The sequence below is a fragment of the Stigmatopora nigra genome, chromosome 23 (assembly GCF_051989575.1).
Source record: "Stigmatopora nigra isolate UIUO_SnigA chromosome 23, RoL_Snig_1.1, whole genome shotgun sequence".
Lineage (NCBI taxonomy): Eukaryota > Metazoa > Chordata > Actinopteri > Syngnathiformes > Syngnathidae > Stigmatopora > Stigmatopora nigra.
In genome coordinates this window covers 7,635,538-7,706,776 of record NC_135530.1, presented here as the reverse complement: position 1 = coordinate 7,706,776, position 71,239 = coordinate 7,635,538, and the positions used below count along the sequence as shown (strand labels likewise).

The following is a 71,239-nucleotide window of genomic DNA, read 5'->3' as shown; positions in this document are numbered from 1 at the left end:
ACTGATTTCATTTTGGCTTCTGCGTGAGGGTGTAAAAACTATGAGAGGTCAAGGTTAGGTGAAAGGTGCTCGTGGCAGGTGAGTAGACGTCAGATGATTTTTTCACGGACAAGGGTTTTGGGACCGCCCGATTTCCAGTCTACTCAGAGTCACCGTTGTCTCGAACTACTTTGATTTGGGATTGGTCAATCCTCGTCGACCTCTCAGCAATCTTTACTGCGGTGGGGGTGGTGAGTTAAACCACGAAGGGGCCTTCCCAACGTGGAGAGGACCAGGACTTTCTATTTATGACTCAAATCAGGCTCTGGTCACCAGACTTCACCACCTCCTGCAGGATAGACAAAAAGATCACGGCAGCTTACATGTTCTTTGGACAAGTTTATCGGTTTCTTGGTCTTATTGTACCATTTGTCCCCTCTTCAAGTCCCACGCTCTTTTGGACGTTGCACTTGTTGTTGTTATTGTTGTTGTTAGGCCATCCAGGCGTCTAGGGGTTACCCTCAGTCACATTAGTTCATCCGGGGGCTAGCCGAAGGTGTGTAGTAGTCGAATTCGAAGGTGGCGACGGGCGGCCTCTCAGGAGACACCTCGTGAAGGTTCCAACTTTGTCTCCCCGTTGCACCTGCTTGGGCCTGAGGCTATCCCGCACACCCTCTGTAACAAATTAAACAGTTCCTACAAAAAAATTTAAAGTAGGTATTTAGACCTCTGGGACATGGAACACATATTCTGCCATGTCCATCTTCCCCCCTGTTGAGACATGGCTCCTTCCATGGCTCAATTTTGGAATATTTTTTGGTAGGCCTGCTAGGCCTTTAGCTGTGAATAGGCTGACTGTTCTGCTTCTTCATGTATCTATGCATCTTTTCTTTCTATGGTGCAGTGTTTTTAAATCAATTAACACAGTTTTTAGATCGACTCAGTTTTTGTTGTTGTGTATGCTGTTTGGTGTTTTCTGCTGCTGCTTTAGCTGCTGTATTCTGTCGTTGTCTTCAGCGTGTGCTTAACATTTTCTTACCGCTATGTGGTTGGGCTTAAAATCTCAATGGACAAAAATCATAACAATCTTACTTAATTTCTAACTATATGCCTTATCAGTCAAAATTAAATATGCTAGCTGGTATTCTATTTTGATCACTGCTTCCTTGTTAAAAGTGTTAAAAGTATATTTGTTTTTTCCTTTCCTGCAATTACACAAATTAACTAATCATGCTAAAAATATGAAGAATACATAGAGCAAACCAGGCTGCCTTCTCCTCAGGAAAACAGCTTTCCCGCTCTCTGCAACAGTTACATTCACATCAATTAATATCCAGAAACAAATGTAGACATTTATAATTCTGAAAAGAATTGAACCCACTAAACTGTAACCACCCCTTGTTTATTAGGGTTAATATTTTCTAGCATAATTGTCTTTTAGAGCCATTAAAACTCATTACTTATGAATTGCATACTAATCAAGTCCCAATTCAATTAACAATGTGTATTGCGTTGCATATTAAACTCAATTATTTGAAATTCTAAAATATCCCAAACTAGTAGTCTTTTTTATCAAATGTAACATTCCATTGTCTTTGGAGTTTGCCAATCATCTCCTTTAAAACTTTCCTAATCAATACTTTTCCAGTAGTCAGGCATAAAATTAAAATTTAGTTACATATCTATCCATTGTAATATCTCTTTCCTCTCTAATTGTTTACTTTTAAAAATCTGTAAGAAGGTTTGTTCTCAATTGAAACGTTTTCACTTTTTATGGAGACAATCAAAACAATATAAAAGTTCCTTATGGTTTATGGCATTGCTCCTCGAGCAATAATCTTTCCAATCAATATTGGATGCTTTCCATTACGTCTGATCGCGTCAATAAGCTTATCTTACCTGTCTCCTCAAACGTTTCAACTGAGAGAACCTCCTTACAGTGCAAAGATGGATCTGCATCCTCCGCTATTTTCATGTCTGCTGTTTGGTCAGCAAGAGTTGTACGGACGTTCTCATTTTGGGTTGCTCGTGCGTCTTCTCCATGTTTCCTGTTGAAAAACACAGTCTTCTTCTGCTAACTCAAAATTAGTGCGTTTCTTTAAAGTTTTTCTTTTATGCGGATTGCTAGATTAGTCTAATCATTCAGCTCCAATCGTGTAGTGAATAATGGCGTTTGGTATGGTAACGAAATTCTGAAACATTTTGTCAATTCAGTCAATTAATCTGTTAACACAATTTGGATGCCATTATCCCTATACATCAATGGTACTTTGAAATTTCATATGATGCACTGTTTTTGTTTTTCTCAGTGCTCAAAATTTCGCATTGCAGATTTGTTCCTCCAATTCAATGCATTATCATCAAAAAATTTCTTTGGATTAAACAATTTTCCTTGATTTTTCATCGCCATCCAAAAAAAAACTTATTGGCGATTTCAGAAATTGATTTCAAATTTCCAATCCTTCGCTGCCATCCCTGAAAAGGGCTTATTGGCAGTTTCAGAAATTGATTCCAATTTGCTAAATCCTTTTCCACCTTGATATCTAAGGGATTGATTATATCTTGGTGGTTGGCCAATCAAAAACACAAAAAGACAAACAACCATTCACGCTCACAGACATCAGTGGTCTGTAATTTTTTTTTCACTAGTGGAGAGCGCCATCCCTGAAAAGGGCTTATTGGCAGCTGACCACCTTTTTTCTGTCCTATCAGCACTAGTCATTCTCAAAAGAACTAGGTTAATAGTCATTAATATGACTCACACTAAAGCATATTTCATCTAGTGATGGAAAAACAATGAATCATATTTCGTGCACTAAACATGATTCATCTTATTCCATCCTATAGAAATCATGCTTATCCTAAATTAATTATTTTATCTAAACTTTACCTAATAATTTGGATCAATGCCATTTCTGCATTGTTTTCTTTTCGTTTGATATCATTAATAATTTGGATGAATGCCATTTCTGTCTCCTCTGCTTCTACTTTCTTATCTCCCTCTGCTCTTGTTGATGCGAGGTAACCTGAGACATCTTGTCTGGCATTCCAGGAGTCCCCCCCCCCCCCCCCCCCGTGCCTGGTACGAGAGGGGGGATAGTAGGGGGGCACTGTCATTTAGCAGGCCTGGCATCCATCAGACCTGTCATGCTGGCGAGTTTTGGGATGGGTTAGGGAAAGAAGGCTTTTTTCACTCCATTTGGCCGCCATTTTTCCTTTGTCCTTGGCTCAGCCATTTTTTCTTCACATGTGCTTTGCCCTTTTCTCCCCCCACCCTTTGTCTTTATTCTTCCTCCACTCTTTCATATATGTGCAATTATCCTGGAAAATGCTTCAGCATAAACTTCATGTTGGTTGAGAGTTCTTTGCTGTTTGTTAAACCCATTTTTTCAACTTTTCTTTTGTTTGAAGATTTTTTGAACTTTTTCCAAACAATGGTCAAATGTTACTCTATTAATATATTTCTTTAGGATTTTTTAGGGACGTCCCAACCAATTTATTATATTTTTAATAACGTTATTATCCTATTTATCCGTCTACGTCGACTTTATAACCGTTATTCTTTTATTTCGCAAGGCCTGCGCGCGTCACGGCGTACTTCCGTTTTTATTATATCTCTATATAATGATTACTTTTTATTTAGCGCTTTTTACTCATCAAGTGCATTATTTTTGGAAGGTTTCCCTTATTTTGAACAATCTGTGAAATCCTTTTAACACAGGGGGAACCTTACTCCCGCCTTAAAGTAAACGTCACGTCACCGACGTACTTCATGGAAACACTTAGTTGCCGACTAAGCATTCATCCGTTGCATACCTTACGTTTCTATTTCAATTTTAACGACATACGTAATCCTCACATGTATGCATCCCTTATCTCCCACTATTGGAGCGTTTTTCCACGACTCGTTCGAATGGAAAAACGGGATTTCACCAGCCTTGTTATATATAAATTTTAAATGCACTTACCGTCTGCCTGTCTCCTCTTTTCTCCGGCCGGGTTCCTTTCTTCAAACGGGCCGCGATCGACCGAAATGCCCCCTCTTTCAAAGTAAGAGGGCTGACGTCAGTAATTCTTGGCCTTCAGTCCACCGCGGTCCGAGAAATTCAGAAATGAATTCCCGGGGTTTCGGCACCAGAAAATGTCAGGTTTAAGACCATATACATTCAATAATATCGGAGCAGAGGAAACACACAGCCAGTCGTGATGAGAATTTAAACCACTTCATATGAAGGAGGACGCCAGTGTAGCCAGAGCAGAAAGATAGTCTATCTTCCTGAATGACCGTTTGGAATTCCTGGCGACTCCCTACAAACAACCTGGTTTTATTAGAGACAAGTCATAAAAATGGGTGGCGTTAATACAAATGAAGGAGGTGGAAAGCAAAAGGTGTAGTGCACATTTTAACCAATAGGTGTAAGTTAAATTCTATTCTAGTAACTTAATACATCATAGTGAAAAGGGTGCAAGACTAAATATAAGAATACAAATATATTTCACAGATGTTTGTTTTTTTTATGTGTGTGCGTAAATGTGCGAGTCTCGGGTATTGTTTACAGCAAGCTACCTTCGGCCGCTGGTTGTTTACTTTTTTTCATGTGTGTGCGTGAATGTGCGAGTCTCGGGTGTATTGTTTACAGCAGGCTACCTTCGACCGCCGTTATACAGTAGCATAATAGTATGCAGTATATGACGGCCGGAACAAAAGGTAACAAGTTTCAATACTCATAAGTTATAATCGTTTATGCAGCAAGTACATTGTTTTGGGTTATAACGGGTTGTTAATATGTTACTATGTATATATTCGGGTGTTATTGTATATTATGTTTTGTGTGAATTGCTTTGATATAACTAAAGTTGGTTTGAAACACAACAAAGGACCTGTCTGATTATTTCACCCGTCTTTTAAAGGCGAAATACATCTACCCCGTAAATTCAGGGGTACAACACCTGCTCGGGTTAAGCGCTAAATGGATGGCAATTTGAATTAAGCTTCTAATAAGAAAGGCAGAAGTTTATGGGTTCGTATTCTCCCACGTTGAAGCCGTCTCCAAAAGGACCGACATTTGCACAAGTGTGTCTTCAGCGTGACACATGGTGGAATGACTGACTGTCAAACACACAGAAGGACTCAAACACAAAGTTAACATATTTTGAACTCAGGACTGCAGAGCTGTGAGGCCAATGTGCTAACCACTCGCCCGCCACGGGCCGACATTTAAATTCCGGACCTGGAATTGAACTCTCAATCCCAAGACTGGGGGGCTAACCCACCAAGTTAGTGGGTGTCAAACATATGGTCCGCGGGCCGGATCCGGCCCGTCTGGTGGTTTGGTACGGCCCGGGGCAGAAAGCTGCATTGTATAAAAAAAAAATGAATTTTCTTTAAAATTTGTAGTTCTCGTATTGCCAGCTAGGGGCGCAGTGTTTTAGTACGTGCAGACAACATGAATTGACATTTACTTATGTTCTTATGTTATTCTCTTGTTCATAATATATTGTTCATAATGTAAAAGTAAAATTCTTTTAATAAACATTTTGATAATTTACTCATTCTTTGCACTAATTATTAGTATTAGTGACTAATACAAAGGAAAAAAGTGGGCTTATTGTTAGTTCTATGTAATTTTGCAATGAGTTTACTGGTCCGGCCCGCTTGATCTCAAATTAAGCTGTATTCGGCCAACAGACCAAAGGGAGTTTGACACCCCTGCACTAACCACTTACGCTCACTTTATACAGCTCTGGGGTCCTGGGTTAGATTCCTGGTAGGTCCACGTGTGTTGAGTTTGCATTTTGTCTGTGTGGGTTTCCTCCAGAAACTCTGGTTTCCTCCCGCATTCCAAAAATGTGTATGTAAGCTGATTGCCCATAGGTTATTTTAGTGTAATTGTGAAATATATTTGTATTCTTATATTTAGTCTTGCACCCATTTCACTATGATGTATTAAAAGTTACTAGAATAGAATTTAACTTACACCTATTGGTTAAAATGTGCACTACACCTTCTGCACTCCACCTCCTTCATTTGTATTAACGCCTCCCATTTTTATGACTTGTCTTATCTCTAATAAAATCACCGATGAAGCAGCTTTTCGGCGGGAGATAGTTTTGAGGAGCTCTCGGGCCTCAGGATGGTCCACTCCCCCGCCTCTGCAGACGCGGCCTTTAACTTTCATTCCATCTGCCTCAGTGTGTGTTCCTGTGTTTGAGTTTATTTAAGTGTTGGCCAGTAGCCCCAACAATAATCAGGTATTACTGTATATAGTATATCCAAATCATATAAAAGCTGTGAGTTATTGTCGGAAACATTTATCGCCTTCAACCTTCATTCTTGGGTCATACTCTTCCTGACTTACCAGTAAGGCGATGTATCTCTTCCTTACAAGGTGTCCTACACTTTTTTTAATTGTTGCTTATAATGTGGTGTAATAAGATTCATATTTATACAGTATCATGTTTCAGTGACACTTTTAGTATACAAAATACAACTTGCCACATGAAAAACAATTTGGGGCTGTACAACACTGATGGTGAATGTCAAATCCTTTCCAAAAATATTTAACGAGGGGCCGAGGAGTAACAAGATAACATTTTAAAAATTATAATACAGTTCATTTACAATCAGCTGTGTTAGCTTTTTTTTCTCACAACAAGTAGAATGATGCAAGGGGGAGGGTGTGGCCAACAAGAATGTATTCTTGTGTTGTGCAGTGGTCTTTCAAGGTTTCTTCAGCGGCTGGATCTGACAATGGAAACCGAGATTTTATAACTTCCATGTTTCCGTATGTGCCGTTTATTTATGTCATCTTTCTTTGTTACAGCTGCATGTCCAGTGTTGTTTATTAAATCAACTTTTGTTCCCAACATGAATTACTATGCTTGGTGAGGTCGGTTTGTCCAATGGACTTGAATGACTTATAGCTCAAGTTTAAATAGAAATGTTTCCCTGTAGAACACCACAGTTAAAATTTCAGCAAATGCAGAAAATAGAGTGGAAAAAATCTGTTTGAATTTTCAAGTTTCCCTGCAACCCATGTGAGGACAGGCGGCACAGAAGGTGAACACATAAATGTTCAATTGGAAGAAAATTGTAGGATTGCTTGAAAATGTCAATTCACTCACTACATGATCCGATTTTTATTTCATTTATTTTTGTGTCTGAGGACCGACAAACCTTTTTTTTTTCACTTCCTTTGCTTGTTGAAGTTGCTATCTATGTTATTGTTAAGGAAGCAACTACTGTGCATCAGGAACCTGGAACTTAAATTTTGGAGAAAGAACCAGATTGACTGTAGGAGATCGTAAGTTAAAGCTACTCAAAATTTTTATAATTGACTGTGTAAATGTAAGGCAAACTGGAATTAAATATAGGGAGTTCATTTTAATGTTAAATGAAAAGGTCCAATCAGGTTTTTTTAAGGCTTTTCTAAGTGAAATAACTAGTATGTAACACCAAGCAATAAGTTAATCATTGGAAAAGGGGTGAGCGTTAAAGTGAAGGTTTATACATGAATTTAAAAATAAAAAGTGATCTTGTTTAAAATTCAAAGCAACAGTAAAATAGAGAATTTTCTTTGTATGGTCTTCTCTTTTTATCCTTCATTTTCTCAACTGTCTCTGACACCATACCGTTTAAGTTCCTGCAAAATTCAGACATCCTCATAGATTGTATACCGTATATACTGTACATTTGTAACATTAGCCTTTTTGGTTGTGTTATGAAACTAATCATTAATATTTAGGCTGCCGTGGTATAGAGAATCACTCGCCTAACTTCGGCTGCAGCAGCAGGCGCGGGCTCGATTCCCACCAGTGGTGGTATGATAGAGAGTGTGGATGGTCGTTTGTCTCTCTGTGTGGCCTACAATGCCGGCTGGCGACCAGTCTAGGGTCTAGTCTGCCTTTCGTCGCAAGTCAGATGGGTTAGGCTCCAGCAACCCGTGAGTGTGTGATCGAGGCCGCTGACCTAATCTGGGCCTATAAATAGTGGCATATAACTCCTCCCACAAGCCTCCCTCGGGGCCTGACACAAGAATACCTATTTTTCCATTAAATTATAACAATGCTTTTGAGTTTTCCAATTCTTGTTGTACAGAACCTCAGAATGCATTAATAAGAATACCTTATCATATTGGAATAAAAGTACAGGGGTAGCCCTACTTATAGTCATTTCCACATACAAACATTCAGGTTACGAAACACCTAAATGGGAAAAATTCGCCTCAAGATTAAAAAAAAAAAATCAAGTTACAAAATGCAATATGTCCCAACTCCAATCTCCTACTTAAAGCTTTTACACGTAAAATGTATCTCTACTTGCAAAAAGTTATGAAACCAATTCTGGAAGCAATTTATTTTGTAAGTAGAGGTACTACTGTACACCTTCTTGACAAATTACAAAGATAAATATCTGTACAGTATGAGACAATGCTGAATGTTCCAGAGTGTCACTGTGTTGCCTCATTATCATACATGGTTTGGGTTGTTTTAGGGCGGGAGTTTGTGCCTTCTTTTTTCAAACTTGAGGCAGGCAACCAGACAGCTTGTCTCGCCAACGGCTTCAGCCGACACAACGCAGCGGCCAAGACGGCCAAAGGACCCACGTTCAAGGAGACGAATGCCGTGCAAATATCGCAAGACTTCCTATACAACCAGGTGTCACTGCTACCTGCTGCAGCTAATGACTTGTGTGAGGAAGGTGAGGAGATTTTACATTAGTAAAGTTAATCCTGTCACAACCTTCTAAGATTTGCTGTTTTACTATGACAGGTGACAAGAGACAACGGTGCCAGGATGTCTTAGTGTCAGGTTGGTATTTAACATGGAAGAGGCAGTATTTTGGGAAGAACTAAATGTGCGAGTGTGACAGGGTGAAGTAAGTGAAGTTATAAATGAGTGCAGGTGTTAAGGTAAAAAGGGATTCACGCCGTATTACGCGCGAAGCGTGCGCAAAGTACGCAGGTTTGACGCGCGAAGCGCGCACGAAACACGCAGCTATGACGTAATGGGTACGCGCGAAACACGCAGTGATTACGTAATGGTCGTAGACCTGTGTATAGAATATAAGCGGGCTTGTCAGACATTTCTCCAAGTTGGCTTGAAAAACAACAAAGGACCTGTCTGATTATTTCACCCGTCTTTTAAAGGCGAATACAACTACCCCGTAAATTCAGGGGTACAACACATGTCTTTGGCAGATAAGAAGGTGAACCTCTTCTCCATCACAGGTCCTTTGTCTAGTCTTTGCCAAGACACTTGCCATCAATTGCGTCATGATGCTGTGCCTGCTGTCTGCCATAGCACAATAGTCATTACATTTTTCACAACTGTACCGTCATCTTGTGACATAAAACCAGAAAACTCAGTATAGTGTTCTTCATTTTGTTTTGTGTGTGCATGTGTGCTTTGGTTTTTTTCATGTACAGCACAAGTGTCAAAGTGGCGGCCCGGGGGCCAAATCTGGTCCGCCGCATCATTTTGTGTCAAATTAAAATGAAGAGCGTAGATGTATATTACATTTCCTGATTTTCCCCCTTTTAAATCAATAATAGTATTTTTTTAATCATTTTAGTCTGTTTTTAGTTCAAAAATCCTTTTGTTAAATCTAGAACTAAATGTAAAGATAAAATAAACATTGTTTTAGATCTATAAAAAAACTGAATTTTCAGGGCTTTTAATCCATTTATAAAAAAAATCTAAATATTATATCTAAAATGGTCCGGCCCACGTGAAATCAAGTTGACGTTAAAGCGGCACACAAACTAACTCGAGTCTGACCCCATTGTTGTACAGTAATACCTCGACATACGAGTGCCCTGACATTCGAGCAGTTTTGAGAAACGGGTAAAATTTCGAGCAAATATTTATCTTGAGATACAAGACAAATTTTGATATACGAGCATAAAGCCAGGTGTGGCTGCTCTGGAGAATAACATGGGCACTGTCTTTCCCGTCGCAACTCCCTCGTGTAATGTCTATACAAGCACTGGGCGGAGCGTTGTATTTTTTGTGTCCCCCCCCCCGTTAGTCAGTGCAGAATGGCGGAGCTTGCTCGCTAGTACGAGAGGAGTACATACTTCTCATTGGCAAGTGGTCGTGCGTTATTCTATTGTGAGGAAAAAAGCAAACAACCCTCGACAGATTCCATTTTAGCTGCAGCTAAAAGTCAGGGTGGAGGCGAGGAAAATAGAGCCAACCTGGCAGAAGAAATGTTAGGGCTGCTTAATTGTATGCTTTTTTTACCCTCTGGTGACATGTCTGAGTGATTGCCCATTGTGTTTAGCTGTTGTTTATCCGACCCTGGTGTATTACCTGCCTGCTCTCTCGTCTTTTTCCCAGGTGCTCCTAATTCTCTTGTCAACCGATGTCAGTCTATTTAAACCCCACATGTCATTTGTTGGATCATCTGCCTTATTTGCCTAGCCATGTGTCTGCGCTACCCCATTCCTTGATTCCCTGTGTTTCCCCTAATCAGGTACCTGTGGCCTAGGTCTAGTGGTATGATTCTCGCCTTGGGTGCAACAGGTCCCGGGTTAGACTCCCTGATGAGCCCTACAAACTTGGAACAGTAATTTTGACGGGAATCTGGCATATTGGTCACCATTAAGAATCAAAGGGTCAAAACATCCTGTACCTGTGGCTCGTTGGTCTAGAGCAGTGGTTTTCAAAGTGGGCGGTACCGCCCCCCGGGGGGCGGTGTGAACTTTCAGGGGGGCGCTGACGAATAAACAGGCGAATGGGGGGCTTTGAAATAGTGAAGGGGGCGATGGAGCAATTACAGTAAAATGTGACGTTGGTGTTTGTAGAAAGACCGGAAAAATTGATTGTCTGTAATAAAAAGTCGACAAAAAACAAGCTTTATTGAAACAAGAAACGTTGTCTGCTCGAGCGCTCACGAGCAGCGCGCATATACCGTATATCACTAATTGTCGCGAGTTTATCGTCGATGCAGGCGACTGGGGAAACCACCACCATCCAGTCAGCCGCAGAGGAGCACACAATAGCGCGCCGGCAACGCTTAACCACAGACGTATGCGCACAGCGACCGGCTTAATGCATCAGCTATCAATTTTTATGATTCGAGGTGAACTGCGCATTGGTCTATTAAAAGAAACGAAATTAGCGAATAATATCTGAGGCGCCTGTCTTCTATTTATTTAAGCTTCGTTCGTTGGAAAGGGGTAAAGAGGGGGGCGTTGGCATTTTGGCCCGGCGGTGAAGGGGGCGGTGGCCAAAAAAGTTTGAAAATCACTGGTCTAGAGTCTAGACCAGTGGTTTTCAAAGTGGGCGGTACCGCCCCCCGGGGGGTGGTGTGAACTTTCAGGGGGGCGCTGACGAATAAACAGGCGAATGGGGGGCGTTGAAATAGTGAAGGGGGCGATGGAGCAATTACAGTAAAATGTGACGTTGGTGTTTGTAGAAAGACCGGAAAAATTGATTGTCTGTAATAAAAAGTCGACAAAAAAAACAAGCTTTATTGAAACAAGAAACGTTGTCTGCTCGAGCGCTCACGAGCAGCGCGCATATACCGTATATCACTAATTGTCGCGAGTTTATCGTCGATGCAGGCGACTGGGGAAACCACCACCATCCAGTCAGCCGCAGAGGAGCACACAATAGCGGGCCGGCAACGCTTAACCACAGACGTATGCGCACAGCGACCGGCTTAATGCATCAGCTATCAATTTTTATGATTCGAGGTGAAGAATAAATGATAACAATTTTTGTTTATTAAAATTGTTTTTTTTAGTCTTCAAACTGTTTGTGATTGAAGAATCAACCAATTCTTGTGACATTTAGCAATATAGTCGTTCTAGCGTTCGTTGGAAAGGGGTAAAGAGGGGGGCGTTGGCATTTTGGCCCGGCGGTGAAGGGGGCGGTGGCCAAAAAAAGTTTGAAAATCACTGCTCTAGCGACTTATCGGCGTGATTGGGGTGTAATGTATTTAAGTGACGCGATAATTTATTTGGCTTCATGCTGTCCGCTGCGAGCGTTTTTAGACAGCAAACACACCGGTCTTTCCTCTTCTCCAACTGTGGTCACAGTGAAGCCATGCGCTAAATACGCTTCGTCGTATTTCCTCGTCTTAGCTTTCGGGTGACTTTCTTTTGTCTCATTATCTTTGTCTCTCTGCTTTTCTTTTCATCCCTGTTAAAAACTTTTCCATGTTGGGGGTTGTTGAATAACGGAGCCTATAGACAGAACGCAGTCAAAGCTTTCTGTTCAGACTACTCAACACTAACCAAGGCAACTGTTGTCTCGTGAAATGTTGCACTCTCGCAAACATGACAGAAGTAACAATGAGAGCACCACTGCCAGCTACTGTAGTGGATGCGCAATTACACTTTATACTAGTACGGCCAAATAAAATCCTCTTCCCCAGGGTTACACGTGCCGCCCCAGGTATCGCACCACGCCCCCCAGGGGGGCATGCCCGACTATTTGAGAAGCACTGATCTATATCAACATCTACGTTCATATTACCATATTTTCACGACTATAAGGCGCACTGGATTATAAGGCGCACCTTCAATAAATGACATATTTTAAAACCTTTTCCATACATAAGGCGCACCGAATTATAAGGCGCGGCAGTATAGGCTGTAGTTACGCTATGCAACCGTTAGATGGTGCTGCGGTAAAGAGAATGTAAACAAAACAGTCAGATAGGTCAGTCAAACTTTATTAATAGATTACAAACAAGCTTTCCACAACTCCATTCACTCCCAAAATGAATAAACGGCTGTATTTATTATTTTCTCTGAGGTAAAGCATTTTCGTGACACATCTTTAACATCTATGAACAACAGCAAGGCATAACATTTTACTTTTCCTCCATTTAGTCAACACACAAAACCGTCTCATACTGTTATGGTAAATTAAACGTTAGTGCAATCGCAATATAGTGACACCCGTAATGTGCAAAAACAATAAAGCAGTAGGATAATAACTGTAATCTGTAAACACACAAAAGAAAAACTTGAAGCTCACTCTATCAGCTCCTCATCTAAGAATTCCTCGACTTCTCCTTCTGAAGTGTTTGAATTGACCATCTCAGTGAATGGGCCATCCAACACGTCCGGCTCCGTCGCATCAAGGTCGTCATTAATCGAGTCAGTGTCGCTGTTGTCTGGCAGTTCGGGGACAATTCCTGTCTTCCTGAAAGCTCGGACCACAGTTGAGACTGATATATCAGCCCGGGCATTTACGAGCGACTGACAGATGGTGGTCTATGTCGTCCAGCGCTGTCTCCCCGTCAAGGTGAATGTGTGTTCGCCTTCTGTCATCCACTGCTCCCACGCAGTACGCAGTCTGGCTTTAAATGCTCTGTTTACACCAACATCTAGCGGCTGGAGTTCTTTTGTCAATCCACCTGGTATGACGGCATGCACTGAATTAGTGCGCTTCACTTGTTTTTTGATATTATTGGTGATATGTGAGCGCATGGAGTCGTTGATCAATAGAGACGGAGCTGTTTGAAAAAAGCCACCCGGTCTCTTCACTTAAATTTCTCTCAACCATTCTCTCATCTTTTCTTCATCCATCCATCCCTACGTGTATAAATGCACAAACTATATGTATACCCCGGGGTATCAAATCTTATCTCAAGTCACCCTATGCAACCCAAAATCTTTAACTTTGCCAACATAAATACTAAATATAACAAGGAGTAACATACTCACATTGCCAGGTGAACCTGGGACAATCAAACTTTACTTTGCACTAAACCATGTGCATTCTAAGGAAAGAAAGGACTCCACTGCCTCAGCAGTTACAATCACCGGCAGCCAAGGGAGTCAAAATCAGGAATCAGGAGAAACCAAGTGCGCAAATCTGCTGAACTGACGACTAAAAAGGGCTTAAATAAGGACAGGAAGTGAATCTTGATTGGAGGAGGGATGATGTGGAAGTAGTCACAGCTGTGTTGGCCTGGGCAGGGCTTTGTCACAGGGGTGGAGCCACAGCACATACCACACACCCTACTACTTAGTTTCTGTCCAGGCTGACAGCCGTAACATAAGAATACAATTCATATTGCACAACTTGCATGGCTTAATCTTTGAGACAAGCATATGCTACTGGCAGGATCAGACACATTATGACAATGTGATACGCTAGCTGCTAGCATGAACTTTTTTTTAAACGTTAGCTGGAGCTTGCTTGTCCTCTTGTTGAAGTAATGTACAGTGTATTGGTATTAATTGTAGCTCAAACATTTCCATATTCACCTTATGTATCCTGCAAATTCTTTAACTCTGGTTCCATTTCAATGTGTTAGCATTAGCACGGCAGGCAACCCCGAAACTTTAAAACAATTGCTGTATTCACTTGAAAATATGAGCAGGAAAAAAAGTTGCCATCGGGGTATGTAGTTAACATGTTTACTTTAGGAACTCGCTGTACATTGACAACTAAATGTTTTGTGTATCTTTACCAGGGGTGTCAAACTCCCTTTGGTCAGCGGGCCGAATACAGCTTAAATTGAGATCAAGCGGGCCGGACCAGTAAACTCCTTGCAAAATTACATAGAACTAACAATAAGCCCACTTTTTTCCTTTTGTATTAGTCACTAATACTAATAATTAGTGCAAAGAATGGGTAACCTATCAAAACGTTTATTAACAGAATTTTCCTTTTACATTATGAACAAGAAAATAACATAAATAAATGTTTATTCATGTTCATCATGTACTAAAACACTGCGGTCCTAGCGGATAATACAAGAACTACACGTTTTAAAGAAAATTCATATTTTTTATACAATGCAGCTTTCTTCCCCGGGCCATACCAAACCACCAGACGGGCCGGATCCGGCCCGCGGGCCGGATGTTTGACACCCCTGATCTATACTTTCTCCAACTTATGCTGTTGCTGATGCATGTTGGTGACTTTTGACATAAACAGCAATAAATGAGAGAGCTACACTCTCTACGACAAGTTTCTCGCTTGCTTTTTTCCCCTCTTTTCTCATGCGCTCCCCGTTTTTGTCTGTGATATTTGACGCAAACATCTCATCTGCCTTGATTAAAATGAATGGTTCACCCGTGACGTTTGTGTCAAAAACTAAATGCGAAAAAACAAGTTCCCCATCACCTGGCGTCAAAATAAATCATATTGCCACTTAAATCTTGACCTTTTGAAATGTTTTTCTCTTAAAAATGATTTAATCTCCTGTTCTCACGGGAAAAGTAGTTTTGCATAAATAGACATCACGTCGCTGACGCCAAACCAAACAACTTCCTCTTCATGTAGCGTCAAAATAAATCATTTTCCACTTTATATTATGCAGAGAGAACAAAAAAGTAAAATGACTGAATGAATCCCCTTATTACAGCAAAAGTAGATACAGACCTTGAATTTCCTAAAATGAGGCAGAAAGTATTTTGGGGTGGATGTGAACGTTGACTTACTTTGGTACGCTGAGATTTTTCTTCAAGGGGTGCTTGAAGATCCCAGTGGCAGCGGTCCACCCACTCCCAGGGCACTGCAAACCTGACTCCCGAGGCTAGTGTCATAGTAATTTCTGTCTGTTCTTTAAATTTGCATTCATTGGCTGCTATATATATATATATTTATTTAGATTTTTATTTCTGACAGATAGTATCTTTTCGAACTCAACCATGTGAACAGTCAGACTCCTTTCCTCCCTACCCACGCAGTTCCCCATCTACTTATTGGCACCCAACTCTCTGGGGTAATTGTGTATCCACACACACACCGAAGATATTCTTCTGCGCTGGTGAAAATAACCCGTCGCCTTTCCTCAGGTGGGAGTGACATCCGAAAATGTGCCTCAGCCCTCCTCATATAATTCTCAAACAGACCGCGGTGGTGAATACCACGCGACCACTTAACAATACGGAACCCAGTCCTGTTCTGAGCCAGCTTTGAATGCACTGTCCCCCCACCAGCACCCTCCCCACAACTCTTTTCTTCCGCCATGCATTTTTTTAAATTTTTTTACACCCTATGTCACAATTTCAGCTCCCACACGCCCGCAAGCGCCAGCGTCATCACACACACTGCTTGCACAGTGGCGGGTATGCCCGAATCTTCCAGCCGCCCTCACGCGGGGGTCACCTATGCCTAACCTTAGTCCCACTCTCTTGGCTATTTGTCATTTAGTGCAGCTCAGCCGCCTGGAAAAGCACTGCACTGCTTTGCGGTTCCCCAAGTTTCCAGCGCACAAGAGAGAGGAGAGCACAAGCAGAAGAGAGGTGGAGTGAGATCGTCAGGTCCACCTGTGGATCTGTCTCACGCCATGCCCGTCGCCCCCACTAGCTGCCTGGGTAAGCTGCTCTCTGCTCATCCCCCTGAGTGTATGTTCTCATTTTTGAAAGTCATCTTGGCGGGGGAACAAACATGACTTGTGCTGCTTTTTGCCTTCAGGGAAACGAATCACCAGCGTTTTTCTAAAGCACTGGCATGACGGTCAAAGGTCAGAGGTCAACATCTTCCAGAACCACGGTGAGCACGCCTTTCATTTCAATGTGAAAGATGATTTACAAGTGTTTGAAGGGATGAACACGGCTCCAGAATTGACTACGCACTGCCATTAACATTGCTAGACATCAATTATGATCAGGGAGGGCTGAATTGAAAGCTAATCTATTAACAAAGTAACACTTAACGAGTTATTAAATGTTACTAAAATGTGTAAAATAGTACTAAAATTAGACGGATTTAAATGAACTTGGATTACGACGCAGACAGAAGAATAACTTTAATCTAACCTTACACTAAACTTAATTCAAATTTTGTATTGAAGTATGATACCTTCTCCTGGCTTAGCCATTTGCCCCGCCTCCACCCTGACTTTCACTATCGATCGGGCTATTTGCTTTTGGATTCCCTTCAAAATATTTTGAAAATGATGCACACATGTCCTCACAACAGCACGACCACTTGCCAACGAGAAGTAAAATATACTCCTTGTATTAGCGATCGCTCCGCCATTCTTGCTGAGTGACGGGGGGAAAAAAAACTGAAAAAAATGCAACACTCTGCCCAATGGTCACAGATATCTGTTACACACGGAAGATGAGGCAAAAAAGACTGCGCCAAAATTATAAACAGCCTCTCACGTCTTGGCTACCTGGATTTCTCGTAGCTCGAAATTTGTCTCGTATCTAGATATAATTTTTTGCTCAATTTTACTCGTATGTCGGGGTGCTCGTTTGTCGAGTAGTATAACATTATAAGGCTGTTGTATAAAAACGAGTATACGTGCTTCGGTGTCTAATTTTTGCTCTCTCTGCGGCATGTTTCATCGCAAGTGCAGGAAGCAGATTGGTTGGTGTGGAGCGCAACCGGTATTGCACACTCGGAGGTCAGGCTAGGGTCACAGTCCAGGCGCCAAAGGCTCAGCGGTGTCTTCCCTAATCACTGAAGACGACGGCTACACGAGCGCTGCACCTCTCACCCCCGAGACTGAAAAACTGTCCCCTGTCCATTTTCATGGCACTAACAGAAGCATCTTAACAGGTATGCTGTTAGGGATTGATTGGCTTTGTGGTATTTTTTCCTTCCCTGTGTGACCTGTCTTTGTTTCTCCAGATATGGACCAAACATCGCCTAAGAAAATCCTCTAACCCACAGTTGCCTTATTCGGGCCCTTTCGGGTATGGAATGATAGAATCCAGCAGGGTATGGACATACACTGCAAATGTGTTCCACAGAGAGCAGGCTTAGTTAAAATGGCACAATGGTGCCGTTACAATGCTACGTTTTTAGTGAATTTGTTTTGAAGTCGTTTTCTTGAATTGAATGCTTTGATTGTCTAATGACAATATAAGTATAGTGAGATTTAAAGCTTTCACCACTTAGTGTACAAATAACAACAAACAGACAAATGAATTGTCAATAAAGATGTAGTCCAAGTGTGGTCAGCAGAGCAAGTACAATTATCAATGATCAACTTCAAGGGCAGTCTCTTGGAGGTCTAGCACGATATCAATCCTCACTACGGGAAGGAGATGTATCAACCGAGCAAGTTTTGGGATGTCGTTACCTTCACAGTCAGCTGATAACTGGCTGCTTTTCTGGTTGATGTGTCATTTTTGACCTCTGGCGACCATTGTGTCTGCCAGAGCACTCAATAAAGACGACTTCAGCTGGTCTCTCCACTTCCTCACTCAACCTTTGAATCAACACAGCTTGTGCTACAAGCGGGGAAATTCACTTTATATTTGTGTATTTATAAACTTCACTGCACCATTTGCTTTTGGACATTTAAAAAAGTATCTTGCCGGCTGGACTTTACGATTCATGTTTGTGTCTGTCTGCGTTACGGTAGGATTTATTCTGTAATACTATTAATATGTGTGCATTTAATCATTTTTGTATGGAAGCTTCTTCAATTTGTCTGAAGAGCACTCGGGATCGTAGCAAGCCACCGAGTCCTCCTTCCAAGGACTGTTTACTGGACTTCTACTCAAGGAATGCAGACCTGGAAGGAGGCTTAAGAAGATGCTTATGCAGCTTGATCCATCCAAGCAACCTTTGTGATTACTCGCTTATTGTCGTAAATGACCGCACGGGAAAATTATTTGTGTTGGAGGCGATGTCGGATTGTATTCTCACTTGCAAGTAGATCATCAGAGATGCAAATTTAATTAAATGTCAATAATTCAGTCAGATATCTGCTTGCATTGTTTTAATAATATATATTGAAGTGTAATTATTGATGAACCTAACAGTTACCCATGTTGAGTTGATTGCTCTAAATAACCTGATATTAGTGTTCTTATTTTTGCTCTGAAGGATTTTGGGAGGCAAGTGACAAAAACAAGGCTAAGACTTAAATAAAGCTTCAATGGGGAATTCTCTTTATATTTATAAGGGAAAAGACAACTTGTAGATCTGACTCCAGTTTAAAGCTCACGCTCTCTCTCGCAGTCCAAAGTTCATTTGAATATTATTAATAGCCTTATAATTAACTTGATTTTGTAGTGGGGCTTTGAGATCTTTCAGGTTTCTTGGACAGCCAAGAAGAAGCAATTGTGGGAATACAGCTTAGTTTGAGATCAAGCGGGCCAGACCAGTAAACTCATTGCAAAATTACATAGAACTAACAATAAACCCACTTTTTTCCTTCATATTAGTCACGAATACTAATAATTAGTGCAAAGAATGTGTAAATTATCAAAATGTTTATTAAAATAATTTTCCTTTTACATTATGAACAAGAGAATGACATTAGAACAAATAAATGTCAATTCATGTCTGCATATACGAAGACACTGCGCCCCTAGCGGATAATACAAGAACTACAAATTTTAAACAAAATTCATATATTTTTTATACAATGCAGCTTTCTTCCCCGGGCCGTCCCAAACCACCAGACGGGCCGGATCCGGCCCGCGGGCCGTATTTTTGACTTTCAAAGATCGTCTGACCGGGTGGAGATGGTCAAATCACGTTCAACCTCACTTTAAATTTCACTTTGGTTGGTGCAGAAAATGAGATGAGATGTCATCACTTACACTTAAACGTATTGTTACAATACATGTATTGTTAAATGTATTGTTACAATACATGGTTGAACGTGGTTGAACGTGATTTGACCATCTCCACCCGGTCAGACGATCTTTGAAAGTTGAACTTAATCAATGAATGGTTCCTTCAACATGTAGTATTTCAATTTTGTAAATCAAGAATTTAGAAAAAAATGTAAATTTTAAGTAGAGAGGTCCTTGTTTTGTACGTTTAGTCACCCCATATGCTTTTCCACATTTAACCAAAAAAAAGGATAGTCCTCCTTTCTTAAAAAAAATAATAGAAAAAGAATTTCTCCGGGCACGGAGTGACTTCTGGCCCCGCCCATTTTGGCCATTTCGGGTACACTTGCTCGAACCGTGATTATCATTTTGAAAATATGGAAAGACGCGCGCTACACCAGGAAATGTTTGAATTGGTCAACGCTAATGCACAGGTGCGTATTGGCATGTGTTTTAATTCACCACTTGAATCTCATCTATAACGCCGCCATGGTTTTTTTCTTGCACTGGCTTGGGACTTTGGTTAAGAGCTCGTGGCTCAATTTGTCACATTCAATGTCACACCTTTTAGGTGTTTTTCAGACACGACTGGTTCGACTTTTAATCAAGTTCGATGGGATTTTGGTATCTAGCGAACCCGCCCCATTAGCGTCACGTTTTCGCCATTATATAGCTTGATTTGTATGAATAATCCCTTTTATTGTTGTTGGAGTATTACAATATGGGTGTTTGAAGAGTATTTTGGTTATAAAGCTTGTAACAACGTGGGTGCGCCATTTAGGCTTTTCGGCCACTCCCATGGCTAAACTAATCTCGTCTTCGTGCAGTTTAGCTAACTTTTGAAGCCTAAATTCATTTGTGCCCCCACGAAGCCAAAGAGCACAGTTCGGTTTAAAAGTCTTCAACATTTGAGCCTGCTTAATGCCTGTACTGTATTGAAGAAGAGAACCAGGACACAGTCAATGTTAACGTCTTTTACTTGGAACAAAGAGCACAGCTTGGCAGACACCTAAGTACGCATGCACCACCGTGCAACAGGTGGACTAAACAAATGTATCCCTAATAGGTTGGAATACACCACATCATTTATATTTAAAGCAGTATTTTATTCAAAATAACCCGTTTTCTTCTTAACAAAGTTTTTGTGTTTTAGTTTTTTTTTTTTTTTTACAAAAAAACAAGTATGCAAACAACAGAATAAACAGCAGTGTGTATCATTTACTTAGTTATTGAAGATATCTGCTTGTTTTTTTATGCATGGTCTGAGCGTCTTCGTAAAGGCGGGTCATACGGAACCGATTGATACACTGTTAGACTAATTATTTTAGCACCTGACTCCATTTCCTTAACTCTGTCTTATCCCGTCTAACAACGGAGCGTGTTCAGCATCAGAGGAGACAAACCAGGGTTGAGCGAGCGAGTTAATCCACAGATGATTTATTCTTGACAAATTGATCCATACAGAGCTCCGGGTCTCCCTCCCAAAGAATAACCCTCTGAGAGTCGCTGTCCCAAGCGGAGGATGAGAAAGACATCACCCAGACTCTCATTTGCCCAGTTATAGTATTACACAAATGCATATTCATTCGCTGATTGACAATGATGCGGACTGGTCCACGACTGCCGAGAGGGGGTGTCTTCTCCGGACTTCACACTCTCCATCCTGGAATCCACATCATCCAGACCGGATCTGTCTCCGCATCAGCATGAGTCCAACCTCAAAAGAAGAATCTCAGACAGAGCCTTTTGTTCATATTGTGATTGAGTTAAGATCCAGAGTTTAATCCTACAGTAGTAATATCAAAATGAAACAGCTACAATAAAAAGAATGAGTAAAATATGTCCTATTCTTCAACTTGGGTCTGTTCACTTCATTATGTTCAGAGTGTGCATCAGGTTCAGACCTCTCAGTGTCTATTTTAGTCATTGCAGGTTGAGCTCTGGCACGCAGCTGATCTCCATGATGCCGATGCACAGTGTGAGAGTCTTTTTCTTTGACTTGATACCACACAAGTCCTGTTTGTTGAACCACTTGTCCAGGAATACATTTATTACCTCCTCCTCCTGCTGTATTACGGAGATGTACAAGTTTTGAAGTACTTGGACAATATCAGATCAGGTTTTGATGCTCCGCCATTTTGCCATGACAAATTGTTGAAACGGAGATCATTAGTGTTTGTCAGCTACACTTTTGCACACGTTTCACTCACGTTTAAGAGTAACAACTTGACATGTCTGACATTGTCATTTTTGACTGAATGACCGGACACATTTCACTTTACAAAGCCCACTTCTCCATAAATGAGGCCTACCAGACAATACATTGACATTGACTCCCATAATATAAAATGAAGAGCAAAGAGTAGTTTAAGTTCTTCTCTTTGTGCAGTAAAAAAAAATCTTAATTCATAGAACGTTGGATTGGCAAAAAACAAACTATGAACCAACAAAAACACTTAACTCAGGACAGCATTGCACACTTAAAAGAGATGTGTTCATTCATTCATTTTCTGAACCACTTTATCCTGATTAGGGTTGCAGAGGGTGCTGGAGCCTATCCCAGCTGACTTTGGGCAGACAGACATCATTTCACACTCAAACCTGGGAACAATTTAGATTGTGCAATCAGTCTACCTTGCATCTTTTGGAACGCACACAGGCACAATGAAGAACATGCAATCTCCACACAGGTGGTCTGATCTGGATTTGAACACAGGACAACAGAACCACAAGGCCACCGGGCCACCTGTAATGAGATTTCTTGGTTTTTAATTAGTTTGGGGTCGTCACTGTGGATTGCTCTTTCTTTTCAGGTGCCAATTAAGAACCCTTTGGGTACACTGGAAAAGTGGCTTCAAAAAACCAACATAAGGCTGACACAAGTAAATGGACAGCGCAAATATGGGGGACCACCAAGTGGTGAGAAAATGAATTCTCGATTTTCACAGGGCATACAACTCAGATGTCAAAATGATAAATTACCATGTCAAACCTTTCCCTACTTTTTTTCTTCATTTCTATGAAAGTGTGGAACGGTCCGGCACCAGGATCCAATTGTGAAGTTTTTATCGGCGATATTCCTCGAGACACGTACGAAGACAAACTGATTCCCCTTTTCAGTTCGGCGGGGCCACTTTGGGAGTTTCGACTGATGATGAACTTCAGTGGGCACAACCGCGGTTTTGCCTATGCCAAATACGGCTCAGCGGAGATTGCTCAAGCAGCAATACACCAGCTACACGGTCACATGCTAGAGCCTAGCGTGCGCATAGTCGTGTACCGTAGCACAGAGAAAAGGCAGCTTTGGATCACTGAGTTGCCAATGATCGTCCAAGAAGATCAACTTTTTAAGGTAATTCAGCTGCTGTTTTTTTAACTCATTTTACTCCGACAGTCCTTGTTTTTTTATACTTTAAATTTGACCCATGGATAGGAATATAGTTTATATGCAGAGTTATTTTTGGCAGCATTCTTCATTTTCATTTGACTCTGGATGAAAAGGAGTATAAGCCACACCCCCAAATGGTTCCTCCCCTCCCTTGTGCTGGCCACAATTCCCAATTTCCCACCGCATAGCATATTTCTCCACTGCTGTGTAAAATTCATTCATTCATTTTCTGAACTGCTTCATACTCATCATGGTTGCAGGGGGTGCTGGAGCCTATCCCAGCTGACTCCGGTCCAGAGGCAGTGAGATGGACAACCATGCACACTCATACCCAGCGCCAATATAGAGGGTCCAATCAGCCTAACATGCATGTTTTTGGAATGTAGGAGGAAACGTAGTACCCAAGGGAAACCCACATAGACCGGGGGAGAACATGCAAACTCCACACAGATGGACCGACCAGGATTTGAACCCGCCTTACACAAAAAAAAGTCAAAAATATTCAAATGATAACAGACTTTCTGAAGGAAATTGTTTGTCTGATATTTTAAACTCACTTTTTACAATTTAGTTGTGAATAAATATTGGTGTGGCAAACTTTCAGGTGCAGATTTGTGGCAGGTGACAGAAAAAAATGCATTTGGGGTGCAGGCAGAGCAATAGGGAAATGTCACGGATCAAGAACATTTGACAGAAACCCTGTCACCTTTTCGTCTCGTCCGACAAAAACGGGCACTCATCTTCCGTTAAAGTCACCTGAGATCCGTTTTTAGCTCTTCGTCGCTACATCACAGTCATGAAAAAAGGTCGGGTGACGAAACAATTTCCTTCACGTTAACGAAATGCACACTGTTTGCAGGTCAAATTAAGAATACGTTAAATTGAACACAAACAAATACGTTTTTTTTTTTGTTTCTTCTATCCGCCAGGTGCTGCGCAGAATGACTGAAGGTGTTGAGAGGCTTTATCTGACGGGTCCAAACCAAAGAGAGACTTTGATAGCCATTGTCGACTTCACATCTCACCGTGCTGCTTCTATGGCGAAGAGGGTGCTAGGGGAAGGTGGGCACTTACTGGGCATCCAATCGTGGTCGGGAGTTAACAGATACAGTAGAAGAGTATATCCCAACTTTTTCTGTGAGGGCTGCTTTCATAAAAATCCAAGGAAATCAGGGCCAACTCCATATCTTTCCGTTGTCATTTATTAAAGAGGATCGGAATGAGGTTAAAAACATGTTTTTAAAGTCTATTTTGAAGTATTAACTTGTCATTGACGGTCATAGACATCCAATGCGTTTTGACTGGCAATGAGACTGAAACAATTCAATGTCGGCCTTCCTACTAAAAATGTGTTCACCTGCTTTGTTCTTTCTGGCTCTCCTTCCCTTGTGTGACTCAAGTGTTGGTTTTTGTCATCAACAACCGCTCTGTGTATTGCAACCCCGTGTTTGTGTGTGTCGTTGTAGTAGTCTTTTCTCTCTTTGTTATGTCCCTCGTTTTCCTTCTCCCAGTTATGCTTGTATTTTGGTTGTTTTTCTCCATTTTATTGCTTGCAAGGTTATTTTGTCACGATATTTTCTCCTGGGTTGCACACCCGAGGCTAATCATAACAATAAGCAGGCCTGCATGGCCCGCAGGCCGTAGTTTGGACACCCCTGGTCTATGGAACGCTACCACTGTAGAACTGACTAACTGATATGATGTTGCTTTTATATATAGGGAACATTTCTATTCTCCTCTTAATCTTCAAATTGGCTTTTTAATGGACACTTTTTTTCTTTCTTTCTAGCCTTTAGGAAGCAGTATGGCTTCAACATCTCAGTCAACTGGGACCCCCAAATGAAAGCACATGCAAAAAAAAGGCTTTCTCGCTTGGACAAGTCACGGCGGTCAGGCCCACAACAACCCCTGCGACCGCCTCGGCTCGATCGGGCTAAAATCTCCGGAGCCGCGGGTCTGAATCCGCAACCCTACGCTGTAGCCTCTGCTTTCTCTAACCTGGTGAATGTTTGCGCTGCGACTGGAATCAGTGCACCGCACTTTGAGTTCAACTTCAGCCATTCTTGCTGCGAAGGATACTTAAACTTCACCTACAAGGTTCGTATCCCAGACATAGGCGCCGTCTTGCCAGGGCTGCTGGTGATCTGGCCCGGACCCACCGAAGAAGCCACGCTGGAAAATGCGAGAGAAAAGGCAGCTCAGCACGTCTTGCGGTATTTAAAGACTTTCTAGTTTTGATCGAAAGTCGTCCGGGCTCTCGTCGCAGTTGTTTGTGCAGTGATTTGATATTCCGAATCATGTTTTCTTGATCAATCCGAGTTAAGGAACCCCTTATAACATAACCGAAATGCTGAAATGGTAATAAAACAGAGCATTATTAAAGTTCACGAGGAAAAAAAAGCAGTACAAAACATTTTGTTAAATGTATTCATGAATAAACTGGTATCGAACGGAGGGCTAGCCTCCCTTTGGTGGGGTTGACTCGGTCCCTAGATCTTCATGTGTTGGGAATCTTTTCCCATTTCTTTTGCAGTTCCCAGCTGACTTTTGGGGAATGGGGGGTTGTTTTGGGCCTGACACACAGAATTTTAACATTTGATTTCATTTGCCGTCTGGTCAACGGCACGTTTCACATTACTGTCCATTTTGTTGGTTTTGAAAAATATTTCTGAAAGAATTCCTGTTGATGTTTCACACATTTTTTCTTAGTTATCGTGAAGGTTACTTCCAGTTTTGCGGCTTGGAAAACACTCTAGCTTGTTTAGCAATAAGCAATTTATGACAAATCGTGTAAGAAGCACATGATATCATTTTACCAATTGAATTTTACAAATGCACTGATGTTCCTGTCATATTCTTTGTTTTTTGAGAATTGACCAATAAATGTGCCAGTTCCTCAAAGCTCACATTCCTCAATCCTTTCAAGGAATAGACCCCAAGGCGCACGGTCTACTTGCCAAAAGACATTTAGCCGACTGACATCTGGCCAACAGCCAACTGACCGAAAGACCATCTGGCCAAACGTGGAATTAGCCGAACGACTATTTGGCCGACCGACTATCTAGCCGAAGGACATTTAGCCGACGCGCTCGCCCCGTCCCCGGTCGTGTGTGTGTGTACAACGTCGGCCCACGGGCCATATGCGACCCGTTACTGATAACAACATTCATTTAGAATTACAAGTTTCAGATAATAACATTCATTTGGAATAACAAGTTACAGATAACAACATTCATTTAGAATAACGGACATTTATTCAGGGCCAAACAAAGTAGTTATAACAGTACAGTAAGTACTATAATGGCAGAAAAAGGTAGTTCTAACAGTAGATAATGTAATTTACACCAGCATAGAAAAACATTGAGATTAATCTTTGAATAATTGAAATCAATCTGAATATATATTACCTAAAATAATGGGAAATCATTTAAAATTAAAATATTGCTCTATACTGTGTGTTCCATGGCATTTTCAGGTATTGTTCTCTAAGCCCCCCAGTCTGTCTTTTAGTAAGTCTTACAGTGTTTTTTTTCACGTAGCAAGAGCATGTATATGTGTACATTATATAAGAATATTGAATAAAAATTCAGGCCAGCACATTGCACTACGTACGTGTATTTAGAAATATGTCCAGTGGGTAGCAGTAAATTTCGAGATGGCTGCCACTGTAAAGTAACCCAGATAGTCGGTTAAACAAATAGCCAACAGACCGAAAGACCATCTGGCCGAAGGACTGTTGGCCAGATGTCAGTAGGCTAAATGTCTTTCGGCACAAACAGGACACAGACAGATCATTTGAACAATACAGACCAGTCTGGGCTGCCTCTACTTCCACCCTTCATTAGCTTCCGGGTTGCAGAGAGGGCCCTGTCCTCAAGGCACGTCCACTTTCAAGACTTAATGCAGATGAACAAGTGAGTGTAACTCAAGTCATGTCCTGTTCCAAGGAGATGAGTTGAAATCAAAAAGGTGTAAACATAGCTTGGTCATCACAATAGAAATCATCACCAATCATATAAATCATCACCAAGAACAGATCATCCATTCCATCTACCTTTGTATTTTTATTATCTTTATTTGTGGCCTCGTTAGCCTCCAGATTGGGCCCCTCTGCTTTGGTAACTGAATTAATTATGTAAAAAACGCAAATTCTACAGACATTCAGTCAACAAACCAAAAGATAGCTATGAACCTACATATAGATGATACACGTTATTTGAAAGCTCTTCAATCCTTCTCTTCTTTAAATGACATTTGAAATCACTAAATAATTTAAAATGGAATCATGTGATCAGGGATAATCACCTAAATCAAACACCAGGTTAACATATGAATGATTGTTAGATAAAAATAAAATGTAATAACAAACATAGTTATGGGCGGTTCATTTTCATAAAAGGTATTAATCTAATCTCCCTATTTTTAAGTTCTGTTTTCATATAACCAGAACAAACATTCCATCTCTTATTATGGGAAAAGTGAGATCCGATAAGATGGAATAGGATGGGGGCGGGGGTTCTTCTGCGGACAACCAATTGTCGAAGGAGTCAACTTTATTGCTGCTTGTTATTCTTTTGCTTTATTACTTCAACAACTACGTCAGTGCTATTCAATAATTTTCTGTTAGGACCCCTTAGCAAGAGGAAAAATATTCGCCCCCCCTCCCACCGTGACTATAAATAAAATCATTTTATAAAATTGTTATAAGTACAACATTTTATCCTTATTAACATTAAAGAAAAGGGGGAAAAAGAAAGAAATATAGTCAAACTTACAAAGAATAACTTTTAAATCTTGTTTTAAGTCAGCAACAGAAAAGATTTTAAGTGCATCAATGCCTGAAATAAAAAATAAATGAGAGCGCCACTGCCAGCTACTGTAGTGGATGCGCAATTACACTTTATACTAGTACGGCCAAATAAAATCCTGTTCCCTGTTTTGCAGGATGTCATCGACTGCTATGTTAATGTCGCGGTATCGTGGTTTATTTGGGTAGCCTTCTGTGACCTACTTTGGACACCAAGCCCAGTTTATTTGTTGTTTGGAGTAAGCAATTGAGGCATTCAATTCAATTAGCCATCAAAGTGTTCAGTATTTGCCTTAAGGGTATCTGCCGCCATCTCGCCTAGTAAATGGATATCATGTCTAAACCCCGATTGTAAGCCGACCGAGACTTTTTCAGTCTTATTTCAATGCAAAAAGACATCGTCTTATATTCGAGCCAAGGTGGCATGTACGTACTGTATTGAGCTGCACAAAATCCGCCAGAGCGTATAAGCCGCTCCCTCAAAATGTCCTTGAAATTTGGGAAATTTACAATTTCTCGCGTATAAGCCGCCCCAATTTACAATTTTCACTTCCGTATTCATGGTTTTAATAGGCAGTACAAACATTGCAAAGGAAACGACAACGAATCAGATGATCGGCACAACAGTTGACGGAGTAACAGCACTGGCAGGACACAAGATACAAAGCTGCATCTGTGGCCGGGAAAAGGTTACATCAGAGAGGGGTCTCAAGATCCACCAGGGCAGGAAAAAGTGCCTGGAAGAGCTTAGCGAGGGGCCTCGCATTGACCACTACTTCCTCAGAGGTAGGACAAATAAGTCGAGTGAAGCCCAGTGGCGGGACACTCACCACAGTCCACAGGGTATCAGAACCCCAGACGAAGCTCAACCAAGCACGGATCCACCAACGGACATGAGTCCACCGACACAGACCTTGTCCATCTTGAAGGCCTGAAAGGGAGCTATGGTTTGGAGGGATTTGGGGTGTGACCGCGTGGTTCCACCTTGCGCCACACACCTGGGGCTGATCATCCTGTGGTGGGCCAACCTCTGCAGAGGGTGTCTTGTTATAAGTGGCTGAAACACCCAATGACGTGTGGGGCTAACAACTGATGATGTGGCGTGCAGGTGGCACCGCGTGATCCTAGCCAAATCCCACCCCATGTAAGACGTTATCTCCAATCTCTGTCAATTGATGTGCTGAACATTAGGGATATTTAACATCTAGTCCTATAAAGAAACCATGCGTTACTTTGAAGAGAAAATTTTAAGAAAAATCATCACAAGTGGTTTTTCTGAGATACTGAATGAATCAAAAGCACATTATTAGGATTAATATCTAATAAGGAAATGAATATGCCTGTTTTGTAAATGTAAAACATCAAATTATACAAAATGAAAAAGGGGAAAAAGGATGAGATGATGAGAGAACCTGATGCTTTTTAATGAATTACAATTTTCTTATTGATAGGTTCACCAATAAGTATTCTCAAGTTCAACTTTCAATAACGTAGGCATCTGAGATCATATCCTTTATTCTTGCAAGAGAGAATCGATCAACATGCGCCTCCGTTCAGATGATTCTGAAGACCCCGATGTCTCTTTTTCTAATATATTCATAAGATTTAAACAACATGAATAACAGAAGTCTAAACATTATTCAGAGTCTCATAACAATTAGTCTCAGTTCTTAAAACTATTGTAGGTCTGTCGAAACTTCCTGAGAGAAAATTGATGTGAAACATCTTGAGAAGCCACGCTTCCCAAAACAAATCCACAGTTCCCAAGAGCTTGTTGTTAACCGTCTTCAAAGTTCGGGCTTCCCAAAACAATGTACCGTTCTCTTGCTGTGAACCATAGTCTCCAGAAGTCCAGGTGTGAAGGAGAAGTGACCTCCAAAGGTGTTTTGGTTCACTTTGGAACGAGCACTTCTTTTGCAAGAGATGTATTAAAATGCCTTGTATTAATGTCACATTCATAATAATGATGAACCTAACATTCCTAATAAGCAAAGCGTTCATAGATGTAATGTTTAATATCCAAAATAAGCAAATCGTTCTTTATTGCGAGCATATATATGTAGTATTGATAACTCCAACATTCCTAATAGAGTACAAAGTCAAGTAAAAATGAATGTATGAAGAAATACTAAAATGTAATTCAAAAAAAGATGGAGGAGCTGTAAAAGATGAAAATCAAATAAGAGTGGACAGAGCTACTGCCACTGGCTTCTGCGTGACAGCGGCATCTTGGTGGGCCGGATTAAAAGGTCTAGCAGGCCGCAGTTTGCCCATGGCGGGGTCAGACTTGTGACTATGTGGTTTTTAATCTCCCGTATTTGCATTCCCCCTTTTCTTGCTACTGTCACAATTAAATTTCCCGAATATGGGATGAATAGAGTTATTCAATCCAATCCAAAATGGCTATTGAGAATGCCCACTTATATCAGCATTAAAATAGATACAAAATGGCCCGCGGGCTGCGAATTTAGTATTTTTATTTCACAAATTAGGTCAAAATCCAAATTTCGGTGTACATGTCAAAATGATGACGACCATGGTTTCTCATGTCAGGATGGCCGAGTGGTCTAAGGCGCCAGACTCAAGGTTTGATCCACTTTCATCCTGACTGTGTGAGCATTCTGGTCTCTCAATGGAGGCGTGGGTTCAAATCCCACTCCTGACAGGATTTTTAGGCAGCCACCAATATCACATGCACACCTAAATTACGAGTTTTACCTCATTTATGATGTGAAATTATGAAGTTCGCGTCCATTTTGTGCCCTATGAATCTTGACGAACTGTCCGACGACCGGCCATTTTGTGTCAGTGAGCAATATTATTTCTGTTGTTAGCTAGGTCAGGATGGCCGAGTGGTCTAAGGCGCCAGACATAAGCTTTGTTCCACTTTCATCCTGACTGTATGAGCATTCTGGTTTCCGAATGGAGGCGTGGATTCAAATCCCCCTCCTGACATGATCTTTAGGCAGCCACCAATATCACATGCACACCTAAATTCAGAGTTTTACCTCGTTTATGATATGAAGTCCGCGTCCATTTTGTGCCCTATGAATCATGACGAACTGTCCGATGACCGGCCATTTTGTGTCATTGAGCGATATTATTTCTGTTGTTTACTAGGTCAGGATGGCCGAGTGGTCTAATGTGCCAGACTCATTGTTATCCCCTTTCATCCTAACTGTATGAGCATTCTGGTCTCCGAATGGAGGCGTGGGTTCAAATCCCACTCCTGACAGTATTTTTAGGCAGCCACCAATATCACATGCACACCTAAATTACGAGTTTTACCTCATTTATGATGTGAAAATATGAAGTTCGCGTCCATTTTGTGCCCTATGAATCTTGACGAACTGTCCGACGACCGGCCAATTTGTGTCAGTGAGCAATATTATTTCCTTTGTTAACTAGGTCAGGGTGACCGAGTAGTCCAAGGCGCCAGACTCAAGGTTGTTCCCTTTCAACCTAACTGAATGGGTATTCTGGTCTCTCCGAATGGAGTCGTAAGTTCAAATCCCACTCCTGATACGATTTTGAAGAAATGATGTCGCCCGTGACACAAAATGCCCCGTAGCCTGACAAGAGAAAGATGAAGCATGTATCTGCTTTTGAGTTTTGAAAATGTTTCGCATACCCTGAGAATGCCCTTATTTCCCCCCTATGTAGCTTTTTATTCGTTTATCTTCTTATCTTATGTGTGTACGCAATCAATTTTAAATATTAATAAATATAAATAACTCAAGTTTCAGATCGTGTCTTCATTCGAATGAATACAAACAACAATTCAAAGCATTATGGGTCATACCGAGAGCATGTTACAGTGATGACCCACTGGATGTCACTATACATAACTGGAATATCATATACGTCATTCTAACTTTACCATGGCATATGAAGCTAGCAGTACATTCCTAAACAAAAAAAAAAAAACAAGTCTATCCTCAAATAGTTCCATTTGTTGAATATAGATAGCCTTACACTATAAAATAAGTAAGTCTTTCATCGAGTTTTTAAAGCAAATGACCCCTTTCGGGCCTCATCTAATTGTGTGACACGATTTGAAATGATGAAAATTAGGCATTATTTGTTTCGAGGATAAGGTTTCATCGTTAAAACGTCAAATTTGTATTAAAACACATCGCATTCACCTTGGAACATTTTCAACACCTTAAAAAAATGTATTACCTTTCCAAAAATGTCCACCTAATATTTAAAAGTATGCCTTAAAAATGAGGTCATTACCATATCAACTAACATCATGACCCAGAAATGTTTTAATGTCCAAATTCCATATTTTACAAATGTTCTTTTTCTATATTTCGAATGTTAATGTGCATAAAATCCATAGTATTTAACCCATTGAGTAGTAAAACTTACGTCATACATGGTTTTATTTTTTCCAAATTGCTGTCCATCTTAACAAAGATGTCATAATTGCAGACTGAATTGGTCAAAAAAAAGTATTGCAGGACAACAAATTGCTGCATTTTTGAATGAAACTGAACGAGTTGTTTCGAGTCATTTTGTGAAAAAGAGTCACGGAGGTTGTGGTTTGTTGTTTCAGATGCTTTCATCAAGATCTCTATGAAGGGCCAAATAACTAAAACTGTCTTAAATTTTCCTCCCACAAGAAAGCACTATTCCTTTCCACTTTGGGTTGCTTGACAGCAAATAGTATGTGCACATTAATCAAAACGCAGATTTTGATGATCAAAACATCTGATGACAAAACCAAATATTTGACTTTTGAGGGGCTTGGTTGTATAAAAACTATTCAACGACAAAAATGTGTCATTTCATAATTAGAATTTCACATGAGGGCATTATTGTTATCACATGTTTTTGCCACTACATTGGAAAAATATTTTTGTATACTTCGTATTGATAGTTTGTACGATTGCGGACTAATAATACGTCACGCAATTAAACAGAACACATCAGCCAACTCAAACACAAACATGTTTTAATTGTTCATCTCACACGGACTGTCGCGCTCGATCCTAACACTAGAGGGCGCTACACGGCTGCTTAGGCATCAAACAGGATTGGGCTGGGAGGCGGGCAGAGAGGCCCTGCACTCGACCTTGAGGCGGCATGGCAGATGGGTGGAGACCCTGGGGTGGGATGGCAGCAGGGGGGAGACCCTGAACCGGGATGGCAGTAGGGTGGAGCTGGGCGGGAGAGCGCTGCCGCCGGCAGAGGAGGGGGACCAATGTACCTGGTGGTCCCGGATGGCGCCGGTGAATCCGGTTGGGGAATTTGGGGGGAGCTGTTGAACAGCAGGATGGGTGTAAACGTTAGGCTGAGGGTACAAAGGGTAGGACCCCACGCCACCTGTGACGTGAGACACGAGTGTTAAACATGTCAGGTTACGTCTGGATGTGGAACATAATTGCCTTTAGTTTTGTGGTCTTCACAGGCATGAGGAAAAACGCAGGGAAATTTGAGGAAAAGACGTATCATCGGCTGCTACATTCAATCCTCAAAAGGTGTGTTTAGGGAACTGAAATATGCATGCTTGAAATCAAATGAAACTGAAACTTGCCAAACTGAGGTCTCCCCTCTAAAGAATGTATATAAATTGACCTATTTTTCGATTTAAGTAGTCCTCGATAGTTCAGAGGACAACAGAAATATTTGATTGCATTTGGAGTGTTCCCGAAAAAAGCAAAATGCTACAGAAAGCCGCCAAACTGCCCTGAAATGCAAAAACACATGCTGTAAATGATTTGAAAATTGGCCTCCCATCTCCAAACGCATTCTATCTGTAAAATGTGACACTTACAAAAAAAGGCATTACAAAATCACTTCTGGAATATAATTTCGTATGGTCAGTGAGGTATGACTGTAAAAGCAATTGCCGTAAAAGAACCAAGGACTTTCCCTCCTGTAAAAATGTTGTGGGACAATAAATGCAATATGTGGGGCCTTTTCGCACTCACCAGAGTTGTTTGGCTGCATAATCATTTGCCCCCCGCCGTGGGACTGACCGCAAGTGTCGCCCCCGGAGGGACAACCGATGGAATTGCCAGGCGGACCGACGGCTAAAAAGGAAGATGAGATGTCGTCCGAAGGATTGGCATGGAGGTACGATGAAAGGTTGAGGAAGGCCATGTGGGGCGGTTCACTTGTGGAGGTTTCAAGCTGCTGCGCCACTTGGGGGGGCCTGTTCGGGTAAGACGTCCACAGCAGCGAAGACAGCTGAGTGTTGTTCTGATTGCTTGGCGCCAGGAGGTCCAGCTTGTCGCTCAAGTCAAAGAGAGAACTGACACATAATGAATATATCTACTCCAAAATATTTCCTGGGAAAAGAGGAGACTTTCCCCTTTCAAATGATGATCACCTGGCATCCGTCTGCAGAGTGACGCTCTCGCCTTGGTCCACGGAGGCGCCGTCATCCATGTAGAGGGGTGGCGGCGCTATATTGAGGTCGTAGGCAGCGGAGGCGGTGAGGAGGGGGAGCCGGGTGTGCCTGGGAGGGAGAGGGCTGAGCATGGGGCCACGTTGAAAGTCAGGTGGCTCTCCCACTCTGGATTGACCTTGGAGATGAAAGGCAGATCAATGGGTGGCATGCCGGCCATTTGCCAGCAGAATTTGGAACAGTGAGCTGACATGTATGACAAATCTAAGCTGGCTATGGTAAATCTCTCTTGCGTTATCTCGTTGCATCCGATTAAATTCATTCATGTGCCCCCCTCCCCTGTCATTTCCTGTCAGTATTTCCTGTCTTGTCAGTTATGTGATGTATCCTTGGCTCAGACGATACCCTTCAGTAAAAAAGTGGTCATTTTGTAAAACTATTTAGTGCTAGGTAGCATGAACTGTTTATATTCACTCATGTTTCTGTATCTCTTCCCATATGTAATTGTTATTTTTGTCTGTCTGAAACCTTCAAATATTCTCTCCCCGGCCGCATTTCTATTTACAAACCCCGATTTTGATGCCTTACTTTGATGCGACTCTTGTATCGGAGGTCATTAGATTGCGTAAACTCAGTAATGTAGTCAGTAATCCCATCTAATGTCGACGAATGGGAAGAAAACCTGGACTGGTGGCCAGAAGTTGGCTGGAGGAGGGCTGTGTTTGCTTAGACAGTATGATGAAAGGCGGCACAGGTGCTACAGACTCCAGCATCGGCATCTCAGCGCTAAAGTGTCCAGAGAAGACGGGTACCATAGTGCTAAAAAAAAAATCAAATAAAACAATCAAGCATGATGGTCATCAAGTTGATTTTGCATTTCCAGCTTATGCCAAACGGGCGCCCTCACATGCTCACGGCATTTTGCATGATGGGCAGCAGAGATTGGCTGTGGTGGCGGGTAGAATTCCACCTGGCCCTTGTCATTGGCGGTTCACCTCTACATGAGGTCAAGCGCTCCAATTTGCGCCTCCTGCCTCGTCGGTTGTGAAACCAATCCTGCCAGGAACAAACAACACTAAATATAAACGATATCCATTTCAAATGTACAGTATTCCGCAAATACCAACATGATTAAATCCCTGATAAGTATGACAAAAGGTGAGACAAATACTACAAGACAATACGACACAGAAAATGACTGGACCAGACATTTTTAGGCAAGACAGGACAACACAAGAGAAGAACAGGGTCAGTGAAAGTGACCAGAACAGAAGAAAAAAGCTTTAACAGACTGACCACATCCAAGACAGGACCAAGACTGGCACATTTGAGCACAAGAACAAAAAGGCAGATTAAAAAAATAGAAAGGTCACGAATAATTGAACCAAACCAAGACATATTTTAGTAGTATTAAACTAGTAGTTGTTTGTTACTTTGTTAATAGATGGAGAATTGGAGCAAATAAAAATGCTTTTCCAATCCAATTTCCTGTTTTGGGTGTTTTTTTAGAGGGTTGGAATAAATTAATTTGTTTTGAGTTCATTTCTATGGGAAACGTTCGTTCAAATTACGAGAAAATCGACATACCAGCTCAGTCCCAGGACTCATTAAGCTCGTATCTATCTCTATATACCACCGTAGAAGGGTAACGATTAAGTGGACCAAACCAAGACAATACATGAAAAAAAACAGGCGGGATGAAACAAAACTAAGACTTGATTGGAGAGTCCAGACAGCGCAAAAACTAAATGGAAGGTAAAAAAACGATCCGCCTAACCTTAATCTTCTCATGCGTGACACCGACTGATGCGGCGATAAGTTTCCTCTTGTCGGCATCCGGATAGTGCTCCTCCTGAAACGAGGCTTCCAGATACTTTAAATGATCTACAGTCAGGAACAAAAAAATATCACATAAAACAACACAAATGGATCACAAAATCTAACTCAAATGGGTCTGACCTGTGCTGTACCGAGCCCATGGTTTCTTCTTGGGTGGTGCCGGTGGCAGCGGGCAGCCGTCCACGCTATCGAGATTGGGGGGCACCGGAAGGATGGCGGCCTGGCCTCGACCGCGGCTTATGCAATGGATGGAGCGACGGGTGGAGTACCGTTGGGTCATTTCCATCTGGCAAAAGACAACAATTTTGTTCTAAATTCAAATGGGTTTATCAAAACTAAAACACAAACATATCTGCCATATTATTTCAGATGTAATTTTCAGTCATTCAACATTGGTTTTATTGTCCCAAATAGCAAAAATAATAACACATAATTATGTTACCATATTATTATGTAAAAATGAGCTACTATTTCAATTTTAAGAATAAGTTACACTATTTTAGTTTTGCGAAAAAAATGCCATGACAAAATATATAGTATTTACTATTTATAGAAACAATGCATAAACTATTTCTAACCAAAGATTAAATTAGGTGCAGTAGGAAGACATGCCATATCTAGTGTTTGTAAATACAAAATTGTAGTTGTTTTCGAACGTGGTTCAACGTAAAACAAGCTATTTGAATAAAGTTAGAAGAACTTTGCGTGAACTTTCAAGGAACATGTTGACCAAAAGCTGATAAAACACTACATGGAAGTAATTAAAATGACTTCATTAATTAGCCTCCCTAGGTATGTACTTTACTGTAAATGATTAGCTCGGGTCCGCTAGCCTTTAGCTGTTTTTTCAACTTCCACACCAAAATGTTCAAGAAATGATGAAGGAAGTCGAAATAATTAGCTGACCAATGAGTGAATAAGTTGCTAGAAATGCTAATAAACGAGCTCATGATTGACAATTAAAGGCGTTTTACCAAATTGTTTTGTTGGCGTTTCCATCCACGACTTCACCGAGGCACTAACAAGCAATTAAACCGGGCACAATTCAAGCTAACGCCTGGTTTGCCTTGCTAGAGTCACGTGACCACGCCGCAACCAATAGGCGAGCGAGTAGACACCCGCGCTACTTACAAGTCTAAAGCGTACACATCTCTATTTCCGGCTAAAACGGCTTATATACGACTAAATAAATGTTCATTTATTCTCATTATTTTTAATGAATACGGTGGAATATGGCTTCTAATTGTTATGCCTACATGGTAATGAGCCGATTAACCACATGTCTTGTCACGCTGATTTCTCATTGAGGTGTTTTTGATATAATACCTGAATAGGCCAGCAGATAGCAGGCTGACAGACAGTTGGTTGCCATCAAGTGGACAAGGAGATGAACCATAACGGAGCAAAATTACTGGAATATGTTTCATTAAGGAGCCTGACATTTCATGTTTCTAATATTATTTTCAAATATTTTTCTGAAAATTTACTCGAAAGTTAAGGTATTGTAGACACTCTGCATATTTGGAGAGTGAGAATGTGTCATCACTATATTTCAAGCAGTGAATAGTTATCAGACATTATTATTATTATTATTATATAAATAATAATAATTAAAAAAATATTAGGTAGTTGATAAGGTTAATCTAAAAAATGAACATGAAAAATATTGAATTAAAATTGATAACTATTGGGAATCATAGGGTCGGCACCTCTGTACCTGTGGCTCGTTGGACAAGTGGTATGATTCTTGCTCAGGGTGTGAGAGGTCCCGGGTCAGACTTCCGGATGAGCCCTGCAATCTTGGGACTGTAATTTTGACGGGAATCTGGCACATTGGTACCCATTGGGAATCAAAGGGTCGACCACATTGTACTTGGGCTGGATGGTCTAGTGATATGATTCTTGCTTAGGATGCGAGATGTCCTGGGTCCAACTCCTGGACGAGCCCTGCAATCTTGGGGCTGAAATTTTGACGGGAATCTGGCACATTGGTAACCATTGGGAATCAAAGGGTCGGATATGTTGTACCTGTGGCTCGTTGGTCTAGTGGTATGATTCTTGCTCAGGGTGTGAGAAGTCCCGGGGTCCAACTCCCGGACGAGCCCTGCAATCTTGGACTGACATTTTAACGGGAATCTGGCACATTGGTCTAGTGGTATGATTCTCGCTTAGGGTGTGCGAGATCTCGGGTCCGACTCTCGGACGAGCCCTGCAATCTTGGGACCGTGATTTTGACGGGAATCTGGCACATTGATAACTATTGGGAATCAATGAATCGGGCATGTAGTACCTGTGGCTCATTGATCTAGCGGTATGGTTCTTGCATAGGGTGCGAGAATTCCCGGGTTCAACTCCTGGACAAGCCCTGCAATCTTGGGACTGACATTTTGCCAGGAATCTGGCACCTTGGTAACGATTGGGAATCAAAGGGTTGGCCACACTCTACCCGTGGCTCGTTGGTCTAGTGCAGTGCTTCTCAAATAGTGGGGCGCGCCCCCCTGGTGGGGCGCGGTGCGATACCTGGGGGGGCGCGTGTAACCCTGGGGAACAGGATTTTATTTGGCCGTACTAGTATAAAGTGTAATTGCGCATCCACAACAGTAGCTGGCTGTGGCGCTCTCATTGTTACTTCTGTCATGTTGGTGAGAGTGCAACATTTCACATGTTGTACCTATAACACTTTTATAAAATGATTTTATTTATAGTCACGGTGGGAAGTGGGGGGGGGGGGGGGCGAATAGTTTTCTTCTTGCTATGGGGGGCCTAACAGAAAATAATTGAGAAGCACTGGTCTGGTGGTATGATTCTCGCTTTGGGTGCGAGAGGTCCCGGGTCCAACTCCCAGATGTGCCCTGCAATTTTGGGACTGACATTTTGACGGGAATCTGGCACATTGGTAACCAATGGGAATCAAAGGGTCGGGCCCATTGTACCTGTGGCTCGTTTGTCTAGTGGTATGATTCTTGCTTAGGGTGCAAGAGGTCCCGGGTCCAACTCCCGGACGAGCCCTGCAATCTTGGGACTGACTTTTCGACGGGAATCTGGCACATTGGTAACCATTGGGAATCAAAGGGTCGGCTACAATGTACCTGTGGCTCGTTGGTCTAGTGGTATGATTCTCGCTCAGGGTGCGAGAGGTCCCGGGTCCGACCCCCGGACGAGCCCTGCAATCTTGGGCTGACATTGTGACCGGAATCTGGCACATTGGTAACCATTGGGAATCAAAGAGTCGGCCATGCCATACCTGTGGCTCGTTGGTCTAGTGGTATGATTCTCGCCTAGGGTGCGAGAGGTCCCGGGTCCGACTCCTGGACGAGCTCTGCAATCATGGGACTGTTATTTTGACGGGAATCTGGCACATTGATAACTATTGGGAATCAAAGGGTCAACCACCCTGTACCTGTGGCTCGTTGGTCTAGTGGTATGATTCTCGTTCAGGGTGCGAGAGGTCCCGGGTCCAACTCCTGGATGAGCCCAGCAATCTTGGGACTGTGATATTGACGGGAATCTGGCACATTGTTAACCATCGAAAATCAAAGGGTCAATCAACTTGTACCTGAGGATCTTTGGTCCAGTGGTATGATTGCCGCTTCAAGTACGAGGAGTCCTGGGTACGACTCTCGGATGAGCCCTGCAATCTTGCAATTATAACTTCTACGGGCTTCAGGCACACTCGCAACCACAGGCAATCAGAAGGTCAACACACCTGCAATTGTGGTTCGTTGGTCTGGTGGTATGATTCTCGCTTTGAGTGTGAGAGGAACCTTACTAAACAGACCAATCTATCTTTCAAATGAGCTCTCCATTTTTGTAATTGTGACTTTGAATCTGGCACATTAGTGACCATTTTAGAACCAAAAGGTAAAGTTGCCCACACCTGTGGCTTGTTGATCTAGTACAGGGGTGGCCAACCAGTCAGAGACCAAGAGCCACATTTTTTACTGTGGTACCGCAAAGAGCCACATTTTTTACTGTGTTACCGCAAAGAGCCACATCATACACATACCTTTGCTCAGCCAGATTTATTGTAAATGTCACACACCAGCATAGTAATGACATAAATTGACTCCTACAGCACTAACAGCACAGGCCAGTCATTATCAACAATGAACATTGTGTGCACTGTCTCACACAGACAAACTCTCAGTTCAACCAAGTCCACAAACAAAAATATAATAATTTACAATAGCGTTTTTCTTTTGCTATGCATGTTACTTAGTGGGACTTCTGGCATAAAATTAGAGCCTATTTTTGCGCAACATTCGCTCCTTGTGAGCTCTCATTTATTATGAATGGCTTTTAAGTAGCGCGCCCACCACGTGGTGTACGCCTCACTCTCCTATTGGCTGCTCCCGGCTGAGCACTCTCGCCTTGGTCTGCCTCGCAGGGGGTGTGGCTTTTTCAGCCGAGGCTCGATCTTTGGGATACTTTGTGTGTGCGCGACGCTGTTCATTGTCGCTTCTGGTTCACGGGAGCTCTCCCACTCTGTTAAAAATGTTTACTTAAATGACCTTGCTCCTACTGGGAAACTTTGAGGTATTTTCATCCCGAGCACATGCGCATTGGACGAAAATACCGTATTGAACTCAAGCGAAACGCACACGCAAATAAAAATAAAACACAAATACAAACTTTGATATGGACGTAAGAGCCGCATGAAACCGGGCAAAGAGCCGCATGCGGCTCGCGAGCCGCGGGTTGGCCACCCCTGATCTAGTAGTATGATTCTCACCTAGTGTTTTACCAATTTCGTCATACGCAGCTGGGTATGATGACAATTAGGCTTTTTGTCAAGTCAATGATGAACACACACACACATAAAATCATTTAAATAAAACAGTTATTTATCAAACAGAAGATCGGATGAATTCGTAAAGATAGAGTAACAATAGTTTATGCTAAGTTATGTATAGTTTCTCTATATATTCAGAAGAGTGTAATACAGTGTTCCCTCGCTTATCGCGGTTTATGGGAACAGGGACCACCCGCAATAAGTGAATTTCCACGAAGTAGGGATTCCCCTTCAAAAATGCTTAATTTGAATTTAGTTCCAAATGTTTTTTTATTTTTATTTATTTATTTATTTATTTATTTTTACCCCCCTGTATACAGTACACCATATAGAATACGGGTAGAGAGAGTGAAATTGATGTTATAACAAAAAACTGTAAAATATGTTGTTTCAATGTAATATTTGTATTTTTTTTTCCAAAAAAAATCCGCGAAGCTCTGAGTCCGCGATAGCTGAATCGCGAAGTAGCGGGGAACACTGTATATATTTTTTTCTTTTTTTTTGCATGGTTAAAATATACTTAAGTTCCAATCAAAAGTAAGCGCTCATTTTTCTCAACCTTAATTACCTTCACTCGTTGATTCCATTCGTGATGCCGTGTTGACAGTATCTCCAAATAAGCAGTAACGAGGCATTTTTGTTCCAACCACACCAGCCACAGTATATCCTGATGACACAAATCACTACACTCTTCACCAAGTAGATTTACATTTGGCATAAAATGCTTGTTAAGAGGGAGACGTGGAAATGTTAAAAGAACCTGTGTGGATGCCTGCACGAATCTTCAGCCCAAAATATCACTACCATGATAAGGCAAACGTACACGGATTAACTAACATGCTTCTAGTCTTCCAGTGCATTGACCCTTGCCAACAAACCTGAAGTAGACGGTGGCGTTGGAAATGGTCTGGGCTTCCGCAGTTGGACCTTGGCGAAGATTATCGGCAAGTGGCTTTGGTAACATACCTGTAGATGAAATAGATAATGGAAATAGAACTTTTGGGTATTAGCGTGAGGAAGTTGTATTTTGTACACACACCATTGGAATGCAGCACAAGCAAATGTTCGGTCTCCACTCATTGAATTGATTTCACTGACATGTTGTGATCTGTGTTTCTTGCAGAATGACTTGCATCTTTAATCAACAGCAACACTTACTGTATAACAAGAGATCAGTCTTTTGGTTTTCTTGAAGAAGGTCCTGCTGAAAGATTCTTTCCGGATGTTTGCTGTACTTCTCCATCTGCAACGAATGGACGTTTTTTGTCATAGTCCCACGTTCATGCATTTTTGTAGCTACAAGCAACATTTTAAAAGGATGCTTACCAGATTCATCATCATGTCTACTGGCTGACTTAATGTGGGTTCATCTTGTCCAGCATCTTCTTGACCTGCTCAAATGCGCGCCTTGTGGTGAGCTTGTGAGACCAACACTTCTTGATAAGCTGTCATGATTTACACCATATGATACGTACAGAACAGTAAGTGGTCATCTTGCTGCAGACTGCAGCAAACAGTAACTTGCTCAGTTGACTGTGTATGAATTTGGTTCCTGTGATATCCACTCGAAAAGCAGACAAAAAATGTGCTTGCATTACGATATGGTTCTACCTCACAGTAGTCTTCTTGACTTGGGCAGTCTGTAGAGTAGCAGATCAATACTATTTTTAGTTTAAAGAGATACATTGACACGGTCAGAGTGAATTTCATGGTTAGTATATCTTTCAGTGATGCACTTTTTTAGTTATATATTGAAACGTGTTGGATAAATAAATAATACATTTAAAAAATAAATAATGTGACCACTTATTCCTGTTGACTACTTATCTATGTCGACTACTATTTCATTATTATGTTGATTAATTATTTATTACTTATTGATTATACTTGACAGAACAGCAGGGCAAAAGCACAAAGTACAAAGTCAATCAAAGTAATTGGAATCATTAAGAATCACCAAATCAAATCATTAAGACATAAAAGCAGCAAAAAGACCAAACAAGCAAGAGTGGACGGAGCTACCGCCGCAGGATGCCGCTTGAACGGCGCCATCTTGGTTGGGGAAGCTAAAACGGATACAGACTCAAAAAGACGTTGTAAAGTTGGACAAAAACTGGAACCACAAACAGGAACTCTTCCACAAGACTGTGACCGAGGTAGAGAATATGCAGAGTCACTCTTCCAAGCTTAGCCACACAGTGTGTTATTAGTGCACTTCCCTACTTATTAATGTGGCTGGCAACTTGTGTTGATTACGTTTTTAATCATGACTTATTAATTGATTATTGATTGTTATTATTTATTTGCCTATTTGCTTGTTGTTGACAACTTATATGTTGATTACGTTACTATGACATATTTATTGATTTTTGAGTTGTTTTTACAGTTGACTACAAAAAGCAGTCTTTTGGTGAAGAAATTGAGCTGGAATAAAATGAATCACCTCACAAGCCCTCTTATATATATATATATATATATATATATATATATATATATATATATATATATATATATATATATATATATATACATATACATATATATATATATATATATATATATATATATATATATATATATATATATATATATATATATATATATATATATATATATACATATACATATACATATATATATATATATATATATATATATATATATATATATATATATATATATATATATATATATATATATATATATATATATATATATATATATATATATATATATATATATATATCTAGCATAATAAGTATGCAGTATATGACGGCCGGAACAAAAGGTAACAAGTTACAATACTCATAAGTTATAATCGTTTATGCAGCAAGTACATTGCTTTGGATTATAACGGGTTGTTATTATGTTACTATGTATATATTTGAGTGTTATTGTATATTATGTTTTGTGTGAATTGCTTTGATATAACTAAAGTTGGTTTGAAATACAACAAAGGACCTGTCTGATTATTTCACCCGTCTTTTAAAGGCGAAATACTGCCACCCGTGGAAAATCACGGGTACAACATTTTTGGAGGCACCGCTGGGATTGCTGCTTAGATGACCAGTATTCACAACCTGACTACTGAATGCTGAGCCAGCAGAACCAACCACATCCAGGAACAAGACAGTGAGGAGAGGCGTTGTGGTGAAAAGGGACGTGAAGTTGGCAGAGTACTCGTCATCTGAGGCCAGTAGAGATCATCAGAGAGACGGTAAAAACGTGCCAGTTCAGTGTTCACTTTCGCATCATAAACCAAACTCCTCCAGTGTTGAGAAAATGGAAATGGAACGGAAGCAGTTACGCCTAGAGGTATACGAAATGTTGGACAAGCTAACAGTTAATGACCTGTTAGAAATATGTGATTTTCTGAACATAGAGAGTCCGGAATGCACATCACGAGTGCCATTGTTCTGGCACATTAATAAACACCTGGAAAGGAGCGAACTCAAAGACGAGGACCAAGGTATGTCTGGGTTGTTAGAATTAAAAGAGGGGATAAGGATGTTGTATGAAGACAGAAGACTGGGGTGGCAGAGACTTTTTGGGGTAAAGCAGGCAATAAATAGTGAACACTTGGCCTCTCTTGAGCGCGAAAAAATTCTCAAGAGGGACCTTGAAGCCATGAAACAAGAACAAGCTAGGCATAATGGAGAGAGCGATAAGCAAAGAAGAGATTTGTTGGAGCAGCTCTCTGCGAGAAATGAAGCTATAGAAAATCTGCAGTACGAAAATGTAGAGTTGAAGAACCAGCTTGACAAAACAGTTGGCTGTTTAGCAAAGGCAGCAGCAGATGTGGAAGCAAAAGAATTGAAGCTTTCATCTTATGAAGAGGAAATAGCCCGACAGAAAAAACTCTTGGCGCTAGAAAACTTGCATACTGATGAAATCGTTCAATCTAAAGATCACATCATCAAAAAACTGGAAGAGGACATATCGCAACAGAGAGAAGCCTTTCAGAAAAAGATTGACCATCTTGAACTTCAGTTTGAACAAGCTGAGCAGCAGAAAACTGATGAGATTAGCGTACTGCAAGAAGAGAAAATGGCTCTGGAGAAACAGGTGGACATGTTTGTTGTGGAGAAGGAGAAACTTTTTCAGACAAAGCAAGCAACAGAAAGAGAGAATATGGCATCTCTCCAGAGGGAGGGAGTACTGAAAGAGGAGCTTGAATTATTGAAGCTGGAAAAAGTTACATTCTTGAAAGTAAGGGAACAAGAACAGGCGAATGAGAGGTTAAAGATAAAATCAACAAGAGCTTTGACCCAATATGGTAGAGATACTGACAAGTCTCCCCTTGAATGTCAAAAATCTAGTGAATTAATTCCTACTCAACAGACTAAGACGAGTAGATTCCCAGGGGTCAAACCAAAACCAGACATTCGGACATCAAGAAACGTACAAGCTAAACCTCTGAACGCAAAAGAAATGAGCTCCTCTTCAAATCTTGAATCCGCTGGCAAAAGGACAAATGAAACTGAACCAGAACCGACGGAGACACAGAAATCGAATTGGAAGGAGCCTGCGAATAAACTTGTGCATGTTTACAACTGTACCCGTTGTGATGTGACAGGTTATTCACCATTTTATCTACTGTTCGGGAGGTCGCCGAGGCTTCCAGTGGACATGCTCTTTGGACTGTGCAACAGGTCCGATGCAGATGGACAGCAGGACTATGTGGAGAAATTAAGAAGAGGGATGGAGGAGGCGTACACCATTGCCACCGAGAATGCACGGAAAGCGGCAGAAAAGGGTAAAAAGCACTATGACACTAAAGTAAGGAGTTCTGTGCTACAACCAGGAGAACGCGTCCTGATAAAAAACCTGACACCAAGAGGAGGACCTGGGAAGCTCCGTGACTTCTGGGAAGATACAGTTCACACAGTGGTGAAGCAAATGGGATCTGACCTACCAATTTATGAAGTTAGGCCAGAAAGAGGTAAAGATCGTTCCAGAATTCTGCACAGAAATCTACTAATGTCTTGTGACCATTTGCCCGTTGAGATAACACCAGAAGAAGGGAAAATCGGCACGAGGACGCCGAGAAAGAAACAGCAGCCGGAATCTCATCAGGAGTCAGACAAAGAAAGCGATGACGAAGATGACTTCCACTATGAGCTACGCCAGCTAAATGAGAGTGGTACCCAAGAGATGGAGCCGGAGCACAGGCCACTGCCTGTGGACCAGACACACGAAGTGAGGGGCCCTGCTTCCGGACCAGTACAAGTAGAAGAGGACCATCAGCTGGAGGACCTGCCTGGTGAGGGAGCAAACCCTCCTCTTGAAGGTCCTAGTGATAAGCAGTTATCAGAGACTTCCCCGCCAACCGCCGTGACGGAACCTGAGGCGCTGTTTGCTGAACGGCCGAGAAGGGAGAGACACCCACCACGACGTACGACCTATGACCATCTTGGAATCCCCTCCTGTTATAGTACACAGTCACCGCAGGAGCGGCTAACTGTTTACCCTGCACCAGGAGTGGCCCCTTGGTTAGTACACCTGCATCCATATTACCTGCAGCCACCTTTTTTGTTTGGACTCCAACAAGCTTGAACCTACAAGGACGACGTGCATGATGCGGTCATGGACTGTCATGGACTGTTATGGACTGTTATGGACTGTTATGGACTGTTATGGACTGTTATGGACTGTGATTACTGTGCCATCCAGTAAAACGTGGACCGTACGAGTTGTGGATTATATTTGAACTGTGGCCCGTGCCGCCTGGACTTTTATGAGCATCGGCTCACCAAAGTGGAAATGTTTGGGAGCATATTAATGTCGGGACGACATTTGTTTTTGTGGGGGAGAGTGTGACAGGGTGAAGTAGTTGATGTTATACATGAGTGCAGGTGTTAAGTTAAAAAGGGACTCATGCCGCTTAGCATGCGTTAAACACACGGCGATGACGTAATGGGCACGCGCAAGTCACGCAGTGATTAACCAATGGTCATAGACCTTGGTATAGTATAATAACGGGCTATTCAGACATTTCTCTAAGTTGGTTTGAAATACAACAAAGGACCTGTCTGATTATTTCACCCGTCTTTTAAAGGTATGTTGCTTTGTTTTGAATAACAATTGAGTGTGAGATGTGCAAGAGGCAATAGTAGCATGTGAGAAAGAACGTAATGCTTAGTGATGCTTGTTTACTTTTTTATGTGTGCGCGTAAATGTGCGAGTCTCGGGTATTGTTTACAGAAAGCTACCTTCGGCCGCTGGTTATTTACTTTTTCATGTGTGCGAGTAAATGTGCGAGTCTCGGGTATTGTTTAAAGCGAGCTACCTTCGGCCGCTGGTTGTTTACTTTTTTTATGTGTGTGCGTGAATGTGCGAGTCTCGGGTGCATTGTTTACAGCAGGCTACTTTCGGCCGCCGTTATAAGGATAGCATAATAAGTATGCAGTATATGACGGCCGGAACAAAAGGTAACAAGTTACAATACTCATAAGTTATAATCGTTTATGCAGCAAGTACATTGCTTTGGATTATAACGGGTTGTTAATATGTTACTATGTATATATTTGAGTGTTATTGTATATTATGTTTTGTGTGAATTGCTTTGATATAACTAAAGTTGGTTTGAAATAAAACAAAGGACCTGTCTGATTATTTCACCCGTCTTTTAAAGGCGAAATACTGCCACCCGTGGAAAATCACGGGTACAACACCAACATAGGAAAAAGATCACTCTGAATTCATGGTGGAACATAATTGGGGTAAGTGTTTTGTCTGTACCCATAAATGTTGTTTTGAAACCAAATAAGCTGAGCTAACCCTTAACTTTGGTTCGCGGGCCACATCAATGTCAACTCCATAATGGGGACACTCGTGGGCCGGACCATTTTAGATCAAATTTTTAAATTTTGTTCTTTTAAATTGGATTCAGAGAAATGGATCAAAAGCCCTGAATAGTCCGTTTTTTTATGATCCAAAGCAATGTTTATTTGAGCTTTTTTTTCTTTTAATCATGTTTTTCATTTGAAATGGAAACAATATGATTTTTTTTAATGATGCTCAATATTAAAGTGGAAAACGGAAAATATCTTAGGGGAAAATCAGGAAATGTAATGTACATCATTTATAGTCATTCAAATTTGATCCTAAAACAGAAAGTCGACACTCATGATTTTTTCTCGGCCCGCACAAAATGAGGCGGCGGGCCAGATTTGGCCCCCGCGCCAGCACTTTGACAACAGTGGTGTAGAGATTCACTCGCCTGACTTTTGTGCGGGCAGGCGCGGTTTCGATTCCAGCCGATGGAATCCTATCTTAAATTGACCACCCCTTCTGGGATGCAAGAATTATAAGTAAGGTTTCATTTTACGTTTGATATCATTCTAATTTGATATCACACAATATGTTAACTTCTGCGCAACTTAATGGGTCACGTCGCGACGTTTTCTGAAGAAGGTATGTTTCTGCCAGCTGGGATAGGGTCCACTGTCCAGCACTCGGACAGTGCGACCCTCGTGAGAATAAAGCGGTTCAGAAAATGGGATGATATTTAAGTTTATGTAGTTCTGTAACAATAATTTTGGGGATAATGGCCGTAGCTCCATCCACTCTTGCTCGTTTTGTGTTTTTGGATTGGATTGGATTGGATTGGATAACTTTATTCATCCCGTATTCGGGAAATTACATTGTGGCAGGTAGCAAGAGGGTGATTAGACAGAATAAACAGCATCAATCATTAAAATCATCAAATCATTAAAACATAAAAGCCGCAAAACACAAAACGAACAAGAGTGGACAAAGCTACCGTGGCCGCCGGCTGCCGCTTAAACAGCGCCATTTGGTTGCGGTAACCGAATCGGACTCAAAAAGACATTGTAAAGTCGGACAAAAACTGGAACCCCACAGAACAGCAAAGCAAAAGCACAAAGTACAAAGCAAATCAAAGTAAATGGAATCATCAAATCATTAAAACATAAAAGCCGCAAATCACAAAACGAACAAGAGTGGACAAAGCTACCGTGGCCGCCGGCTGCTGCTTTAACATCTCAATGATCTCAATCATTTCGATTGGCTTTATACTTTGTGCTTTGTTGTTCTGCGGCCTTTGCGACTGTACTGTCTAACTTATAATTGTGCCTTTCCTGTATCTGCATTCTCACCCTCTTGCGACTGTCACGATGACATTTCCCGAATACGGGATGAACAAAGTGTCAGGAGTGGCTGGATTGCCCCTCCTGGCATGATGTCACGATTATTATCAGCTGTGGCTAATTACGTGATTAGGTTAATTTTGCTATTTAAGCATTATGGTTTTCTGTGAACGCTGTCGGATCGTTCTGTTCTCATTCCCTGTGTTTCCTCGTAGTCATGCTGTTCACATTGACGCCACGCCACGCTGCAGGTTTCTTTTCGTTTGTAATAAGTGATCAAGCTAAGTTGTTTATGTTATGTTACCCCGTTTATTAAATCAAGCTACAAGTGCAACATATCTGCCTTTCCCTTATCCATTTGCTTCGGCGACTCTGCACCTGGGTTCACTATCCCCCCCGATCGTGTCACACTACGCGACGCGATCGTAACACAAAGTTATCCTATCCAAAACATTTCCAAATTGAAAACGACCATCAATCTAATTGGAAAAACCACTCACGCACAATAGTAATGACTAGAGTTGGGCGATATGAGAAGGAATTTTCTGATCAGTCGATAATGATAATTATCACATCTCTCGTCTTTAAAATGCAAAGTCTGAAATTTGCCCCTGAGGGAAAGTTGACAAAGCCAGATGCCTTTGAAAGCATTCTTCAATGTTAAAACAAAGATGCATGGTGGCTTGAGTTGCTTAATTCATAAAGCACACTTACTCCAACATGTCACCATATTAATCCCAAAAATATACCGTAATTTTCATAATTCAGTTTGTAAGGGAGTAAGTTATTTTTGTAAGGATAAAATGTAGTACTTGTGAGGATCCTGACTATTGTCTTCGTACCATAGGAACGAAACTATGGGGCTAGACCCACTGGGTGGACTGGTACAAGTCTAAACAAGCAAAAATAAAGCTCAAATTCAACGAGACAAGGATTCCAAAGTAAGTCAAATCTTAATCAATGGAATTAGAAAGAAACATTTCCTAAATAAGAAAAAAAAACATCTATAAATTCCATTCTAATGATCAACAGATTCGGAAGGGTGCTGTCAATTTTGTGCTAAAAAGATATCGATACTACAGCATTCTTTTATTGTGAAAGTTTGGTGTGTTGGTGTATTGCCAATTGTGTATCAGGAATAAAAACAGAAATTTTAGCTAGCCAGGAGTCGAACCTGGAATCTCCTGTTTCGTAGTCAGACGCGTTATCTATTGCGCCACTAGCCCTGCCTATGGGTGAAAGGGCCCATGGTAATCCAATTGTCGTAAGTCAATATTACCAAAGTGACGTATTGCCAATTGTGTATCAGGAATAAAAACAGAAAACCGAGCCAGCCAGGAGTCGAACCTGGAATCTCCTGATAAGTCGTCAGACGCGTTGTCCATTGCGCCACTAGCCCTGTCTATTGGTCTACAGGCCCATGGTAATCCAAACTTTGCGGGTGAAAATAATCAAAATGATGTATTCCCAATTGTGTTTCAGGAATAAAAACAGAAAACCGAGCTAGCCAGAAGTCGAACCTGGAATCTCCTAATTCGTAGTCAGACGCGTTATCCATTGCCCCTCTAGCCCTGTCTATGGGAGAAAGGGCCCATGGTAATCCAATTGTCGTAAATTAATATTACCAAAGTGACGTATTGCCAATTGTGTATCAGGAATAAAAACAGAAAACCAAGCCAGCCAGGAGTCGAACCTGGAATCTCCTGATTCGTAGTCAGACGCGTTGTCCATTGCGCCACTAGCCCTGTCTATTGGTCAACAGGCCCATGGTAATCCAAACTTTGCGGGTGAAAATAATCAAAATGATGTATTCCCAATTGTGTTTCAGGAATAAAAACAGAAAACTGAGCTAGCCAGGACTCGAACCTGGAATCTCCTGATTTCGTAGTCAGACGCATTATCCATTGCGCCACTAGCCCTGTCTGTTGGAGAAATGGCCCATGGTAATCCAAATGTTGTGGGTTAATATTATCAAAGTGCTGTATTCCCAATTGTGTTTCAGGAATAAAAACAGAAAACCGAGCCAGCCAGAAGTCGAACCTGGAATCTCCTAATTCGTAGTCAGACGCGTTATCCATTGCCCCACTAGCCCTGTCTATGGGAGAAAGGGCCCATGGTAATCCAATTGTCGTAAATTAATATTACCAAAGTGACGTATTGCCAATTGTGTATCAGGAATAAAAACAGAAAACCGAGCCAGCCAGGAGTCGAACCTGGAATCTCCTGATTCGTAGTCAGATGCGTTGTCCATTGCGCCACTAGCCCTGTCTATTGGTCAATAGGCCCATGGTAATCCAAACTTTGCAGGTGAAAATAATCAAAATGATGTATTCCCAATTGTGTTTCAGGAATAAAAACAGAAATCCGAGCTAGCCAGGAGTCGAACCTGGAATCTCCTGATTCGTAGTCAGACGCATCATATATTGCGCCACTAGCCCTGTCTGTTGGAGAAATGGCCCATGGTAATCCAAATGTTGTGGGTTAATAGTATCAAAGTGCTGTATTCCCAATTGTGTATCAGGAATAAAAACACAAAACCGAGCTAGCCAGGAGTCGAACATGGAATTTCCTGATTCATAGTCAGACGCGTTGTCCATTGCGCCACTAGCCCTGTCAATTGGAGAGAGGGCCCATGGTAATCCAATTGTCGTAAGTTAATATAACCAAAGTGACATATTGCCAATTGTGTATCAGGAATAAAAACAGAAAACCGAGCTAGCCAGGTGTCGAACCTGGAATCTCCTGATTTCGTAGTCAGACGCATTGTCCATTGCGCCACTAGCCCTGTCTGTTGGTCAACAGGCCCATGGTAATCCAAACTTTGCGGGTGAAAATAATCAAAATGATGTATTCCCAATTGTGTTTTAGGAATAAAAACAGAAAACCGAGCTAGCCAGGAGTCGGAACTGGAATCTCCTGATTCGTAGTCAGACGCGTTATCCATTGCGACCCTAGCCCTGTCTAATGGAGAAAGGGCCCATGTTAATCCAATTTGGATTCGTGGGTTAATATTATCAAAGTGATGTATTCCCAATTGTGTATCAGGAATAAAAACAGATAACCAAGCTAGCCAGGAGTCAAACATGAAGAAATTGATGACATTAATAATGCTCAATGAGGTGATGTACTTGCTCGCAGTACTTTCTCACAATGTCAACATGAATTACGTCAATTCTCAAAGGCTCTCGCTAACATTTACTGAACTCTGTTTTGTTCAGTGCTAACCCTCCTTGACATATAAATTTAATTAATCCGAGGCAAGGTAGGTTATACAGTGGCTCATTGGCTCATGAGAAATCTAACCAAGGATAGCAACTCACACAGGTAGGCCAGGTTTTCAACCAGTTTGATTAATAAAGTCCCATCCTATTTGGTTATAAACAAATCTAGCTGTGAGGAACAATAAAATGACATAAAATGTTATAATAATAATACATAAAATATTTATAGAGGGATTAAATTGAATAACAAGAAGGCCTTCGCAATATGACAAAAAATGTTATTATGATTAGAAAAGAAATGGATGATTATCGAGGTAAAAAGCCATTATAATCCACTACTTTTCACACAAACGTCTCTTAACTTTCTCCTTCTGAGTGAACCTTTGGCCACAATTAGAGCAGGGAAAAAGCTTTTTCGCCAGTTTGTTCTTCTTGTGTGAATATTGAAGGTTATCCTATGTCTGAATGTTTGACCACAAGCTAAGCAGGAAAAAGGTTTTTTTTTCACCAGTTTGGATTGTTGTGTGTAATTTTTAGCAATGCTTTGAAGAATTGTTTTTACCACAAACTGAGCAATAAAACGGTTTTACACCAGTGTGGGATCTTGTCTGAATATTTAGGTTTCCCTTCTTTGTGAATGCTGTACCAAAACCTGAGCAGGAAAAAGGTTTTTCTCTTTTGTGGGTCCTTGCGTGTCTATTTTTTGAACATGCGGCCACAAACTGAGCATGTAAATAGTTCTTCCCAGTGCCGGTACGTTTAAGTCTCGTATGAGCAAATCTTCGACCACATTCTGTGCAGCAAAAGGATTTCTCTCCACTGTGGTTACTCATGATTTTCCCAATTATTTTTAGTACCTATTGTTTTCCCCCACAAGGAGCATTTGCAGGATTTTTTTACACTGGGAACTTTGTTTGTGACCATCATCATGATCAATGCAAGGAGAGAGAAAGACGTGGCGTCCTCATTATCTGATGGGGGAGTGAGGAAATTGCCCCTCCCGTTCGGAGGCTGCTCCTCCTCTCATTCAGACAGTTTGACTTTTCAAGGGCTCACCAGTTGACCTGCTGATATTTCCCACCTCTTTAACGGATGCCAGCCCTTACTCCCTTTTGATTGGAAGTTGCTGCTCTTCTCTCTCTCGCTGTTGAGGGGGATCTGGCTCCTCCTCTTTTAAATGGGGAGACTCTGACTCCTGCTGCTCAGGACCAATATATTTCAGGAAACCTGCAAGACACAAATATTGCTTGATGGTGGATGTTGAGAATTTGTGCGTACGCACTCTTCATCAGATTCAAGAGACATTACATCATCTTGACTTCTTGAGGACGCACCGTAAGGACATCGGGAGGATCTTCTGCGACAGGTTTTTGGCTCACGGAAGGTTGCTATAGACAGATGTTGAAAACCGCTTGTGGCAAATCCCCAAAGGCGTTCTGGCTTTTTTTTCCCATTTTGATTACATTCGGTAGGCCCTGATTACATGGACGTTAAACTCTGAAGTTGAGGGGGTGGATTAAACAATTGAGACGTCAGAATTTTTAAAACACTTTATCAATCTCATCCTATGAGCCGAAACACAAGGGGCAAGGACTTCAAGACGCCTCGGCAAATCTCGTCTTGAATGAGGATAAACAAAGCGTTCTTCATTGGTGGCAAGAAACGAAATGATGGCGACTATGTAAAGGAAGAATACATACAATTTCAGGCAAGGCTTGTACTAAACCTAGCCAATGTATCATAAATGATGATTTGCTAATAATATTTGTGCAGAGCTTTCGTAAAACCTCCTTGAGGCTTATTTTATGAAATCATTCCTTTGAAAACAAAGAAACAAAGATAATTACACTCAGAAGGATCTGTAGGTCTGCCCATTATACCCGAATTCCCCTTACTTATTGGTCAGGCCTGAAAGAGGAAGGAAAATACAAAAATCTCATCTCATTTTCTGAACTGCTTTATCCTCTTTAGAGTCGCGGTGTCAGGAGTCGCTGGATTGCCTCTCCTGACATGACGTCACGATAATTATCAGCTGTGACTAATTACGAGATTAGATTATTTTTGGTATTTAAGCATTGTGATTTTCTGTGGACGCCGTTGGATCGTCTGGTGTAGTACTGGTTAAGTTCTGGTTTCGTTTCCTGTTAATCCTGGTAGTAATTGCTGTTTCCATTTGACGCCACGCCGCATGTACTTTCGTTTGTAATGAGTGGACAAGCCAAGTTGTTTAAGTTATGTTACCCCGTTTATTAAATCAACCTACAAGAGCTACAGATCTGCCTCACCTTTCCATTCCTTCGGCGACTCTGCATCTGGGTTCAACTTCCCCTCCGATCGCTTCGCACTACGCGGCGGCGATTGTAACAGCACGATCCAACCATTATGGACCCAGCGGAGCGCCACCCACGCTCGCGGCGACGCACTCGGCGACGCCGCAAACCATCCACCTCGAAGACACCGGACTGCTTGGAATGTATAAGAAACCCCTCAGAATCGTTTAGGAATTTTGTAATGGACACACCGTGGTGCGGGGCTCTCAGGCACATCATTTCTAGAGATGAGCCACAGCTGGTAGAAAAGTTAGAGCCGCAGCGTACTCATACGCCCCACCACTGCTATGCACGTCGCCCTGGGAAGCCTTTACCGTTTCATCATGATGCCCAGGTGCGTACAACCACCAGAGAGCCCCCAAGTTATCTTATGCCTATGCCCAGAGGAATTGATTCACCATGGAGGGAGCCTGAAGATTCTGGTGAGGAGGACATCATTGAGGAAATTGATTTTTTTGCTGGCGTTTCGGAATCCGATGATGAATTCTTTGACCAATTCGGACCCCGAGACCTTCCACTGGAGGAGGATTATCCCGATTGTTCCCCCGATAATTCCTATTACAAATACCCCGACCAGCAAATACAGAGTGGGCTAACCACCAATTATGGGGCACGACGTGATGGCGGGGGTGCTGTGCAATCCTCCCAGAGGAGGCGCCGAGCGCCACGCCGTAGAGCGAAGCGAAAGCAATGCCTGGACACACTAACCACTGTTCAAGTTACGCGCCCGCCCACGTCCTTCCAAGTGCCCGAAGTTACTCGGCCGACCACGCCTTTCCAAGTGCCCGAAGTTACTCGGCCGACCCCGCCTTTCCAAGTGCCCGAAGTTACTCGGCCGACCCCGCTGTACCAGCAGCTCCTAAGGACTATGCAGCCCTCCCCGTTCCAAGTGGCCGAAGTCACTCGGCCGACCACGCTTTTCCAAGTGCCCGAAGTTACTCGGCCGACCCCGCTGTACCAGCAGCTCCTAAGGACTATGCAGCCCTCCCCGTTCCAAGTGCCCGAAGTCACTCGGCCGACCACGCCTGTCCAAGTGGCCGAAGTTACTCGGCCCAGCGCGCCGTTTCAAGTGCCCCAAGCTCCTGTGCCAAGGCCACGCAAATTACTCCCGTTGCCTTTGGGGTCGCCGGTCGCACCCGTACCGAAGCCACGGATCAGGTTTCTGGTGACGGACGGCCATTCTAGCACCGCTCTCCCAAGCACCGCCCTCCCAAGCACCGCCCTCCCTAGCACCGCTCTCCCAAGCACCGCTCTCCCAAGCACCGCTCTCCCAAGCACCGCTCTCCCAAGCGCCTGCCCGTCCAGCGCCTGCCCGCCCAGAAGTGGCGACGATGCTCCGGCGCTCGATGAAGACGGGGCCGGCGACGTCGAGAGTGGTATTTCGCCGGAGTCCCTGGAAGATGGGACTGGCGACATCGAGAGAGGCAATTCGCCGGAGTCCCTGGAGGAAGGGGCTGGCGATGTCGAGAGTGCAAATTCACCGGTGCCCCTGGAGGAAGAAGCCGGTGACGTCGAGAGAGGCAATTCGCCGGAGTCCCTGGAGGAAGGGGCTGGCGACGTCGAGAGTGCCAATTCGCCGGAGTCCCTGGAAGGAGGGGCTGGCGAGGTCAAGAGTGGTAATTCGCCGGAGTCCCTGGATGAAGAAGCCGGCGACGTCGAGAGTGGCAATTCACCGGTGCCCCTGGAGGACGGGGCCGGCGACGTCCAGAGACGCAATGATCCGGGTTCCTGGGAGAGGAGGGTTGTCCACCCCCCGAGCAAACAGGGTAAGGTGCCCGACCGTACTAAACTTCTAATATTTCCTGAAGGCAGGCAGTTTGGCAAAGACTTAAGGGACCAGCTGGGATGCCTGCCGGACCGACCTCAGCCTCGTCTCGTTTCTGGCCGGCGCGGACGCCCGCCGGATCGACCTCAGCCTCGTCTCGTTTCTGGCCGGCGCGGACGCCCGCCAGACCTGCCACTGACTCGTCTCGTTTCTGGCCGGCGCGGACGCTCACCGGATCGACCACTGCCTCGTCTCGTTTCTGGCCGGCGCGGACGCCCGCCGGATCGACCACAGCCTCGTCTCGTTTCTGGCCGGCGCGGACGCCCGCCGGATCGACCTCAGCCTCGTCTCATTTCCGGCCGACGCGGACGCCCGCCGGATCGACCACAGCCTCGTCTCGTTTCTGGCCGGCGCGGACGCCCGCCGGATCGACCTCAGCCTCGTCTCGTTTCTGGCCGGCGCGGACGCCCGCCAGACCTGCCACTGACTCGTCTCGTTTCTGGCCGGCGCGGACGCCCACCGGATCGACCACAGCCTCGTCTTGTTTCTGACCGACACGGACGCCCGCCAGACTTGCCTCTGCCCCGTCTTGTTTCTGACCGGCACGGACGGCCGCCAGACCTGCCACTGACTTGTCTCGTTTCTGGCTGGCGCGGACGCCCGCCGGAGCGACCTCTCCGTCTGTTCTTGGGTTGGTAAGGAAGACCACCGGAAAATTCTAGATCTCCCACCCACCCTCCCTGCTTGTTCCCGTTTTTCATGTTGTAATTGACCTTGGGACGTCTACAATCCGTCCCTTAGAGGGGGTGTACTGTCAGGAGTCGCTGGATTGCCTCTCCTGACATGACGTCACGATAATTATCAGCTGTGACTAATTACGAGATTAGATTATTTTTGGTATTTAAGCATTGTGATTTTCTGTGGACGCCGTTGGATCGTCTGGTGTAGTACTGGTTAAGTTCTGGTTTCGTTTCCTGTTAATCCTGGTAGTAATTGCTGTTTCCATTTGACGCCACGCCGCATGTACTTTCGTTTGTAATGAGTGGACAAGCCAAGTTGTTTAAGTTATGTTACCCCGTTTATTAAATCAACCTACAAGAGCTACAGATCTGCCTCACCTTTCCATTCCTTCGGCGACTCTGCATCTGGGTTCAACTTCCCCTCCGATCGCTTCGCACTACGCGGCGGCGATCGTAACACGCGGGGGTGCTGGAGCCTATCAGTACTGCTCTCTCCCTAGTAATGGACACAATACACTGCTGATATTACTTGGACTACTTAGTTATTTATTACTTATTTCTTGATTTTTTAAAAAATGATTTATTACTTATTTGTTGATTTAAAAAATATGTATTATTTATTTGTCTTTGTTGTTGTATTTGTGCACTTTGTAGTGAAGTTTTAAATCTCTTTATACTTGTAAAACGACAATGAAAAGCATTTAATTGAGCTCAATTAAGCATAAAATATTAGTAGGTAATTAATAAACTAGACTGACATGGTATCAGGGGATTTGCTGTTGAGTGGGTTAAGTTTTTAGCATTTTTTTTTACTTTAGTAGAAATAGTTATTAGTCATTTACTAGTTACATTACATTTTGCATCGGAATCAGTATTGAAAAAAAACACTTATTGAGGAAAAAAACGGATTCAAACGGAAGTCAAGAAGTCAGTTCAGTAATTCCTATTCATTTCGAATAATTTTGTCATATTATGCAGTACAATGGCTTTATTTTAGTATCACAATGTTAATCTTGTGATATTACTTCAACGTGCGACTATTCTCAAAATATTACATATATGATAAACTGTTTTTACAATAGTAATATGTACTACATTTGACTTCTATTGTGACTTAAATGACTTAATAACCTGATTTCATTTTTGTCATCCTTTTTTTCTCCCCTTTCTTTGGTTCCATTTTCATTGTTGATGATGTTTGTCTTTTTCACAGATTGACTCCATTCACATGGTGCGCATGAAACTTCTCTCCCCAAACGTTTGTTTAACTTGCTGACGTTGGTAGACATCCTTCATTCACAAATGGATCGGACATTGAGGAGTGACAAACCCAATTAAGGGCTTGAGATTTGAAGAGCCATGTCATTGGACGTTTATCATAAAAGGGCCTACGTTGACACTAGGTGGTCACTCCTGGTCTACTGGCAGAACTGAGACTCCGGAACCGACTACTCCCTCAACCAGCCTGAACCCGGAGACGGATGGACCTCAAAGAGGGCTGAAACTTCTGAAAAGTGCTCCACTTAGCCTGACATTAGCTTGTCCGAGACCCTGTCTCAATTCAAATAGGTGGCAATCTTTTCCCATTTCTTCTGCAGTCAGAAGTATTAGCAGCAGTTTTTTTTTTTTTTATTGGTTGACACACAAGACTTGAACATTTGATTTCATTTGACGTCTGGTCAACAGCACATTTTGGAAGAATTTTGAATGTTGGGAACTTGGAAAATCTTGGAAGAATTGCCTCACTGTCAAATTTCCTGGTTCTGAAAATTATTTTAGTCATTTTCAATTTAAAAAAATGTGCTCAAGTGCATTTTTGTCTCAATAATATGTTTGCATTTAAACCCTTTTTGATTGATTTTTTTATTTATTTTTATTGTTGTGGCTTTTTTTATTGAAAATAAATATTTTGATTGAGGCAACATTTTAAAAAATTGAAATATGAAGGGGTGGACCGCTGGAAGGGGTTTTAGTGCAGGGGTGTCAAACTCCCTTTGGTCTGCGGGCCGAATACAGCTTAATTTGAGATCAAGCGGGCCAGACTGGTAAACTCATTGCAAAATTACATTGAACTAACAATAAGCCGACTTTTTTCCTTTGTATTAGTCACTAATACTAATAATTAGTGCAAAGAATGAGTAAATTATCAAAATGTTTATTAACTGAATTTTCCTTTTACATTATGAACAATACATTATGAACAAGAGAATAACATAACATAAATAAAGTATGTGTTGCTTTCATGTTGTCTGCACGTACTAAACCACTGCGTCCCCTAGCGGATAATACAAGACTACAAATTTCAAAGAAAATTCATATTTTTTTATACAATGCAGCTTCCTTCTCCGGGCCGTACCAAACCACTAGGCGGGCCGGATCCGGCCCGCGGGTCGTATGTTTGACACCGCCGTTTTAGTGCATCGGCCTCACAGTTATGATGGTCTTGTGTGTGTTTCCTCACTTATCCCCGGAATATGCATGGTAGGCTGGTTGAACACTAAATTGCCTCTAGCTATGTCTAACTGTGCCCTGCGATTGGCTACCGCTTCAGTTCAATTAGCTGGTTGGGATAGGCTGCAGCACCGCTTGTTCTGATTCGCCCACATTTATGTCAGTCAAATCAACCATTTGATTGGTCAACAGCACTGAGGGTCTTCTTTTTTTGTTCATGGAAAATTAAACGGCTTCCTTGCTAGAGTAGAAATTAATTTCAGATTGTAAAAGAAAGAAGTGCGATCTAATGGCGGAACAGACCAATGGTAAGTGTTTTGTGAGTCTTGATAAACATCGTTTAAAAACTAAAAACGCTTTGCTAACTGTTAGCAAACCGTTAGCGCGTTAGCATAACCATAGTCACTTGACTGAAATGTAAAACCCGTTCTGGAATCAAAAAATAACTTTTTTTCACTCTACATTAGTCTAAATGAAAGGTTATACCTGTATTTTAACTTTTATACGCTATTGTTTGAGTCGTATACCGACCGAGACATTCTAGTTTGTGTGCCAAATCCACTTTTGCTTGAATTCAGACCTACCGGTTTAACTTTGTTCAGTGGCAACATTTTAATTAATTAATTAATTTACAACGCTCCGCCCAGTGCTAGATGATGTTCTTATGAGCAGCCCCTCACGTCCACTGTATGCTCATATTTAGAAAATTTGTCTCGTATCTCATGATAAATATCTGCCCGAAATTATACTCGTATCTCGAATTGCTCGTATGTCGGGGCACTCGAATGTTGAGGTAGCACTGTATTTGTATATTGCAAAAATCTTGGTCTTCCAGGGAGCCACCAGGACCTGACAAGACAGATGGCTTCATCTTCAGGGGTGCACCATCCAGTGATGCTTACAGAAAAGTACAAGACTTCAATTTCCAAAAACAAAAAACAGAGGAAGTATGGCGGGCCACCAGCTGGTGAGTGTAATTGGCTTATGTGCTTTTGATTCATACAGTACCTCAGAAATACCTTGTGATGATTTTCTTAAGATTTTCCCTTCAAACTGTTAGACTATAAATATTTTACGTGACTCCAATTCCTTAAACAGCTATACTAAAAAGAATGAGTAAAATATGTCATATTCTTCAAAAGTAACACATTTGTACTCCCTAATAAAACCATGAATATGGAGGTGAAAATCAGACGGTCGGTAAGTTACTCATGACTAAATTCTTAACTTGCAGAATGGGAAGGTCCGGCTCCTGGGATTGAGTGTGAGGTATTTGTGGGATGCATTCCCAGAGACATGTTTGAAGATGAGCTGGTCCCCCTCTTCAACACAGCTGGAACCATCTACGAGCTGAGGCTGATGATGCAGTTGAATGGAGACAACCGTGGCTATGCCTTTGTCCTGTACACCAAAAAGTAAGCTGAAATTTGAAATCAAGCTGCAGCTTTGTTTTCTGTGGAGGAGCAACTTTTGGAGCTCATTCATAATGCCGACTGTGGAATAGGGAGGAGGCACTCCGAGCTGTTCGGATGCTTCACCATCGCAAAGTTGCTCCAGGGAAGTTTCTTGCCGTGTACCCTTCTCGGAATAATTGCCACCTCTTACTTGAGAACATTCCCACCCACAAAAGTAAGGCGGAGATTATGGAGGAGGTCACAAAGGTACACACAAGAGTTTATTTGAATAAACACAGACAGCACTGTTCGCTCATTCTAGCTTTCCTTTTAGGTAACAGATGGCCTGCAGGATGTCATCGTGCCTCCAAGCGGCACTGACAAAAACCAGGGTTTTGCCTTACTTCTGTATCCGACACACAAGGAGGCTGCATTTGCTCGCAGGGATTTGATTGGTAATGGGCTCATCACTAGTTGCGATTAGAATACTTTGAAAAGTTTAAAATGCTAATTCAACTTTGTTCTAAAAATACATTTGGAGCTACAACTAAGTTTTCGTCAATCCCAATATCGTTTTTAATTTGAAGTAGATGTCCTACTTTAGTGACGCTAAATCTTGAATCTCGTTTTGTGACAACTTCTTGAATTGAATGCTTTGATTGTCATTATACAAGTATAGTGAGATTTAAAGCTTTTGCCACATAGTGCACAAATAACAACAGACGGACAAATGAATCATCAATAAATATGTAGTCCAAGTGAGGTCAGCAGAGCGGATCGGGCTTGTTCAGTCTGAAGTCCAGTAATGATTAATTGTAATGATAAATAAATAATCACGAAATAGTAATACAAAAATAAGTGGTCAACATAATATGTATGAGTAGAAGTAATAAGTCTGGATTAGGTTTTAGGTGCAGACCTTGAGTTGAGTATGGTGACAGCTCTTGGGAAGAAAACTGTCCTTGAGTCTGTTAGTCCTGTCAGTTCCAGCTCTGTAGCGCCTCCCCGAGGGCAGCAGGTAGGAGTGGTGGAAGCCGGGATGCGTATAGTATTGTCTATTCTAAAGCTCTCTGCCCGTCTAAGACAGTGTTTGCCAACCATGGTGTGCCGTGAGCGATGCTCAAGTGTGCCGCGGGAAATTACGAGAAACCACTTTGATTTCAAAATACTATGTCGTGATCGTGGTTACTTAGTATTTATTTTATTTTGACCTCACAACTCTGCTGTAATTGCAGTGATAAGAATGAAGATGTATTACTTGTGAAGTTTCTGACTGTTGTCTTCGCACCACAGGAATGAGGCTGTGGGGCAAGAACCGATGGGTGAACTGGCCCAAGCCCAATTACAGAAAAGAGGCTCAGATTCCAAAAGCCAATGTTGGCCAAGTAAGTCAAATCTTGTTGGAATAGAGAGATCTATTCAGAAAAGATGAAGAATGTGTGTAAATTCCATGATTATCAGAGTCCATAGGGTGTGGTCAACATGAGAAACGTTGTGCTAAAAAGAAGCGGATGCAGCAAAATTCTTTTATCGTGAAAGTCGAGTGGGCTTTTCAGGCACTTTACAACCCTTCGCCAAGCTTAACAGCGAAAACACTGCAGCGGGAGGAGATGGAGCCCATCGGAGCAGGTGCGGTGGGAGGCAACTATGGCACTACCATTGGCGGGCACATCAGAGAAGGTGTGGATTCCACCAATCCACCTTCTCCGCAGTGGAGTTTTCGTCCTATTTCAGGCCCAGGTCAACAATCCGACAAACTATCTCTTCAGTACTTTTGGTTTGAGTGTAGTTCTATTTCTGTACAGTATACAGCAACCATCCTGTGACCCCGCTCTTTCCTGGCATGAAGATCTCCTACACCGGCCTGCCGCAACTCCAGCGTGATCAGATCACTTCTGCTGTCAGCCTGCTGGAGTTGTACTGTGGTCTGCACAACTTACCACCCCCACAATACAACCTTTACTCTTTGCTGGATCCGCGCGGGAACCTGTGGCTGGTTTACCAGGTAACCACTTTGATTAAATTCATCCGTTCATCTTGCGAGACCGTTATCTCTACAGGGCATACGAGCACTATGGACTCACATAGTATTTCCCAACCAGCGTGCAGCGGGAAATTACAAGAAGTCACACATTGTAATAATCCAAGAGTTGGAAATGTCAATATTATGATATCAAAATCGAACTATTGCAAGGTTAAAATTGAAATATGAAATCAGAGATTGTACGATAACAAGAATCAAATCGTAATATCATGAGATTAAAGTTATTTTGTTGCTTATTTTTATGTAAAGTAAACCGAAAGCTTTTTGATTTTCCGGGCTTCAACTTTTGTCGACGTTAAGTCTGTGAGCACAAAACGGCTCTTTTCGTGATTGTGAAATTACCTTGAGTCAATAACCTTTTTGAATATTAAACAAAAAGGATGTGATAGGTTCACCAATAAGTGCCTTGAATTAATGTCACATTTATAATAATGATGAACCTAACATTCCTAATAAGCAAAGCGTTCATGTATGTAATGTTTAATATCCAAAATAAGCAAAGTGTTCACATATGTAATGTTTAATATCCAAAATAAGCAAAGCATTCTTCATTACAAGCAAATATATATAATGATTATATTTCAAGCAAATTTATAATAATGATAAACCTAACAGAATATAATGATTATATTTCAAGCAAATTTATAATAATGATAAACCTAACAGAATGTTTCAAGATGTGTCATAGCTTTCAATACGTGTCACAACCTTCATCTGTGTCACAGCCTTCATCCATCATCCTTCATGCCACTCTCTCTCTCTGTCTGTTTGCTCACGGTGTTCTCCTTCTGCAGAAGCGTCAAAATCTCACTCATCTGTCTTGGTGTGCTTACTTGTGTTCGACCTTGTTCAATGCTCACCGTGTACCTGACAGTAATTGTTAGGTTTATCCTTATTATATATTTGCTTGTAATATAATCATTATATATATATATATATGCTTGCAATGAAGAACGCTTTGGCATATTTTGTATATTAAACATTACATGTATGAACGCTTTGCTTATTAGGAACGCCCTGCTTATTAGGAATTTTAGGTTCATCATTATTATAAATGTAAACTTTGCCTTATTTTGTATATTAAACATTACATATATGAACGCTTTGCATTTTAATACATCTCTTGCAAAAGAAGTGCTCGCTCCAAAGTTAGCCAAAATACCTTTGGAGGTCACATCTCCTTCACACCTGGACTTCTCGAGACTATGGTTCAACAACAAGTTCTTGGGAACTGTGGATTTTGTTTTGGTAAGCGTGCCTTCTCATGGTTGTCCGCATCAACTTTCTCTCGGGAAGATTCGACACACCTACAATAGTTTGGACTCTTAATAATGTTTAGACTTCTGTTATGCATGTTGTTTAAAATCGTATGAATATATTAGCAAAGGAGACACCGGGGTCTTCAGAATCACCTGACCGGTGACGTCGAGTCTCTGTAAGCATATTACTTTTTGCCAGTGGCGGGCCGTCAGGGCCTTTAAGGCCTTCTCTACTGGCCTAAGAAATATTTGAATCATATTATATTTTGTCCATCAATACTAATGAAATAATTCCAAATTGTCTGTTAGCTTCCTTTCATTGCTTTTAGCTCTGGTTGCGCTGCTTCCAGATGTGTGTTTTTATTTTGAAGCATTTAACCAATCACATTTCAGCCTTTATTTGTTGCCAGGGTCAGAAATCTGCCTCAAGGCCTTCACGGTCCGTTTTGCAGGCCCTAGTGCATTAAACAAGCATCAATAAGACTCTTGCTTTAACCAATCAGAATCCATTTGGTGACACCAGGCCTTCTCGCAGGCGTAGGGATACGTCATTGCCTTCTGTCAGTCATCGGGAAACGTCATCGCTTTCCCCTAACTATAATTGGCTAGTAATAGGGTAGGCGGGTCAAAGCCAGAGTGAGCCAGCCATAGTGAGCAAACTCTGCCCACAATCGCCGACGGAGGAAAACAAATGGATTTGGTTGCAGATTTGCTGGCAAAGCCATTTTTCAGACAGACTATTCAAGACATCAGCAAAAAGGTCGGACACCTCCAAAGCAAGCAAACCTGTCGCAACGGCAAACGAACATTTTCAGCACTAAGTCGAACAGGATACGCTTGACTTTCAGCATTAGCTTCGTTGGCAATAGAATAGGAGGAAAGAAAGGAGGATAGATGTCAGGTTTAGAACCATATACATTCAATAACTTCGGATCAGAGGTAGCACACGCAGAGTCGGCTTGATGAGATTTTCAAAGACTTCAGCTGAGGGAGGGGTCGGGAGCAGTCGGCGCTTGGAGATGAGTCCATCTCCTTGCCTGACCAGTTCGAATCCCTGCCTCCCTCCAACAGTTGAGCTGGTTTTATTAACAAAGGGTCATGTGACCTAGGTACAAACTTAAGGCGGGAAGAAGTAGACAAAGAAATGGGAATGTCGTGATAGATGACACCCCCTTAACTAAAAGGTGTCATGATGGAAGTTTCCACTGGGTCATGCAAAATTCTATTCTAGTGACTACACTATGTAAACCAAAAGACATAATAATAAGCATAAAATACATTCATACTTCACAATAGATATTGTGTACAGTTGAAAAAAGATTTTTGGTGAGTAAAATATGGCTATATTCCTAAATATTATTTCATTTGTATGAGGTTATTATTGATGATTTTTGTGTCGGAGCTGTAGCTGCAGTAGAAGTTTTATAGCCATAAAATCGTTTTTGAGAATTGGATTGGTTCGTTGAAGGCGCTATGAGAAAATGCACGGACCGCTACTGCAGTTTTATCGTAATATTTGGGGAAAAAGTCAAAAAATTAAAAATAAGGTTAAAACAACTTCGGATTAATTATCACATCAGTTGAACTGAAAGCTGTTCGGGGTCATCAACTTTGATGATGGTAAATCAAACTGTCATTTTCGTGTTTTTAAAATAATTGAAATATTGGGTTTTTGCAAACTATTGAAAAAGTACAGCATAATGAAAGTATGTTTATCTATGTGTTTGGGTCCTTCCACGTGCGTCATTTCACCATGTGTATTCATGTTTCGCATTTTTGCAATTTGCAAATGTCGGTCCAATGTATGATATTTCAGCGAGTACGAACCCATAAACTTCTGCGAGTGTTTGGGTTTCTTATTAAAAGTTTCATCCAAATTGCCATGCTTTTTGCGCTTATTGATCAGACTTGTGCTGTTTAGTAATCCTACTTCCTTTAGAAAAACCCTGGGAATGATAATATTTGTTTCAAAACAAAAGTTTAATCAGCCTTAATAATACTTCCCTTGTGAAAAAAAAACAACATTAAAGGGATAGAGGCTTTCTATGCAATCGATTCCAAATCGATCGCTACGCTGATGTCGCACAAGACATATCATTCATCAGAACTTGTAACTCGGATGATTCACAGTATTGGGGGATTTCCGGAGTTTAGGGAGGTTCTCCGTAGTCCCTTAGTTCACCATTTTACAAAGATACAAATGAATAATTTATTCAGTGTTTTTAATGTATTGGTTACTGTAATTGACCTTTATGTGTCTCTGTTTGTTTGTGTTTGCGAGTAGGTGGTGATGCCGCTAACATCCAACAGAATTTTGCCTGCCTTCTTATGTGGATGGCTGGATGATGCCAAAAATATAGCTGCGCTCAACACATTGTGGAGTCTGGGTAAGCATGCGCCTGTCAGTGCAGTCAATCCAATTAGTGTTTGTGTTTCCCCACCCCAGACCCAGCCTTCGCGCGTGATTGGCCCCACATCACGTCTCTTGGTAGACTGTTCGAGTCCTGAGATGATCTGGCCCAGCCTCGGCCTCCCTGTTCTTACTGGCTGTTTTATTTAGTAGCCCTTTTTGTGGCCTGAAGGAAAGTGAAGTTGTGTTGAAGTCACTGTTCTATGGTTAATGTTTCATATCATAGTATTTTATTGAATAAAAGTCAAATTTGACAAAATCATCTTTGCATGTATAATCCCTCATCTTAACTTCCGTTTTATCCAAAGTCAGGCCGAAGGAGTAGCAGCTTTCGCACGGAAGCCCAGATTGAGGTCCATGGTCTCAGATTTAGAGGGGTTGATTCCCATCCCAAACCGCTTCTCACTCGGTTGCGAATCGATTCAGTGAGAGTTGGGGATCACGGCCTGATGGAGCCAACAGAACCACTTCATCTCAAAAAGCAGGGGTGCAATACCGAGGCCACCCAACCGGACCCCCTCATCGCCACGCGTGCGCCTAGATCAAGGGTGGGTTCGTGGGCCGCTTTAACGGCAACTCGATTTCATGTGGGCCAGACCATTTTAGATATCTTTAGATTTATTTTATAAATGGATTATATGAACTTGATTAAAGCCCTGAATATTCAGTTAATATATTTTTAGATTTTACAAAATGATTTTTGAATGAAAAAAGAAAAAAAAATATGGATTAAAGAAAAAAGCAATTACCAATTTAAAAGAGAAAATCAGGAAATGTAACATATACATCTATACTCTTCATTTGAATTTGATCCTAAAACAGAAAGTCGGCACTCATGATTTACTTTCCCGGGCCACTCAAACTGATTCGGCGGGCCAGATTTGGCCCCCGGGCCACCACTTTGCACTAGTGTGGCACTAGGCACTGTGGCCTAGATATTGTCCATAAAAGTCATGGACACAATCGGTGACATATGGCAGCCTCAGTGACTTCCATTTCAGAGATAAGAGGATCCCGTAAGCACAAACAACAGTCAGGTACGTCCTCCCACCCAAAGACGGAGGGATGCCACCCCCTCATCCACCGGGGTAAACCCCAACACACAGCCACCGAGCCGGGGGAAATAAGTATGACCACACCTGCTCGGCCCCTCTCACCCTGAACGAGTCCAGAGTGGAAGATTGTCCAATCCCCTTCGAGAGGATTGGGCACGAGGAGACAAACAACCATGCATGCTCACACTCTTACCTAGGGGCAATTGAGAGTGTCCAATCAGCCTACCGTGCATGTTTTGGGAATGTGGGAGGAAACCGTAGTACCCAGAGGAAACCCACGCAGGCCCGGGGATAACACGCAAACTCCACACAGGTGGACGTGACTTGGATTTGAACCCAGGACCCCAGTGCTAACCACTCAATCCACGTGGCACTGCCTGGTTAATGGAATTGAATGCTTTAATGATTGTGATTATGCAAGTTGGTGTGGGCACAATGGTGAGGGTGTTTCTGGGTTGCAAACTATATTCACGGTTCACACAACAACCTGCTTTCTTGGACCACACTTTATTCCAAACATTGAAAGTGGCATGTATTGAATACAAAACACGACATTTCCAAAACAAAAAGAATAGTCGTTAATATTTACCTGGTCAGCAAAAAATGGGAGAACCTTTAGATTTTAGAATCACGGAAACGAAAAACATGGAAGAGACAAAGCCTACTGTGATGTTTCCCACAAATAGGTAAATCTGGAAAGGGTGCCCACTTTTTGGTAACACTGAGTGTGTCACACTGCAATCAAGAGGAGGCCTAAAGTCCTCGTTGCTTTCTCGGGTGTCGGGGAATTTTGCGTTGGCAAAACAACTTGGGTAAGTCATTCAAGTAATCCCCAACACCACATGACAAAGCTCCTTTTGGCCTTGTACTTGGTGTCCCTACATTTCTACATTTGTACAACATAAATATATACATATATGGATTAAAGTCGATTTACAGTAATCCCTCGAATATCACAGCTTCACTACATTACAGATTTTTTATTTTAATTTATAAAAATGTGAAAATCCACACTGAAACTCCACAGCGGAAGCCACTCCCCTGTCCTCTGCTTGCTACTAGGACTCATTTATTGGTCAATTCTCATAAAACAAAGAATAGGAACATCGGTGCATTTGTATAATCCAATGGGTAGTAATGAGATCATGTGCTTCTCACACAATTTGTCATAAATTGCTGATTGGCAAACAAGCTACAGTGCTTTCCAAAACCCAAAAATTGGAAGTAACCTTCTGGGCAACATAACATACCGTGAAGGTATGTTATGTTGCCCAGAAGGTTACTTCCAATTTCTAAGAAAAAAAATGTCAACAGAAATCATTTCTGAAATCTTTTTCAAAACACACAAAATGGACAGAAAAGTGAAACATGCTGTTGACCAGACGTCAAATTAAATCAAATGTTTTGTGTGTCAGTCCCGAAACAAACACACAGACATTAAAACTCTGCTGGGATTATTTCTGAATGCAGAAGAAATGGGAAAAGATTCCCAACTATTTGAATTGAGACAGGGTCTCGAACAGGCAGAAGTCAGGCTAGGGGAGCACTTTTCAGCCCACTTTGAGGTCCGTCCCTTTCCGGGTTCAAGCTGGTAGAGCGGGTGTCGGTTCCGGTGTCCCAGTTCTGCCAGCAGACCAGGAGTGGTTCTTTCTGCTGCTGGCCTACAAGTTTTTGTTGGACCAGGACGGACGTCTCGGGATCCCCTCCATTTTTGGCAGTTTTGCTTTTAAAGCCTGACCCTGTGAGGGCGCCCCCTAGTGTCAACAAAGACCATTTTATAATAGATGTTCAATGGCTCTTCAAATCTCAACTACTTAATTGGGTTTGTAACTCATAGATGTCCGATCCATTTAAACTGGGACGGTGGGGGGGGGGGGGGGGGGGGGGGGGGGGGGATGAAGGTTAGCCGCTAACCCTCTCCTTGAAACGGATTGGATGTCTAACTTCGTCAGCGAGTTAAACAAGTTCAAATGTCTCACCTTCGTACTGCGTTTACGTTTGCGTTTGGTCTTGCGGGTGCTGCTGGTTCCCACCGGTTGTGCGTTGAGGGGGAGCTGGACCGGGGAAGGGGGGAAAAAAATGTAACTAGTAAATGACTAATAACTATTTGTACTAAAGTAAATAAATGTCTTGTTTGCGATATTAACAGATGATCTATTCATGTCATTAGTTTCGAAATAAATGTTGCACACGTTTGTGAGTGGTTTGATTTACACCAGCTGAACAGCAGTAGTTTGCCCTTTTTTGGCCTGACTAAAATAAGGAAAACATTTTGACTTGATGCTTTTTCCGGCTTGCGTATCTTACTTGATGAGGGACAAATTGGGATGGCACCGGCTTACATCCAGGCTGCAAAGGAACAGTTTTTTTTTCCTCTTAAAAAAAGACCCAACATTAAACCGAGGTTGTGTTTAGTATTGAAAAGTGTGCGTCAGACCGTGTACACGTTATCCAGTGTGAGCCCTCGATTGGCCTCGGGTCGAATGGCCCAGTATGAACCCTTCCCGTTGGGCATCTTTTTTCGCAGCAACATTTTGCCTTTGAAGACTCTGCGATAGATGGACTTCTGCCAGAAACAAAAAAATATCACTGATTGTATTCATCGTAATGGAATGTAAGAGGTGGTAACCACCTTCTGTCTGCGCTTTTTTCCGTCCCTGAAGAAGTGAAAGTGACACTGGAGCCACTCGTAGATCTCCTTGAGTGTCATTTGGCCATCCTTAGTACTGTTGATGGCAAACTGAACCATGGAAGCATTGGAGAAGGGCGGCCTTGTAGGCGTGGCATCATTTGGCCTTGCGTCACCAGTCTTCTGGGTCTGAAGACGACAGCAACGAAGCAAATATGGTTAGTTGCTCAAAATCACAATTTGACAACTAATAAAGGCTTGACTCCAACTTGATGCCAGATGGCCAAATATTTCATTTTTTCATCCTTCTGATAGTTCAATTAGATTGAAGAAATTGCCTCAGTTGTCAATTGTTCTTCCAACATGTTGACTGCAGTCGGATTTTCCTCCTTGGCCTCATCGACAGCAATTGCCGGTGGCAAAGCGTCGTTCCTTTCCTGTACGTTGAGCATGCCGCTGTGGCCAAAGGAGCTTTCATTCTCCACCATTTTGACTGAAAAATGTACACAAACAAATTACACATTGTTGATTAGCTGTTTTCATAGAATATTTCTGAAAATACGTATTACTGTGTTAGGAAAACAGTAGATGATCGGATGAATATTTAGTTGTCCACTCCCTATTGAACTCTTGAAATTCATCACTTATCATGAATTCACTTCTTCACAATTTTTTTCATTATTATTATTCATATATTTCTTTTATGAATTTTTTTTGTTAGTTTCTAAAAATATGAAAATCCATGCTGAAACAAGCAAGTGGAAGCCACTCTTCCCAATGCTTGCTTCTAGAACACAGCATTGAAGTAAAAAAATAATAAAACACATATATATATACATATATACGTATATATGTATATATATGTATATATGTATATATGTATATATATGTATATATATATATATATATATATGTATATATGTATATATATGTATATATATATATGTATATATATATATATATGTATATATATATATATATATATATATATATATATATATATATATATATATATATATATATATATATATATATATATATATATATATATATATATATATATATATATATATATATATATATATATATATATATATATATATATATATATATATATATATATATATATGTATATATATATATATATATATGTATATGTATATAT

General features: G+C 41.8%; 3 protein-coding genes, 1 long non-coding RNA gene and 8 other non-coding genes across 12 annotated transcripts; 7 read left to right on the top strand and 5 right to left on the bottom strand.

Moving 5' to 3' along the window:
• Nucleotides 1-19,608: 19,608 nt before the first annotated feature.
• On the top strand, nt 19,609-25,770 carry LOC144181113 (dead end protein 1-like). Its single transcript, XM_077709420.1, has 5 exons — nt 19,609-19,915; nt 22,295-22,400; nt 22,508-22,833; nt 23,799-23,931; nt 24,659-25,770. Exons 1-5 carry the CDS (start codon nt 19,859-19,861, stop codon nt 25,099-25,101), a joined length of 1,065 nt encoding a protein of 354 aa, XP_077565546.1. The 5' UTR covers nt 19,609-19,858; the 3' UTR covers nt 25,102-25,770.
• A 4,454-nt stretch (nt 25,771-30,224) lies between these two features.
• On the top strand, nt 30,225-30,341 carry trnal-caa (transfer RNA leucine (anticodon CAA)). Its single transcript has 2 exons — nt 30,225-30,262; nt 30,296-30,341. It is a non-coding gene; the product is annotated as a tRNA-Leu (tRNA).
• A 455-nt stretch (nt 30,342-30,796) lies between these two features.
• trnam-cau (transfer RNA methionine (anticodon CAU)) lies at nt 30,797-30,911 on the top strand. Its single transcript has 2 exons — nt 30,797-30,834; nt 30,866-30,911. It is a non-coding gene; the product is annotated as a tRNA-Met (tRNA).
• A 1,797-nt stretch (nt 30,912-32,708) lies between these two features.
• Nucleotides 32,709-36,756, bottom strand: LOC144181598 (uncharacterized). The gene is made up of 8 exons (XM_077710177.1): nt 36,674-36,756; nt 35,994-36,159; nt 35,812-35,918; nt 34,942-35,090; nt 34,717-34,853; nt 34,017-34,212; nt 33,616-33,938; nt 32,709-33,007 (listed from the first exon to the last, which is right to left on the bottom strand). Exons 2-8 carry the CDS (start codon nt 36,157-36,159, stop codon nt 32,709-32,711), a joined length of 1,377 nt encoding a protein of 458 aa, XP_077566303.1. The 5' UTR covers nt 36,674-36,756.
• Nucleotides 36,757-38,810: 2,054 nt separating this feature from the next.
• On the top strand, nt 38,811-38,882 carry trnap-agg (transfer RNA proline (anticodon AGG)). Its single transcript has one exon. It is a non-coding gene; the product is annotated as a tRNA-Pro (tRNA).
• An 84-nt stretch (nt 38,883-38,966) lies between these two features.
• On the top strand, nt 38,967-39,038 carry trnap-agg (transfer RNA proline (anticodon AGG)). The gene has a single exon. It is a non-coding gene; the product is annotated as a tRNA-Pro (tRNA).
• Nucleotides 39,039-39,121: 83 nt separating this feature from the next.
• trnap-agg (transfer RNA proline (anticodon AGG)) lies at nt 39,122-39,193 on the top strand. The gene has a single exon. It is a non-coding gene; the product is annotated as a tRNA-Pro (tRNA).
• Nucleotides 39,194-50,448: 11,255 nt separating this feature from the next.
• On the bottom strand, nt 50,449-50,521 carry trnar-acg (transfer RNA arginine (anticodon ACG)). The gene has a single exon. It is a non-coding gene; the product is annotated as a tRNA-Arg (tRNA).
• A 100-nt stretch (nt 50,522-50,621) lies between these two features.
• On the bottom strand, nt 50,622-50,695 carry trnar-acg (transfer RNA arginine (anticodon ACG)). Its single transcript has one exon. It is a non-coding gene; the product is annotated as a tRNA-Arg (tRNA).
• A 273-nt stretch (nt 50,696-50,968) lies between these two features.
• On the bottom strand, nt 50,969-51,041 carry trnar-acg (transfer RNA arginine (anticodon ACG)). Its single transcript has one exon. It is a non-coding gene; the product is annotated as a tRNA-Arg (tRNA).
• Nucleotides 51,042-59,355: 8,314 nt separating this feature from the next.
• LOC144181108 (putative RNA-binding protein 46) lies at nt 59,356-66,652 on the top strand. The gene is made up of 10 exons (XM_077709409.1): nt 59,356-59,591; nt 60,119-60,250; nt 60,518-60,698; nt 60,788-60,944; nt 61,012-61,132; nt 61,971-62,062; nt 62,234-62,417; nt 62,483-62,682; nt 66,265-66,367; nt 66,427-66,652. Exons 1-10 carry the CDS (start codon nt 59,573-59,575, stop codon nt 66,486-66,488), a joined length of 1,251 nt encoding a protein of 416 aa, XP_077565535.1. The 5' UTR covers nt 59,356-59,572; the 3' UTR covers nt 66,489-66,652.
• A 2,744-nt stretch (nt 66,653-69,396) lies between these two features.
• On the bottom strand, nt 69,397-69,970 carry LOC144181126 (uncharacterized). Its single transcript, XR_013324618.1, has 3 exons — nt 69,883-69,970; nt 69,753-69,794; nt 69,397-69,499 (listed from the first exon to the last, which is right to left on the bottom strand). It is a non-coding gene; the product is annotated as an uncharacterized LOC144181126 (long non-coding RNA).
• Nucleotides 69,971-71,239: the final 1,269 nt, after the last annotated feature.

Coding starts and splice junctions, on each gene's coding strand:
- LOC144181113 (XM_077709420.1), top strand. CDS start 19,859: ATGGAAAGACGCGCGCTACACCAGGAAATGTTTGAATTGGTCAACGCT. Junction 19,916..22,294: donor TGGTCAACGCTAATGCACAG/GTGCGTATTGGC, acceptor CTTTCTTTTCAG/GTGCCAATTAAGAACCCTTT. Junction 22,834..23,798: donor AAGAAGATCAACTTTTTAAG/GTAATTCAGCTG, acceptor TCTATCCGCCAG/GTGCTGCGCAGAATGACTGA.
- LOC144181108 (XM_077709409.1), top strand. Junction 60,251..60,517: donor GTATGGCGGGCCACCAGCTG/GTGAGTGTAATT, acceptor CTTAACTTGCAG/AATGGGAAGGTCCGGCTCCT. Junction 61,133..61,970: donor TGCTCGCAGGGATTTGATTG/GTAATGGGCTCA, acceptor TTCGCACCACAG/GAATGAGGCTGTGGGGCAAG.
- LOC144181598 (XM_077710177.1), bottom strand. CDS start 36,159: ATGGAAATGACCCAACGGTACTCCACCCGTCGCTCCATCCATTGCATA. Junction 34,854..34,941: donor ATGCAAAATGCCGTGAGCAT/GTGAGGGCGCCC, acceptor TTTTTTTTTTAG/CACTATGGTACCCGTCTTCT. Junction 33,939..34,016: donor ACTCTGCAGACGGATGCCAG/GTGATCATCATT, acceptor ATTATGTGTCAG/TTCTCTCTTTGACTTGAGCG.